The sequence below is a fragment of the Cervus canadensis genome, chromosome 2 (assembly GCF_019320065.1).
Source record: "Cervus canadensis isolate Bull #8, Minnesota chromosome 2, ASM1932006v1, whole genome shotgun sequence".
NCBI lineage: Eukaryota > Metazoa > Chordata > Mammalia > Artiodactyla > Cervidae > Cervus > Cervus canadensis.
Genome location: NC_057387.1, coordinates 73,035,237 through 73,107,325, shown reverse-complemented (window position 1 = coordinate 73,107,325; position 72,089 = coordinate 73,035,237). Strand labels below are relative to the sequence as shown.

At 41.5% G+C, this 72,089-nt stretch overlaps 2 protein-coding genes and 1 long non-coding RNA gene across 3 annotated transcripts in view; all 3 read right to left on the bottom strand.

The window, feature by feature from the left end:
* Positions 1-13,239: 13,239 nt before the first annotated feature.
* On the bottom strand, positions 13,240-15,602 carry DIRAS3 (DIRAS family GTPase 3). The gene is made up of 2 exons (XM_043461008.1): positions 15,434-15,602; positions 13,240-14,671 (listed from the first exon to the last, which is right to left on the bottom strand). Exon 2 carries the CDS (start codon positions 14,604-14,606, stop codon positions 13,905-13,907), a length of 702 nt encoding a protein of 233 aa, XP_043316943.1. The 5' UTR covers positions 14,607-14,671; positions 15,434-15,602; the 3' UTR covers positions 13,240-13,904.
* A 15,527-nt stretch (positions 15,603-31,129) lies between these two features.
* Positions 31,130-58,315, bottom strand: LOC122436844. Its single transcript, XR_006268142.1, has 8 exons — positions 57,440-58,315; positions 53,961-53,992; positions 50,549-50,632; positions 49,479-49,645; positions 46,869-47,053; positions 44,875-45,008; positions 34,691-34,881; positions 31,130-34,133 (listed from the first exon to the last, which is right to left on the bottom strand). It is a non-coding gene; the product is annotated as an uncharacterized LOC122436844 (long non-coding RNA).
* Positions 58,316-71,422: 13,107 nt separating this feature from the next.
* Positions 71,423-72,089, bottom strand: part of WLS (Wnt ligand secretion mediator) — a 115,188-nt gene continuing 114,521 nt past the window's right edge. The window contains exon 12 of the mRNA XM_043461007.1: positions 71,423-72,089. This exon is cut by the window's right edge and continues 278 nt beyond it. The gene's annotated coding sequence lies outside the window, so the exon portion shown is untranslated.

Below are 72,089 nucleotides of genomic sequence, written 5' to 3'. Positions count from 1 at the left end.
TTATCAAGCACTTGGGCCACTGCACAAACCTGGCTTCAAGAAAGAACTGTCCTGATCTGACACATGATCCAAGTCAAAATATTTGAAATCCAATTTGAAACTGTGGTCTGGCATAACCAACACAATTCAGGGCTAGGTATTTAAAAGCTGATGCAGAATGTACAATCCACTGGCAGAACATTTGACCAGGGCTGGTGGATATGCAAATTGTTGCAGTCTTTCCAAAAAGCAATTTAGAAATACAGATCAAGAACCTTAAGAATGCTCAGACCCCTTAACCCAGTAATTTCAGTCATAGGCATTAAACCTGAGGAAATACTCAGAGACAAGGGGTAATGTCAGTGTACAAGGTTGTTACCTAGAGCACTATTTGCAACTACAAAAGTAAAGTAGGAACCAAAGAAAATATCCAACAATAGCAAATTACTTAAATTATGCCATATTTCAATCAACCAAGTACATGGTTGTTTAAAGAAATGTTTAATAGAAGGGGAAAAACATTCCCAGTGTGACCATGGTGGGGAGGAGAGGGGAATGCAGGATTCCAAGCAACATAATTCCAATTTGTTCAATCAATTCTATCTATCCACCACATGTCATCTCTCAATCCACCTAGAAAATAATGCCTAGAAAAAAGCCTGGAAGTAAATATATTAATGGTAGTTACCTTGGAATACTAGTGTCATGGGTGTTTTCCATCTTTACACTTCTCTGCATGTTCTAAGTTTTCTATAGTGAGCGTGTGCATGCCTGCTGCGTGCTCCGTCGAGCATTGCTCTTTGCGACCCCAGGGACTGCAACCCGCCAGGCTTCTCTGTCCATGGAATTTTCCAGTCAAGAATACTGGAGTGGTTGCCACGTCCTACTCCAGGGATCTTCCTGAGCCAGGAATCAAACCCAAGTCTCTTGCATTTCCTGCACTGGTGGGCATAATCTTTACCACTGTGCCACCTGGGAAACCCATAGTGAGTACATGCGACTTTAAATGTGAAAGAGAGTTATAAAGAATATCAGTTGCAGAAACAAGCTAACCCTAACTCTTCTTTTAAGGAAAGATCAAAGAATCATTGGGGTCCTACCTTTACTTCCCTGCCTTCATTCTCCCTCTCCTTCAGCTCTTCTGCTGTGTCATTTTTTCTAAACAATTCTTTTTATTACATAACTCCTTATGCTTTAAAAGATTCGCTAGCTCTTCACTACATATATATATATATATATATATATATATACGCCATCTCTGTGCCAGGTTGGAGAAGGCAATGGCACCCCACTCCAGTACTCTCGCCTGGAAAATCCCATGGACGGAGGAACCTGGTGGGCTGCAGTCCATGGGGTCGCTGAGAGTCCGACACGACTGAGCGACTTCACTTTCACTTTCATGCACTGGAGAAGGAAATGGCAACCCGCTCCAGTGTTCTTGCCTGGAGAATCCCAGGGACGGGGGAGCCTGGTGGGCTGCCGTCTACAGGGGCGCACAGAGTCGGACACAACTGAAGCGACTTGGCAGCAGCAGCAGCTGTGCCAGGCCGGCCCCGTGCTCTCCCCCTCACCTCCCATTACACTCCACATATTGCCTGTGCCCCAGAGCAGTCTCGTACGCTCCTACCTGCAAGTTTCTTCTCCTTGGCCAGCTCCATTGCAGAAGGCCCCGTGCACGTCCAACATTCTCCTTACTTAATCAGGTCGCTTTCTGCCACATAGAGCAAACCAAAGGCTGAGATGCCGAACTTTGCACCAAAGGGCTCATCCACAAGGCACCCAAACAAAAAGATGGGAGTATAACTCTCAAACCAGCCTCCCCTGAAATGACGGGCTGGGGGTATTTACGGGATAAAGCTGAGGCGTGGGAAGCATGGGAAAAGGCGATTGGAAATTAGAAACTGTGATGTAATCGTTGTTCTGCGCAGGCGCAACTATGCTACCGGCTTCTTGATAGGCTGAAGAGTCAAGAAATGGAGACATTAGCACGTTCTGAGCGTGGAGTTTTGGGCCCTCTGATGTCAAAAGGTTATGGGCAAACACTTGTGCAAGCCCAATTGGAGGGCTGGTGGTCCTAAGAAGTCTTAACTGGCTTGAACTTAAACTGGACACAGCTGGCTCCAAGTTCTTGACAAACAACTTGGACAACTTGTTTAAGCTACTTGATGCTTGGAGTACATGCAAAGTTTTTGTAGCAACAGTTAACGCAAGCTTGCTTGGCGAAGACATGTACAGGTTTAGTTGATCTGACCAATGATTACCTTAATCTCACTCTCAGAGATTTTCACTTGTCTCCCTGTTGGGAGCACTGTTCTAGAGATTTAGGCAAATGCCTTAATTCCTCCTTGCTTTAGCTTTCCCATGTGAATAATGAGAACTGTATTGATAATAATAACATGCAACCTATACTATTGGTTGTCAAGATCAAAAGACCTAACACATGTCTAAGGCTTAGAAGAGTGTCTAGCATAATATAAGAGTTCAAGAAATGTTCCTTATTCATGTTAGAGGCTGTCAATTCCTTAAAGGCAGGATCCTAATTTCATTCCACTTTATAACTCCCACAGGACTTAGCATCTTGCTTTGTCTCTGGCTGGGTACTCAACGAATATTTGTTGGGTAAATGTGTGACTGAATGACAGTTATATGAGCCTTTCTGACCATACCCCTCACCCTTCCGGGCACCCTGTGACTAAATTGTCCCCCATCAATCATGTGGTCAGTATCAGTGCTCATTACGCACAGAGCCTGTGCAGTGGCTGTTTAACTCGGCACCAGATTTCTGCTCCTAAAGCGTTTGGGGGCAGAGGGGTTGATGCTTAATACCCTGCTCCCAGGTTTCTACTCTGTTCAGATTTTTCCATTGCAAGTTGCAGAATAGCTACCTAATATTTTCCAATCTTACTAATTTTCCTGGCCACAGCCTAAAGAAAATTGCATTAAGCCTCTCGCGTTAGCCCACACATTGTACTATCGCAAATGAACCTCAGGAACTGTGGAGTGGACTGCAGGGGGACCACCTACACAATTCATTTGCAAATTAGAGAAAAATAAATAAATGAAGGCAAAATATAACCAGTTTATTTACATAACCATTGTGTACTGGGCACTGCGATAACAGCTTCCTGCATTATCCTGCGGAAAAATGTTCTAGGCACTTAGAAGCTGTGTGATCATAGTCAAATCACACTCTAAGCCTTGGCTGCTTTCCCCAGGCCACTTCTGCCCTGCCCGGATACCTCTCCTATTCTCTGACCCACCTGTTAATTGCCTACTAGAAAACTGCTTACAAGTGCAAAGTGGAGTTAATTATTTCCTACCCTGGACCACTCACTACCCACTCAGCTGACCAAGGCAGAAATCTGGGTACACCCTCCCTCCCTTTTTTTCCCCTCACATATAATTCATTGCAAAATCATTTCAACTCTACCATGCTACACTTGCCATCCAGATTTACAGCCATGACTTCAGTTCAGGCCTCTTTCATGTCTTATCTGCTTTATGGTAACAACCTCCCAGCTGGGCCCCCACCCCAAACCCCTCTCAGTCTTTCTAGTCTAGTTTCCTCATTACAACCCATGATCTCTCCAAAATAAAAGAGTGACCTTGTCACTCTCCAGCTTTTAAGCCCTCACTGGCTCTCCATGAACTCCATCAGATGCCATCTGGCCCCTGCTTCTCTCTCATGCTTTATCTCCAATCCATCAGTTCCTCCCCTGCATACTTTGGACTTTTTATGCTACATGAGAGGTTCTCAAAACATGATTCAAGGACCCATGGGGTCCCTAAGGCCCTTTCAAGGGGCCTGAGGTCAAAGCTATTTTCATAATAATGCTAAGACATTATTTGCTTTATTCACTTTCCGTCTCTCATGAGAATTCAGTGATGTGTTCTCAAAGCTCCATAATGGGCCATATTCTAACAGATTGAATGAAAAAGCAGGTATAAAGAGCCAGCTATCTTCTATTAAGCTTGACAAGAGGTTTGCAAAAATGTAACTATGTCAGCTTCTCATTAAATATTTTTTGTTTTGGAAAATGCATTTATTAGTCATCAAAGATATACTAGCTATGTTTATTTAAACTAAAACTATTTTCAATTAATAAGCACATTAAAATTTTTTTCATTTTAACTCAGTATTTTGCAATAAATATCCAGAGATATGACCCACATAAACAAAGTCTTTCAAGGATCCTGAATAGTTTTTAACATCATAAAGGGTTTCCAGCACCTGAAAGTTTGAGAACCACAGCACTAGCCCAGTGGAACCACCCAGAGTATTCCAAAGTGTCAGCTCACGAGTGGCACCATTGATTTGAATCCATTCTCTCCCCATTCTGTCAGCTGTTCTTGAACTTGAGGGTGCCCAGTGGTGTACTGGTAAATCTTCAACAACTGGTTCTTCAGACAGACCAAGACCTAATCTATAGCATTTAGCAATTTCCAGGGTGTAAATACTCCCATGGGCTTCCCCAGTGGCTCAGAGGGCAAAGAACCGGCCTGCAATGCAGAGACCTGGGTTCAATCCCTGGGTTGGGAAGATCTGCTGGAGAAGGGAATGGTAACCCACTCCAACATTCTTGCCTGGAGAATTCCATGGACAGAGGAGTCTGGCAGGCTACAGTCCATGGAAAATACTTCTGTGGTGACCATTCTCGAGCTATCAACGTGACATCACTGAACAGTGTCGGGAAGGACAACACAGTAGCTCATGCTGTGGAGTATTTCAGCTGTACAGATACAGTCAGCGTAACCCAAGAGCACAGATAATAGTAATCTGTAGTAAAAAACTAGGAATTATAGTGATGAATTTGGGGTATTTCGAGTTTGAGTATATTTGTTTTAAATATAATTAAACATAATTGTGGCTTTATATAATCTAATTTTTCACAATGGCTGCATTTAGCAACCAGCTCACAAAATTCCTGAATATTTAACAGTTGGCTCTGGTGCCTTAGAATTAACTTCCAGCATTTGACAATTTCAGATGCTCAGGCTTTACTCCAAAATTACTCACTCCCCAGGGTGGGGCCCAGGCTTTTGCATTTTTACATTTGAGTCCCCCAGCTATCATCAAGCCAGGGAGAGTCATTTGTACATTCTTCCCTTCATTAAGGACCTGTGTTGTGTCAGACACTGTTACAAGGTGCCAGGAAGATAAAACTGAATAAAATAAAATCTCTGCTCTTGAAGAGGTGATGTTCAAGTGGAGGAGACAGGGCATAAACACAGGAGCAGAAATTATACACTGTACATGAAGATGGAAATAACTCTTTGAAGCAAATTGGGTAGGGAATGGAAAGCAACGCAGATGCGGTGGGTAGTGAAAAGTCTGAGGCAAGGGCAAGTGGGGTGGACTTGAGGAACAATGAGGGGAGCAGGCTGGGTGGAGCACGGGGGCAAGAGGTGAGTGAAAGGAGGTGAGGTCCAAGGAAGGCAGGGCTGAGCACAGAGGTGGGCAGGGGCGGTCAGCTGAGGGGCTCCAGCCTTCTCTAGAGCTCCTATCCCAGCATCGACCCTTACAGAAGAGCCAGGGTCTGCTCTGCTGTATTCTAAGTTGTCCACATTCCTACCAGACCACGCACTCTTTTAGAGCAGGGACAGTCTATTTCCCAGCATTTGGTGTAGTGTGTGATACATCATGCAAACTTCATAAATATTTGTGCTAGAGAAAAAAATTACAGCAACAAACCAGCATTTATCTGGCTCAGCTTTGACCAGCTCAGATCCCTGGGACTGAAAAACAGAAGTGCCAAGGGTGTAGACTGTGGCATTAGGTGGGCTTGAGTTTGAATCTAACTCTTGGAAACAAGTTAATTTACTATCATCCAGTGTCCTCTAGTATACACTGCAGAGGAAAATTACATCCAATTATGTTTTTTGTCCTATGCTTAGCAAAATGTCCTGGCCATGTTATCTAAAAAATTCCCCGACAGTCTTGGTCCCCTCATCCTGGTTTTTTTCCTTCACATCCCTTATCACCGAGGTTATATTACATAATATTTATGTATTTGCTCATTGTCTCCTCTCTCTACTCTCCATCCCACTAGAATGTATGTTTCATGAGGGCAAGGGTTCAGTCTGCTGCATTCATCTCTGTATCCTCTGCACCAAGAGAGTCCTCGGTACCTAACAGGCCCCCAGTAAATATTTGATTGGTGGGTATTGATGGATGGATGAATAGGTGGATGTATAGGGATAGATGGATATATGGATAGATAGATAAAATTTGATGCTTGGATAAATGAAGGGATGGTTAGACAGGCATGTGGAGAGCTCAATAAATGTTGGTTAGTATTAACTTCATATTTTTTCAATTACTTCCTTTTGAATCAGGAGCCCCATTGGGTGGCTCACTTGCACCTGCTTGTATCGAGAGCCTGTTTCCATTTTTCATCCGTGGCACCTGCCATGGCCTCCTCAAGCTCCTGGCCTAACATCATGCATCAGTTCCAAGGCCTTTTGGTGATACCATCCTCCCCGCTGTGTTCTGTGGAGGCAAGAAGTCTACTTGAGAATTTTATTTCTTATTCTGCCAGGAAATTTTTCAGTTTGTTACTAGAACCTGACATCCCAGAAGTTTCTCTGCCTCATACCTGATGAAGCCAACCTCAAACTGACAAGTTTCCCAGCAACAATGGGGTAATTGCACTTCAAAGCATATATTTAGCTCTTGTTTTCAATCTGTACAGAAAAGATGGTTGATGACTTTGACTTAAGAACAAAACCCTACCTTCAGATTTGTTTGACTGGTGCTCTCCCTTGAGAGAGTGAACTTAGGAATAGAACATGGAGCTATGCTCTTGGTTATAGTGATTGGGAGATTTTGGAATTCGGCAAATCTAGGCTTGAATCCTGGTTCTGCCCCTTACTAGCTCTGTGCCCTGGGAAGATAACTTAACCTTTATGAGCCTCAGTTTCCTTTGTAAAATATTGCTTCGTCTCTTAATATGCATTTATTTAGCACCTATTAAGTTCCAAGCATTGTGCTAGACTTTAGAAGTACCACCAGTGAGCAAAAGTCACACATGGCCTCATGCTCACAAATTTATACTTTCTCTGGTTGCAAAACCACTTAACAAATAACAATGCAAAGGGGAAGGACACAGTGTGATGGGAAGCTGCAATGGGGAGGGATATAACCTAGCCAGGACAGTCAGAGAAGGTTAACTGGGGCAGTAAGGGTTAAACTGAGTCAGGCAAAGAAAAGATGTGGTGAGTGGGTTGCAAGGAAAGAGGAAAAAGTTTGAGGTTTTATTGAGCTATGATTTAGAACCAGAGATGAAGATTCTGCTTTCATAAGAGATTTGGTGAGATTCTTGGAATGTCATGCCACTTTGGAGACAAAGTACGCAGCATCTGAGACAAGGCAATTACCCCAACTTCTGCATGAAATCTTGATGTTTTCTAGCATTGGGAACAGCATCATGTGAACTTGGTTTTGGACCTTTATATATTTTGGAGATTAATCCCATATTGGACTTATCATTTGTAAGTACTTTCCTCCATTCAGTAGGTTATCTTTTTCTTATTGATGGTTTCCTTTGCTGTGCAAAACCTTTAAGTTTAATTAGGTCCCATTTGTTTATTTTTGCTTTTGTTTTCTTTGCCTGAGGAGACAGAGCCAAAAAAAATATTGCTGAGATTTATGTCAGACAGTGTTCTGCTTATCTTTTCTTCTAGGAGTTTTATGGTTTCTGGTCTTACATTTAGGTCTTGAATCAACTTTGAGTTTATTTTTGTTTATGGTATGAGAAAAATGTTCTAATTTCATTCTCCTACACGTAGATGTCCAGTTTTCCCAGTACTACTTATTAAAGAGACTGTGTTTTCTCCCTTGTATATTTTTGCCTCTTTTGTCATAGATTAATTGACCGTATGTGCGTGAGTTTATTTCTGGGCTCTCTATACCATTTCATTGATCTATGTGTATGTTTTGTGCCAACAATTTTTAATTAACTGTCAATATTAAAAATTGTGAGATTCCCCACAAATATCAGAAAACAAATTTATAACACTGGGGTCCATATCTCCCAGTAGAACTGGACAGAGGCACTTCCCTATGGAAGGGCATAATCTTCCCACATATTACCATCTAGACTGCCTTCTTGCCCTCCGTGGACCTTGAGTTTGAGGTCCTCTCATTTCAAAGATGAACTGCAGTCCACAGAAGTTTCCAGAGGTGGCTAGTTGGTTAAGAACAGCAGAGCTAATATCATAGTTAGTATCTTAAGGAGTGATTCTACCAGCAGGATAGGAGGCATTTTTCACTCAGGTGGGCATTTTCAAGCAATAATTCCAAACATGTGATGAACTGCCTTGTCCTCAAACAGCCTGGCCTCATAGCACTGCTTAATTCACATTTAAATTACACTGGGAACAAATACATTGCACAATGTTCAGCTCCAGGTTGCAGAGAAAAACATACTAATAGAGCTCTGCAATTACCAGTAATTTTTCTCTGAATCCTTCTCTTTCTCTCCCACTCTGGATTAATGATTGCCTTCACAAAGAGTCCACATGAGCTTTCAGAGCTGAAGGAGTAAACAGGAGGACATGCATTAACGTGGCGAGCTGGTTACCTCCCACGCCTGAATATAGAGCTTTTAGAAATGGAATTTTTTAGATGTGCTTCTCCTACAAATATCAGGTGAACATAATCTCCAAGGCCGTGGGTGTTGGGTGGAATGACATTCACATCAGTCATGGAGTAAATATCCAGGAGCATTAAAGAGGGAAGAAAACATCAGTCCAATTTCTTTGAGTGGCAGAGGACTTACTATGTGCCTAGGGTTTGTGCTCGATGCTTTCACAGGTTTTAGTTTATTTCCTTTGCACAACTCACAAGGTTGTGAACAGAAAAAAAAAAAAAGCAAGGAAGGAAAGACACAGTATTAAACCTACATTTTTTGATTTTGGGTTCATTTTGGTGATATCAGGTAGATCTGCAGAAGAATCCCAGCCTCAGTGATCCCAGTGTGTGAGCTCAGGTTAATTATTTAATGGTTCTGAGTCTCATCTATTCCTTGTCTGTTAAATGCCCTATGCTAGGTACACAGTAATATATATTTTTTCCTTTCAGTTAGACTATGTGGTTTCCTCACTGGGGTTACTAATATTGAATACAATATAAAAAGCACTGGGGCTGGTATTTGAAAATTTGGATTCTAATTCCTACTCTGTCCTTTCCTGCTAAGACTCATAAGGAAATTATCTGGCTTTTTTCAATAATTAGAAAAACAACATTGCACATGGCAATATAATTCAAAATGTATTAAAGGTTATAAAATGAAAAGTGGGTCTTCTTCCCCATTAAGCAGTCATTGCCTTTCTTGGAGGCAATGCCTATTAACATTTACTTGAATATCCTTCTAGAAGAGTTTTCTACTATGCATATACAATTATACACACACACTCTAACCCTCAAATGGAAGCAGGCTTAAAATAAGCCTTGGAGATATTGTGTGTTGGCCCGTATCACCTCATTATTATTTTAATGTAGCTAAGCCCATATTGATAGTCATTTAGGTAATTTCCAGTCTTCTGTTAATAATAGTAATAGCTAATATTTATGGATTGTTTGGAATGTGCCAGGCACTATTCTAAGTACTTTGTATGTATTAACTCATTTAATATAACCATCCTGAATAGAAGCTATTATCATCATCCCCATTTCACATCTGAGGACAATGATGCCCAGAGGACTTGCCCCTCAGACACACAATAAATAGCAGAGGTAGAATGAACAATGCTGTAACACATCTTTGTCTGCGTAGTTTTGTGCGCATTTGTCAGAATAGCTAGCAAATGATGGCTCTTAACAGCAGTAGTGTAATCAAACTGCATTTTTGAAAGATCAATATGATAGCAGGGAGGAGAATGGACTCATCTTCTGGCACCTGTCACATTCTGCTGTGCATTTCCCTGCCCACCCCCCATCTCCCTTGTTAGATTATGAGCTTCTTAAAGGTAGGGATGCTGTACCCCAGGGATTGGCACTGGGGTAGGATATTGCTGACCCTTAATAACATGTGTGAATAATTATTTAAAAAATAAGGAAGCCTTCAAAGGTAATGATAGTTGGTATTTGGGAAGGGTTTTAAATGGTGAACAAAATTTTGATGGACAGAAAATGGAAGAAAATTATTCTTCTTTATATGAAGAAACTACAAAGGAATGACCACATAGGATGTTCGAGGAAACAGAAAACTGCCCAGGCTGTCTGGGGAAAAGGGTCCATGGTGTGATATGCTCTCAGAAGACTGGAAAGGAAACTTGGAGGCAGACATGGGGGATTACCTGAGGGACATTACCCTGAGGGAAAGAACAGAGCATCTATGAAGGCACCCATGTAGACCCATGATACTGGTGTCAGTTAAATTTTTTGAATCCCAGTTTATAAAATTGCATTTATCTCCTTACTAGGTTTCTTCACTTTCCAGCATCATAATAGATGACAGATTTGTCAGTATCAGTAGCCTGAAAAAACATCATATCAGTGCAGTGGGCATATTTTCAGTTTTCATTTATTTTAATTCTCACCAACTCCCTGAATTCACTGGCTAACATATTTATTTTTCTGAGTTCTGGGCCTGTGGGTCCAGGTTTATAGATGTAGCTTATAGATGTTCAATTCACATTCATTTATATGCAAACATACCTCTCAGTGGATTTTGTTACATTTCTGTTAATATTGAATTTCATGAAGTTATGTAGATATCTGACAACACATATTACTTTAAATACATGCTAATGTTTTTTGACACTTGATTGTTGATCCTAGCTAATATATGCAGTACGATTCAAATTGGAAATTAGTTCTGCTAGCCACTCTTACTATGTATCAGCACTGCCCAAGAGGAATATAACGTGAGCCAAAAATGAGCCACAAATATGATTTAAAATTTTCCACTAGTCACACTTTAAAAAGCAAAAAGAAATAAAAAATTAGTATGTTTCATTTCATCCACCGTATCTAAAATATTATCTCAACATGTAATAAACATTAAAATTATGAGATATTCTATTTCCATTCTTTTCATAATAATGTATGGTATATTTACAATACACCTCACTTTGGATTAGCCATATTTCAAGTGCAAAAGTTACATAATGCTAGAGGCTACTATACTGGATAGTGCAAAAACTAGAAGCTATAGGTTCCAGCTTCTTTGAATAACACCATTAGCTGGAAGAACTGTTAGACTGGTTTACATGGTCCCTGCTCCAAGGTAACAATGTAAAGCTTCTTTCAAGCTTATAATTATTTTGGAGAGAGATCTACTAAGTCTCTAGGCATAAAAGATTCCAACCATGTAATTTCTTCGGGGAAAAGTTATCCAACACCTCATGTTCTCTTTATTTCTAAACCATCATGTGTGTTTTGTAACAGTCATTTTGCTTCTTTGCTTCCCTTCAGGATTCTAGGGAGGCTCTGAGAAAGCTTCCTTTTCCAAACCTGTATAGCAGAAATAGAGAACAGAAGAGTCAACTCACTTGTCCTTGGGCTAGTCATCTTAGAATGGAAATGCATTGTGGTGGTTAAAAGCACCAAACATGCAGCAGAACACCGGGCTTCAAATGTTGGCTCTGTTGCTTACTGGTTTTGTAACATTTATCAGCCTGCAAAATGGGCATAACAGTATCTGCTTCACTGGATTGTCATGAGGATTAAATAGTATAATGTAGAACAACGACATGTACAAAAATTATATAAGTATTTGCTCTAATGTGATGTAGAAACAATGGCATATAGATTGTATAAATATTTACTATATTTAAAAATATTTTTACTTACCACTGCTAACATTAAATCTCCTCCTTTCCCTTTCTAAAGTGTAGTATTTGTCACTTAGTAATGCCTTTGCTCCTCTACAAAGAAAAACAATGAGTGCAACACAGTTTTTCAAGGAGAATTCACCTGAAAAATAGCCAAGATAGAGTGTTTTCTTTTATAAATGGAATTACTCCATTAGGGATGTTACCTAAGAAATATTATTTTTAAAATAGAATACATAAAAAGCAATATGGCAGAACCACTTAGGTATTTTCTAGTGGTTGAGAATTGATTTGAAAGTGAATAGGAAAAATTTTAAATAACTGTCTATTTAAAAGGAGCCACTGAATGAATTTTCTAAGCTCAAAATTTTGACTCTACTATGTGAGAGATGTTTATGATTCCTTCTCAATGATGTGCTTCTCCCCTCAAAATCAAGTTATAAGAAGGCATTTTGTAAACATTTTAAGTTGTTCAATAAATATTTATCCAGTAAGAGATATTTTATGGGGAAAAATCACCAGATTTAGAGCCTCCCCACTTCTCTTTAACTGAAAAAAGAAAAACACTTGAAAGCAAGGGTATGTATAGATACATATTCCCTCACTCAAAAAAAATTATGTTCAAATATAAAATGAATCTTTAAAAAAGATCTTCCTTAGAAATTTCTGATTTCAAATCCCACCTGTTTCTCCCCTTACCTTCCATCCCACTCCCCACTCCTATTTCCAGTACTTTTTTTCTTAAATTGGGGTATAACTGCTTTACAATGGTGTGCTAGTTCTGCTATACAAAAAAGTGAATCAGCTATGTGTATACATATGTCCCTTCCCTCTTAGACCTCCCTCCTCCCCAATTCCACCACTCTAGGTCACCGTAGATCACCGAGATAAGCTTCTTGCACTATATACCAGGTTCCCACTAGCTATCTGTTTTACACATGGTAGTGTATGTATGTCAAACCCAATCTTCAATTCATCCCACCCTCCCCTTCCCTAACCCCCGTGTCCACCTGACTCGTCTGTCTGTCTGCATCTCTATTCCTGTCCTGCAAATAGGTTCATCAGTACCGTTTTTATAGATTTCACATATATGCCTTAATATACAGTATTTGTTTTTCTCTTTCTGACTTACTTCACTCTGTATAACAGGCTCTAGGTTCATCCACTATCCAGTAGTTCTTGAGGAAAGACTTTTGAGGCAGAGTTTGCTTTTCACCACCCACCTCCAAGACAGCAGCAAAATGGGCAAGTAACCTCTTCAAAGATGCCTAGAGTTCTTCCTGAATCAGCCCAGGAAAGGTGATGGATTTAAACTAGCTCTGCATTGCAGGGACCCATGAACCACCCCCACCCACAACTGGCTAATTTCAAGAGGGCATGGGCTTCCATGTGTAAAATTTTTATTAGAAATCTTCACCAGTTGTGACTGGCAATGGGTAATTTTTGTTGTTGTTCAGTGAAAAAGAAATTATTACAGCTGACTGCATGCAGGAAAAGCTTTATTAAGTCATAGAACTGTTATAATTATTTTAAACAGGGATATAGAATACTCAAACATTTTTAAATGACTTATGAAACAACTGGCACATATATAGTAAGCAAGATCCACTTTAACAATTCTCTCTTCTCCCACCCTCAATGCTCAACCATAGGACATTCATTTATTTATCATGTTTAGTATTTCTGTCTCACAGCCATCTGTCAGAGCTTTTGCAGCAAAAGCGTGTTTCTTAACAATCAAATACACAATGGGGAGATATGATTAGACACTTACAGGACTTGAAATGTTTAAGAATAAGACACAATAATAGGATTACAAGAAGGGCAGTGGTATCTTTCAATTCATCTTGCTATTTCCAGCCTCTTTTTCAAACATTAATCTCTAAAGTCCATCCAAGTTCCATCCTTGAAATGCATCCTTTTTCCCTCTCCTCCAACAATGTCCATTACTTTAACAATTCGAGTTCTCTCGCCTGGGGAAAAGGAAAGTTATTAACTCACAAGGAACATTTATTGACATCTAATTGTTACAACCCAAACCACAGCACAAAAGCCAGTCAGGTACAGGTGACAGAGCACAAGGGGGTCAGTCCATGTTTTCGGGACGCTGAAGAAGAAGAGGGGGCGCGATCTTTAAGGCTCAGGGTTTACATGACGATGCACTTGCCCAGCAGCTTCTCGGCGGTCTTCGGGATCTGGGACTTCTTCTGCGGCGGCTGGGTGCCGGCAGGGGCTGCGGCGGCGGCCGGCTTCTTCTCGAAATTAATCAGCAACTGGAACAGCTCCTGGACGTTGATATTCATCTTGGCCGAGGTCTCCAAGAAGGCGCAATTCCACTCGCACGCATAGGCAGCACCTTCCTTCTCACTCACCTCCCGACGGCTCTCATCGCACTTGTTGCCCACCAGGATGACGGGGCACTTTTGCGGGTTGTTACCTTTGAGTTGACGGATCAGCTCATAGAGCGGCTTCAGCTCCTCCAGGGTTTGCTTCCTGGTGATAGAATAAACCAGGATGAAGGCGTGACCCCTGGCAATGGCAAGGCGCTGCAGGCCCCGGTAGCGGCGGCCACCGGTGGTGTCGGTGATGTGCAGCGCGCCCGCCTTGTGGCTGCAGCCTAGCGCCTGGCGGTAGGTATCTTCGATGGTCGGCAGGTACGCCTCACGGAAGTTGCCGCGCACCCACCTTTGCACCAGCGCGCTCTTGCCCACGCCGGCCGAGCCGAGCACCACCACGCGGAAATCTCTGCTCCTTCTCTGGGGCAGGCAGGTGCGGATGACGATCACGGTCGGCAGAGGCCGCAGCCGCTTCATCAGCCGTTCCTTGAGGCCGAAGCAGGAGTTGCCCATCGTCAGGTATTAGCTGAGAGGTGCGTGCACTGCTTCTCTGGCACTTGGCCCGCAGTGAGGGACACCTACGGAGGAGGAGAGAAGAGACGATGTGTGAGCGGTGAGAGTCTAGCTCAGAATGGTGTCTTGTCGCAGCGCCCGCCTAGACCAGTTCTCCCTGGGGACGTGGGGTGGGGAGGCAGGGGGTGGGGTCTGCCTCGTCTCGCTCGCTAACCCCGCCCTCCTCACTCCTCCCACTTCCCTCCTCCCTCCTCCAGGCTCTGCGGAGAGCTGTCTCCCTGCCCACCCCAGGAGCCCACCAAAGGCAATGCGGGTGGGGAGGAGGGCAGGAGCGCCCCGAGCCTCTTCTTCCAATAATACCTGTTTGTTGCTTTCGCGGTGGCTACACACCTATTTTTATTTTATTTTATCATGCCACACTACAGAATACCGCAATAATGGACAGCTTGCCAACCCTTAAAACATGCACATCCGAGCGATGTTAGCAAACATTTTCACCCTAAATAAGCCCTTGCTGTTTTCTTTCCTGCTGTATTAAAAATTATGCGCATCTCTGACAAGGATCGATCACTGCGGGCAAGGGTAGGTTGCCGCAGACACCGCGATCAAGGGTGTGGTCACGGGGGACAGTGGTGGGGGCGCCCAGGAAGCCCACAGGGACCAGGATTCGTAATGCTAACAGAGACCCCTAACCTGCAGCAACTGTCCCCAGGTACCCGCTTCCCTGATAACGTGCCCATTGCTTGCCACCCCGCGATAATCCAGGCTGGTTCGCTCGCTACACCTTGCGTTTGAGTGCCCGAAAAAAGGCGAAAGATAGCTTTTACCTCTTTCCGAGGCGGGAACCTCGCGGCAAATTCGCTCCTTGCCCAGGTGGCTTTGGCCGCGGCCGCAGTGGCGGCAAGTAATTGCGCAACCAAGCTCCCAGCCGCAGCCGGCAACCAGTACGCTCGGAGGCTCCGGGCGAAATGCTACAACCAACAGTGGGACTGAGATTGGTTAGCTAGAGCCAGGGGGCGCAGACTGGGAGACTCCACTTGCACCGCTCACGGAGGGGGGATTGGGTTGTGAGGGGCTGACCGAGTCAGACGCGCCCCCGGCAGTCTCCCCGGCGTCCCCCACACAGGTACCCACAGCCCAGGCAGGGGCGGGGGTGGGAGGTGGCCCTGTGTTCACAAGTGCCCGCCCATTGAGGGGGGTCCGCTTACCCAACTGGCGATGCAGGCATTTCTCACCTACTGCAATCCAAACCACTTCTTCACTTTTTGCCCCCTGCGGGGTTAGCCTTTCCCAACCCTCGCCACCTTTTCTTCACTGCAGGAAGGCCAGTTAGCACCCTTCTCATTACTGGTGATAGACACCTCACCGCATCTCATCCACTTCACTCAATAAACATTTGTCCAGCACAAAAACCCAGTTTCTGTCTTTGTTGGCGAAGACCAACTGACACTTCTGTTATAAGACTTTGGAACCCGCCTCTTGGTAGGATTTCCTGTGGTGTAGACATGTTCTGTGTTTAGAGGTTGAGGGGTAGCCTCTACACCCTGCAACATTAAGCAATGATAATATCCATCACCACTATATGTACAATACTTCTCATTTAGTCGTCGTCACAAAAACCTCCTAGGAAAATCCAGACTGGAAATGTGGGCAGCCTCCTAGGAGTAGAGAGCGACCCCTGGCTGACAGCCAGTAAGAAAGCATGAGCCGCAGAGCTAGCAACTGGATTTTTCCAACAACCTGAATGATCTTGAAAGCAGATTCTTCTCTAGAAACTGCACGTAAGATCAGACCATCAACATCTTGATTTTAGCCTTAATTAAGCAGAGAATCCAGTTGAGCTCATCCAGACTTCCAACTTGAGAGAGTTCTGGATTTTGCAGTTGGATGTCCTATTAAGCCACAAAATTTATGGTAGTTTGTTACACAGCAAAAGAAAACTAATTCAGCAGGTAAAATTACTTGTTCAAGTTTAAAGGGCTCATAAATGATGGACCTAGTCCCAAATCTAGTACGCCTCACTCCAAGTCTTGTTTTTTCTGCTTATTATCCTTCTGTGTCATTAAGCTGATACAGTATATTTTACTCATTAGTGAAAACATTTTTATAATTTTTCTTTCTTGTACAAAGACTCATGCATGTTAGGCAGAGATCAAGAACACGAGTTTAGAGGCAGAAAACTAGCTTTAGAATGTTTATGGGTTTTTTCCCTTGTCTTTCTTTTGAATGCATGTTAGCATTGGAAGAAAAGTTATGACCAACCTATACAGCATATTAAAAAGCAAAGACATTACTTTGCCAACAAAGGTCTGTCTAGTCAAAGCTGTGGTTTTTCCAGTAGTCATTTATGGATGTGAGAGTTGGACTATAAAGAAAGCTGAGCACCGAAGAATTGATACTTTTGAACTGTAGTGTTGGAGAAGACTCTTGAGAGTCCCTTGGACAGATGGGAGATGCAACCAATCCATCCGAAAGGATATCAGTCCTGAATATTCATTGGAAGGACTGATGTTGAAGCTGAAACTCCAGTACGTTGGCCACCTGATGCAAAGAACTGACTCATTTCAAAGGACCCTGATGGTGGGAAAGATTGAAGGCGGAAGAAGGGGATGACAGAGGATGAGAAGGTTGGATGGCATCACCGACTCAATGGACATGAGTTTGAGTAAACTCTGGAAGTTGGTGATGAACAGAGAGGCCTGGCGGCTGCAGTCCATAGGGTCACAAAGAGTTAGACATGACTGAGCAACTGAAATGATAATATGCCTTTGAGCTGTATGACGCTGGAGAAATTACTTTTCTGTAGAGGGGAACTGATATGAGAAAGAATTGTGGGGAGAATTCAAGGAGCTACTCCCTGATGCACTAATTAGAAGGCATTTAGAATACAATAGGTAATTCATAAATGACAGCTATGGGCCTTCACATAATAATATGGAAATCTGTATACACATAATCGTGTAGTCTTTGAGCATTTTTGGAAGTGCCAAAGACCTTTTTATTTAAACCAAATAAGAGTAGATTTCCACTGGGAAAACATAGCAGGTTTGGGGAAAATAAATTGAGGATAGAAGAACTTGGGGTAGGGAAGAAGAGCAGTGAGAATTCTGAGCAAGAATGAAATCTTTGCACATTCCTCCTAAACCACAAGAACCACTCTGCCTATTGAAATATGGCACCTAAAAGGTCACTTCATGGCAAAAAGAAGGAGAAAAAGTGGAAGCAGTATCAGATTTTATTTTCTTGAGCTGCAGATGGTAATGCAGCCACGAAATTAAGATGCTTGCTCCTTGGAAGAAAAGCTATGACAAACCTAGATAGCGTATTAAAAAGCAGATACATCACTTTGCTGAAAAGGTCCACATAGTCAAACTATGGTTTTTCCAGTAGTCATGTGTGGATATGAGAGTTGGACCATAAAAAAGGCTGAGCACCTAAGAATCAATGCTTTCGAATTGTGGTGCTGAAGAAGACTCTTGAGAGTCCCTTGGACTGCAAGGAGATCAAAACGGTCAATCTGAAAGGAAATCAACCCTGAATATTCATTGAAAGAACTGATGCTGAAGCTGAAGCTCCAATGTTTTGGCCACCTGATAAAAAGAGCCAATTTGTTGGAAAAGACCCTGATGAAGGGAAAGATTGAGGGCAGGAGGAGAAGGGAGTGACAGAGGATGAGATGGTTGGATGGCATCACCGACTCAATGGACACGAGTTGGAGCAAACTCAGGGAGATAGCGGAGGACAGGGAAGCCTGGTGTGCTGCAGTCTGTGCGGTTGCAAAGTTGGACATGACCTAGTGACTGAACAACAACAAGTCTTTAGGAATGAGAAAGACTAGAAAAGAGTGTCCTGAAACTGAAACTGATGGGCATCAGTTTATCCCAGAGCAGACACCTTGGCACTTGACAGGTTGTCCTCTCTCTATTTGGGGGTTCTGATTATTAGTGAAGTTTTCATAGTTTACCTGTCACTCCACCCACCGATTCCAATTTCATCTTCTGGAGTCTGGAACTGCATTGATCAATCTGCTCCTTTGGATGCCCTTACAGCCTTTCAGCTATTTGAAGACAATTATGTCCAATCACTAAGTCATTTATAATGCTGGAAGTGGCCTGAGGACCATCAAGTCAAACCCTTCATTTTGGTGATGAGGAAACTGAACCTCAGGGGCCATGTCATGCTCTGACCTGAGACCAAGCTTACTCTTCTCTCCTGTAGCCTCGCCTTCTGTTTGAAAACAACTGTTCTTTGGGGTGTATGGATGTCTTTTGTTCCACTGCTTTTTACTTTTTTCCCATCTTTATAATGCACATTTGTTTCTTTACAAACTAAACTAAAAATACAGGTTTCAAATACACACAAAAAAAGAGGCTCCTGAAAACACTGATATGGAAGATGAAGGAAGATGCCTTTTGAGGAAACACATTTAAAACAAAGAAAACAAAAAAGGAGGGGAAGAAAAAAATAGGAGGAGGAAGAAGACAAAGGAGGAGGAGGAAGAAGAAGAGGAGGAAGAAGAAAAAGGAGGAGGAAAGCAAGAGGGTATGGAAATATATATCCCAAAGTAAAGCCTTTAAATGCCAGAGAGATCAAATTATAAGGTTATACATAGAAATCACAAGGAATGATAAAAATACAAAACCATAGCTTCTCCATCCAAACCAGGTCTTGTACTTCAAAAATCAATAGAAAATACCTCACTTTAGAGCCCTAGCCCAGGGATCCAGCATTGCAGTAGGCCAGAGAGTCAAAGGAATGGGCCATTGAGTAGAGATCCCTGAGAAATGAAACTACTATACAGTGGTTATAAATGAACTACTATACAGTGGTTTTCATTAGTTATCTACTTTATATATAGTAGTGTATATATGTCAACTCCAATCCCCCAATTCATCTCATCACTCCTTTCCTCCTTGGTATATGTATAACTGATTCACTTTGCTATACAACAGAAACTAATAAACATTGTAAAGCAACTATACTCCAATGAGATTTATTTTTTAAAAAAGGAACACACCAGACCAAAGTTCTGGAGGAAATATTGGCTAGTTAGGACCCACAGTTTAGAGATATATCAGGGAGAAAAGATAATTAATTGAAACCAACATTGAGATGAAACAGATGTTGGAATTACCTAACAAGGATTTTAAAGCAGCCTTCATAACAATGCTTCAATAGGCACTTACAAATTTTCTTGAAACAAAAAATAAAAAATTTTAGCAAAGACCTAAATAGACATTTCTCTAAAAGAGACATACAGATGGCCAAGGCACATGAAAAGATGCTCAACATTGCTAATTAATAGAGAAATGCAAATCAAAACTATAATGAGATAACACCTCACACTAGTCAGGTTGGCCATCATCAAAAAGTCTACAAACAACAAATGCTGGAGAGGGTATGGAGAAAAGGGAACTCTTTCTCACTGTCAGTGGGAATGTAAATTGATACAGCAGCTATAGAAAACAGTATGGAGGCTCCTTAAGAAGCTAAAACTAGAGCTACCATATAATACAGCAATCCAACTCTTGGGATTATAGAATATAGAAAGTCAATCAGTTGTGTCCGACTCTTTGAGACCCCATGGACTAGATAGTCCTTGGAACTCTCCAGGCCAGAATACTGGAGTGGGTAACCTTTCCCTTTTCCAGGGCATCTTTCCAACCCAGGAATCAAACCCAGGTCTCCCACATTGTAGGCGGATTCTTTACCAGCTGAGCCACAAGGGAAACCCAAGAATACTGGAGTGGGTAGCCTATCCCTTCTCCAGCGAATCTTCCTGACCCAGGAATTGAACTGGGGTCTCCTGCATTGCAGGTGGATTCTTTACCAACTGAGCTATCAGGGAAGCAATCTTGGGATTATATCTAGAAAAAAACATCATTCGAAAGGATACATGTACCCCAGTGTTCACTGCAATGCTATTTATAATAGCCAAGACGTGGAAGCAACCTAAATGTCCACTGACAGATGAACAGGTAAAGAAGATGTGGTACATGTATACAATGGACTACCAAACCATAAAAAAGAATGAAATAATGCTGTTTGTAGCAACGTGTATTATCATACTAGGTGAAGTAAGTCAGGCAGAGGAAGACAGATATTAACATAATATTGCTTATATGCAGGATCTTTTTTAAAAATGATACAAATGAACTTATTTACAAAACAGAAACAGACTCAAAGACTTAGAGAATGAACTTATGGTTAGCAGGGGAGAAAGCGGGAAGGACAGGTTGGGAGTTTGGAATTGACAGTGGACACACTGATTTATTTAAAACAGACAACCAACAAGGACCTGCTGTATTGCATAGGGAACTCTGTTCAATACTCTGTAATAACCTAAACAGGAAAAGAATTTGAAAAAGAATAGATACATGTTTATGTATAACTGAATCACTTTGCTACACACCTAAAACTAACACATTGGTTGTTAATCAACCATACTCTTATATAAAATAAAATTTTTTAAAAGTTCAGCAAATAAAACATATAAAAAGGATGTAAATGGAAATTATGGAACTGAAAAATACAATAATAGAAATTTTTAAAACTTTCTGAATGGGCTTAATATTATAATGGAGATGACATTGGATAGAATCAATGAACTTGAGGATAAAGAAATAAAATTTACTCAATATAAACAATAGAGATAAAATAGACCAGGAAAAAAATGAGGAGAGTCTCTAGGATTTGTGGTGCAATAACCAAAATCCCAACATTTGTATCAGAGCCCCAGAAGGAGAGAAGAAACAGTTTAAATGAATATGGCAAGAAATTATGCCTGAGACTCTCCCAAATTTGGTGAAAGACACAAACTTACAGTTCCAAGAAGCTGAACAAACCCCACCAGGATAATTCCAAGGGAATCAATGCCAAGACACATAACTGAATTCTGAAAACAAAGACAAATTCTTGAAAGCAGATAGAAAGAAAGAATATATTACCTGTCAGAGGAACATTAATTCAGATGATGGCAGATATCTCATTTGAAACCACAGATACCAGAGGAAATGGCATGGCATTTTTCAAGTGCTGAAAGAAAAGAACTGTCAACTGCAAATTCTATATCCAACAAAATAGTCCTTCAAGAACAAAGCCATATTCAGATGAAGAAAAGCAAATAGGATTTTTTGCTAACAAACCTACTCTCAAAGAGTGACTAAAGGAAGTTTCTTGATGAAGGTAAAGAAGAGAGTGAAAAAGCTGGCTTAAAACTCAACATTCAAAAGACTAAAATCATGGCATCTGGTCCCATCACCTCATGGCATATGGATGGAGAAACAATGGAAATAGTGAAAGGCTTTATTTTCTTGGGCTCCAAAATCACTGTGTATGGTGACTACAGCCATGAAATTAAAAGACACTTGCTCCTTGGAAGAAAAGCTATGACAAACCTAGCCAGAGTATTAAAAAGCAGAGACATTACTTTTCCAACAAAGGTCCATCTAGTCAAAACTATGGTTTTACCAGTAGTCAGGTACAGATGTGAGAGTTGGTCTGTAAAGAAGGCTGAGCACTGAAGAATTGATGCTTTTGAACTGTGGTGTTGGAGAGACTCTTGAGAGTCCCTTGGACTGCAAGTAGATCCAACCAGTCCATCCTAAAGGAGATCAGTCTTGAATATTGATTGAAGGACTGATGGCGAAGCTGAAACTCCAATACTTTGGCCACCTGATGCGAAGAGCTGACTCACTGGAAAAGACCCTGGTGCTGGGAGGGATTGGGGGCAGGAGGAGAAGGGAGCGGCAGAGGATGAGATGGCTGGATGGCATCACCAACATGGACGTGAGTTTGAGCAAGCTCTGGGAGATGGTAAAGGACAGAAAAGCCTGGCATGCTGCAGTCCATGGGATTGCAAAGAGTCATACATGACTGAGCAACTGAACAACAAACAACAAAGGAAGTTTCATAAACAGAAAGGAAAAGATAATTAGGAACTTCATAAAGGAAAGCATGATATCAAGATGGATTTTAAAAATAGGGGTAAATATGATAGACTATCCTTCTCATGGGTTTCCCTGGTGGCTTAGATGGTAAGGAATCTGCCTGCAATGCAGGAGACCCATATTTGATCCCTGGGTTGGGAAGATTCCCCTGGAGAAGGGGACAGCTATCCATTCCAGTCTTCTTGCCTAGAGAACTCCATGGACAGAGGAGCCCGGCAGGCTGCAGTCCGTGGGGTTGCAAAGAGTCAGCCACAACTGAACGACTAACACTTACTTACACTTACCTACTTATTGTTCTCATAAACTTTTACAATCATGATGATTGAAAGAAAAATTCTAATACCTGATACTCAAGGCAAGGGTGCTAAAAATTGGGAAAGGCAAAGGGACCTGAATAGAAGTAAGGTTTCCATACTTCACTCATGTAAGAATAGATTATAATGTCATATATGCATATTGCAATATCCAGAGCAATAAATTTTTATACAAAGTGATATACCCAAACACACTAAAAATAAATCAAGAGAGAATCCTATAAAAAAAAATTCCAGTAACCCACAGAAAGGTGATAAAAGAGAAGCAGAGGAAAACCAGGAAACAATAAAATTGTGTACTTAAGTTCATATATATCAAGAATCACCTTAAATGTAAATGGTATAAATATACCAATTAAAAAGGCAGATTGACAGGGTGGATAAAACAAACAAACCAAAAAAGAAACACAAGCCAACTATATGATGTTTGAAGTAAGAAGAATTCACTTCATATTCAATGACACAGGCAGGTTGAAAATAAAAGGTTTTTTTAATAATAAAAAAGAATATATGGAAACCAAAATTAAAAACAATATTACTTACAGTCACTGTAGAAAAGAAAGTACATTGTACATATACAAAGCACATAAACAGTCTGAATGCTGAAAATTACAAAATGCTAATAAAAGAAATCAAAGGAGACTTAAGTTGATGGAAAGACATAATGTCTTCATGAATTAGGAGATTCAACTTCGTAAAGATCTCTCCAAGTTGATCTATAGGTTTAATATAATTCTTGTCAAAATCTCAGCAAAGATTTTATAAGAATAAAAAAGTTTATCCTAAAATTTATATGGGAAGGCACAGTATCTAGTATAGCTAAAACACTCTTGAAAAGGAGTACAGTGAAAAGAATCATTCTTCTTGTTATTAAGGCTTACTATATAGCTAAAGTAATCATGGAGTCGTCACACTGGTGGAGAGAAAGACATGAGGATCAATGGAGCAGAACAGAGAACCCAGGAGTAAGCCTACACAAATAAGCCCAACCAATTATCAAGAAAGATGCAAACGCAATTCGCTGCACGAAGATTGTTGTTGTCCTTTCAACAAATGGTGCTGGAGCAACTGGACACCCAAAGACAAAAACAAACAAGGAAACAGAAAGTTGACCTAATTCTCACACCTTATATAAAAATTAACTTAAAATGGATAATGGACTCCAACATAATATGTAAAAATACAAAACTTTTTTTTAAAAAGAACACCTTCAGGATTTCTAAGGAAAGAGTTCTCAGACTTGATGCCATTAGATAATCCATAAAAGGAAAATTTGATAAATTAGAGCTCATGAATATTAAAAACTTTTGTTCTGTGAAAGATCTGATGAAGGTAATGGAAAGAAAAGGTATACATTGGGAAAATATTTTCAAGCCACATATCTGGCATTGGACTATGTAAATGAATATGTAAAGAATTCTCAAAACTCAATAATAAAAAAGTCCAGTTAGAAAATGGGCAAACAATATGAATAGACATTTTGCTGAAGACCTACAAAGCAAATAACCATATGAAAAGATTTTAGCATCATTTTAGCCACTAAAGAAATGCAACTTAAAAACACAATGAGACAATGAAATATTATTCAGCCATTAAAAGGAATTGTATAATGCCAGTTGCAGTAACATGGATAGACCTACCTAGAGATTATCATATTAAGTGAACTAAGTCAGACGGAAAAAGATCAACATCATATTATAGCAAATATATGCAAAATCTAAAAAAACATGATACAAATGTACTTATTTACAGAACAGAAATAGACTCACAGATATAGAAAACAAACTGATGGCTACTAAAGAGGGAAGGGGAGGGAGAGATAAATTTAGAATCTGAAATTAACAACAGACATATACTACTATACATAAAATAGATAAACAAGAACCTGTTATATAGCACAGGGAACTGTATTTACTATTTTGTAATAACCTAAAATAGAAAAGAACCTGAAAAAGAAAATATATATGTTATATATATACTTGCTTGCTATAAAACTAATTATGCAACTAAATATACAATGCAGCATACATACCTACTGCTAGTAAACATACATACCCAGAGCTCTTGGGTATTTATCCCAGAGAAATGAACACATGTTCACACAAAATACACACGAATTTATGTGTGAATTTTGTACACAAATATCTTCAGCAACTTATTCATAGTAGTCAAATGCTGAAAATAACCGAGTCACCCTTTAGCAGGTGAATGGTTAAACTATGGTACATTCCTATCATGGAATACTACTCAGAACAAGAGAGAGAGAGAGAATTATTGATACAGGTTATAATTTGGATGAAGCTCAAGAGAATTATGGTGAGTGAAAAAAAAAGCCAATTACCGAAGACTGTATACTATATGATTCCATTTATGAAACATTCTTGAAATAAAATACAGAAACCATGCTAGTAATAAGGGTTAGAAATGAAGGAAGAGGCATGGAAGGAAGATGGATATGCTTGTTAAAGGACAACAGGAGAGATTCTCATGGTGATGGAACTGTCCTGTATCTTTACTGTGGCTGTAGATTCGCAAAACTACCCATATGGTAAAATTCTATAGCTTTAAATACATACACAGATGAGTGCAAGTAAAACAGAAGAAATCTGAATAAGAGCAGTTGATTACATCAATGTAAATATCCTAGTTGTCATATTGACTACTATTTTACAAGTTACCATCTAGGAAGATTAAGTTACTCTGGATCTCTCTATGTTATTTCTTAAAATCGCATGTGAATCTTCAATTATCTCAAAGTAAAAACCATTAATATTAGGAAGCATTTGCCTAAAATAATAGCCAAAAACAATAGGTCTTTTATGCCTCCCTGTTGCCTACAGAATTAAAGTTCAAACTATTTAGCTTCAGATTTCCAGATACTTGCAAACAGATTCCAGATCTTACCTTCCAGAAGTCTGCACACACTGGCTTAATACTTGGATATTCTTGGGAGTTGCTGTGTCTGCTTCCCCACTCAGTTCATCCTCCAGTCCCAACTCCTCCTTCATTTGCTCCAATCCTACCCTCCATCAAGGTTCACCTCCAAATGGCAAAAGGGAGACAGTCCCTCCCTCTGGGTTCTCATGTACCTTTTTAGCTTGTATGGTGTGTGCATGGTAAGTCACTTCAATCACGTCCAACTCTTTGTGACCCTATGGACAGTAGCCCGCCATGATCCTCTGTCTATGGGGTGCTCCAGGCAAGAATATAGGAGTGGGTTGCCATGCCCTCCACCAGGGGATCTTCCCGAAACAGGGATCAAACCCACATCTCTTAAGTCTCCTGCACTGGCAAGCAGATTCTTGACCACTAGTGCCACCTGGGAAGCTCCACCTTGTATGGTAGTTTTGTACATATCAATACTTGTTTCATACTCTTCACAAAGTGATGAGCTTTCCTCAGACAGAACTGAGATTCATTTATCTCTAACTTCCTCACAGATGCTAGTAACCACCAGCACACAGCTCTCAGAGGTAACCAGGATGGTGTAGGGTACCACAGATTCCATCAAGCGGGGCAGAAGTCACTGTAGGAGTTCCCAGCTCTGGAGCCAACTGGCTTCTCTCCAGTCCTGGTTCTACTACCTTTATAGTTTGGCCCTTAACCCTATCCTCAATATTACCAAACTAGGGGAATGCGTGGCAAGTGCTGACATGTTAAAAAGCATCTTCCTCAATACCTGGCAACAAGTAGACACTCAAAATGCAGCTGGAGCTTTCTCCAGTTCCTGTTCATTCACATACTGCTTGTACAGACTTAGACAAATCATGTTTTCCTGGTGCATTCAGTTTCTTCATTGGTAAAAGGGGTTGAAAGGTCCTCTGTTTGAAGTAAGATTAATTGATTTATTTGTACAAAATTCAAGCAGAATACTGCTTATGGAATGTGAATAAGCAACATCCATTTGAGTCTTTGCTATGAGCCTAATATATTACATGTGTTTATTCATTTGAACTTCTACTATGAGTTCATGAAGTGGAACTAATACTGTCAACATTTTATAAATGAGGAGACTAGGCATCGAGAGAACTACGTGGTAGAGGTTAGGAAGTCTGGACTTCCCAGCTCTTGGACTTGTGTAGCCTGCCTCTCTAGCAGAGACAGGTGGTAATATTCAGGACCCTCCTGATCATGACTTGGTGAATCTGTTTTCTTTCAGTTTCTTTCTGAGCTCTTTCCCCCTTTTAAGCTCTGAAAGCAACTATTGGCAGTTTTCTTCCCCATTCTTCACCATAAAATATCTTCTTTGTGGTTTTGATCAGAGTTGCTTCAGACTCTCTTCTCTTATCTCCACAAGGATCTTCTTCCATTCCTATGCCTTCTATTTCTGACTGCTTTCTCCTAGCACTTTTTTTTTTCATTTATTTTTATTAGTTGGAGGCTAATTACTTTACAATATTGTAGTGGTTTTGCCATACATTGACATGAATCAGCCATGGATTTACACGTGTTCCCCATCCTGATCCCCCTTCCACCTCCCTCCCCTCTCCTAGCACTCTTCTGATGCCATAAACGGCTCTCTGTTCAGAGAGATATCAGCTACTACCTCATAAAGGATGATTCCAGATAAAACACCAGCAGTCCCTAGTCCACACATATCCTGCAGCATTTTCTGTTTTCTCCACCCAAGACTGATGCCTTCATCTGAGCCCTGGAGTATTTTTCAACCTGTGGTTCTGGGATCACCTGTATTGACACCACCTGCAACGCTTGCTAAAAGTATTCAACCCAACTTACAAGACCTACATGTCAAAATTTTTCAATTAAAAAAATACACAAGCCAAATCTACAGAATGAGAATCTATAGCTGATACCTGGCAGGGGTTGGGAGGGAAGGCTGCATTTTAACAAGGCTCTCAGGTGATTCTAATACAGAAGAAAGATTGAAACTATTTTAGAATCTTGCTTGATCAATCATCTTATCTCTAAACTAACAGAATGAATAAAGTGGGGGTTAAAAGATAAAAGGGAAGAAGAGATAATAAGAAAAAAGAAACACAAGAGGAAAAGCAAAACTGGAGAAGAAAATTGTGAATATGATTTTGAGCACAGTGAGTTGGAGATGCCTGTGGGACACGCAGGAGACCATTTCTGGTACTCAGTTGGATTATAGGAATAAAACTTCAGGGAAAGGTTGGGGCTGACTAGATAGATTTGATGACTATATGTCCTAAAACAAGAACTGGGAACCATGGTTTGCACAGATTTTTATGCTTCTCCCAGAGAAAAGAGAGAAATTTTTAATACTGAAGTGTTGATAATGTTTCAAAGTTTTAGGCAATTTGCTTCTTCTCTATTCTCAGTTTCCTTCTCTGTAACACTGGGATAATAGTGGTACCTACTCTAAAAAGTTCCTGTGACTACATAACAAGTATTTCACAAGTAAACAAATAACAAATGCTTGGGGCAGTGCTTGGACATAGTAATCACTCAGAAAATGTCAGCTATTCCTACTTACGTAAACAATAGGGCCAAATACTTTTTTAAAGATAAAAGGTATACAGATTAGAAAGGAAGAAATAAAACTGTCTTTGTTTGAAGGTTGCATGGTTGCCTATGCACAAAATCCCAGAGGACTGACAAAATAAAAAACCCACCTGAAATGAGTAAATGACTACAGCAAGATCATGAGATACAAGGTAAATGTACAAAATCAATCACTTTCCTTCACACCAACAATGGACATTGGAATTTGAAATTATTAACACAGAACCATTTATAGTAGCACCAAAAAACTTGAAATACTTAAGTTATAAACTTTCCAAATATATACAAGGTCTATGCATAAAAATAGAAAAGTTTAATGAAAAAAGTCAAGAAACATCTAAAAAGAAACAGTCTGTGTTCATGGATTAGAAAACTCAGTATTGTTGTCAATTCTTCCCAACTTGATTTGTAGATGCAATATGATCTGAATCAAAATCTAAGCAGTCATTTTGTGGATATCAGCAGGTTTATATGGAAGGCCAAAAAAATAGCCAACACAATACAAAGAAGAACAAAGTTGAAGGACTTCAATTACCCAACTTCAAGACTTACTGTAAAGCTACAGTGAGCAACATAGCATGGTCCCTGTGTATTCTGCCATTGTTGGATGAAGTATTTTATAAATGTCAATTAGGTCTAGTTGATTAACGGTGCTGTGTCAGTTCACCTGTGTTATTACTCATTTTCTGCCTGCTGGATCTATTAATTACTGAAGGGGTATTCAAGTCTCCAAATCCATATGAATAGATTTGTCTATTTCTCCTTTGCAGTTCCATTAGCTTTGCCTCATGTGTTTTGATGTTCTGTCATTAAGTACATACACATTAAGGACTGCTGTCTTCTTGGAGAATTGACTCTGTTACCATTACATAATGACCCTCTTTATCCCTGATAATTTCCCTTGTTCTTCAGTCTAATTTGTCCGAAATTAATATAGCTACTTCAGCTTTCTTTGATTAGTGTTACTATAGAATATCTTTCTCTATCCTTTTAATCTATTTGTGTCTTTAAAATAGATTCATTGTGGAAAAAATATATGTATATAATCAGAACTACTTCTTTATCTACTTTAACAGCCTGTCTTTTAACCGATATATTTAGACAATTCATATTTAGTGTGATTATCAGTGTATTTGGTTTACTATCTACCATGTTTGTAGGTGTTTTACATTCACATACAAGAACACTGTACTTGTTCTTTATTTTTTCTCCCTTTTTCTGTCTTCTCTGGTTTTAACCAAGCATTTCATATAATTCCATTTTCTCTCCTCTCCTAGTCTATCAATTTACAAAATACATTTATAACAAATTTAAGTCCACTTTCAAATAACACTTCAGATGCAACACATGTGCCTTATAACATAGTATTCCCAATTAATCCCTCTCATTCCTTACGAATTTATGTCATTCATTTCACTCATCCATATGCTATAATCACCTAATGCATGGTTGCTATTAATATTATCACTTTGAACAGTTATCTATTAGATCAATTAATAAGAAAAATAAAAGATTTTATTTTACCTTTATTTATTCCATCGCTAGTGCTCTTTTATTCTTTACTTAAATCTGAAATCTGAGGAAAAGCTTTAAAGAACATGCCATCTGGAGAGAACCTTGAAGGGAAAAGAGGTTACTGGGGAAAAGACAGACAGAATGATGCCAAAAGGGCACAGAGCCAAGAAAGCACCTCTGGATGAAACAATAGTTGAATTGGAATCCCTCCTAGAAATTATCCATGGTTTAATTACCTCCTTTCCTAGGTGAATAATTTGCCCGAGGTTACACAGCTCAGAAGTTGCATAATTGGGATTCAAACCCAGGAAGAGTGACTTCAGCACCTATTCAAACTACAGAAGGATGTTAGGACCTGCTCAAAGTGGCTCAGCCAATCAGACACAGCCAGGACAAGCTCCCCGTCTCCAGACCCTCACCTTTTATTCTCCCACAGGAGCATATCCTGGAACACAAATCCCTATGGGGGTTTTAGAGACGGAGTTAACATAGTCTTCTGGGTCAAGGGTAAAAAAGGAATCAGAAATTATATTTTCTCAGGAGGGAGAGAGTATCTGTACAGTTTCACTAATTACAACTTTGAATAAGCTGCCAGCATAGTCTTAATGAAATGAGCCATAATCCTTCTTTGGAAACTTTCCTAGACAATCAGGTCTGTATAAGTGAATACTTATACCCTAGACCAAAGGGAAGGCACCAACCAAATGAAGGCTCCTTGAGGATGGGGTTGGCGGGAGAAGAGGGTCTGCCAGGGACCAGCAAATGAGGTCTTTCCTTCTTTCTTATAATATTATGTAGCAATTATAGGTTAAAGATTATGTATTCACTAACAACAAAGATAGGGGTTAAAAACATAGTGCTTACTATAAAAAAGTAATAAAATAGGTTAAGATAATGTGGCACCTCACTATTTACATAAATTAAAGATATATGCTCACCAAACAATAATATACATTTTTGCAGGAACACATACATACATATAAGATACATATTAAACACATTAGAACAGCTGCCTATGGGAGGCAAGGAAAGACAGTGAGCTATACAGGATATATATATACACACACAATTTATATTTCTTATACAGATGTAATTTATATAAGGATATATGGTTTTATATCCTTATATATATCGTGTATATGTTACAATCCTGAACAATGATGAGGTGCTGAGAGCAGCATCTGTAAATGATTCATTTTCTTTTTTTTTTTTTTCATTTATTTTTATTAGTTGGAGGCTAATTACTTTACAATATTGTAGTGGTTTTTGTCATACATTGACATGAATCAGCCATGGATTTACATGTATTCCCCATCCTGATCCCCCCTCCCACCTCCCTCTCCACCCGATTCCTCTGGGTCTTCCCAGCCCTCACACCCTGGTGTATAGAAGGCAAACAAGACATAGTTCTGAATGAATGGCTTCATTTCAACTTCCCCAGTGTTCTGAGTGTTACCTGTCAGACAGAGCAAAGACCTTTCTGTCCAAAATCTCCCTTGCCCCTGTTCCCAGTTCTCTCTGTGCCACTGTGTTCTATTAAAGTGGCAGCAAGAGCTGCCTAGAAAGAGGAATGATTATTAAAGACTGAAAATAATTATCCCCATTAAAAACAAGAAACACATTTTAGGCCCCTTTTAAGTAAAGGAGTTTAGTTTTACAATGCATTCCCTTTTGATTTTCTCCCACGTACAGTGTTTAACTGTAAAACACTCATTGGCTGAACAAAAGCATTTCTTTGTACAAGTTAATAAAGAGAAATAAGTTTTTACCCCATTGTGTCAATTTAGCAGGACTCAGAATGCTATTGTGGAACACAATGATATATGTTCCTTGTTTCACTGTTTTAAACACAAAATCATACTTCTGCCAGTTAAGTTGAATTCTGCAAGTCTGATTTTTTTTTAAGGATTTTAAAATATTATAACAGTTTTAGGCTCACAGAATTATCACAAAGATAGTAAAGAGAGTTCCCATACAGCCCACAGCCAGTTTCCCCTGTTATTAACATATTTGTATGGTACATTTGTCACAATTAATGAACCAATGTTAATACATGACTATGAACTCAAGACCATACTTCATCCCAGTTTCAACTAAGAGGACTTCCGTCTTTTAACAACTTCAACTGATTGGAAAGACCTTCCCACGTGATGAAGAGTAATATGCTTTACTCAAAGTCTACTGATTTAATGTTAATTACACCTAAAAAAAATCTTTATAGAAGCATTTAGAGTTGTGTTTGACCAAATAACTGGGTACCATGGTCTAGCCAGGTTGACACATAAAATTAATCATCATAGACAGTGTGAACACTTCCCATATGTCCCACAGCCAGTTTCCTCTATTATCACCATCTTACATTATCATGGTACATCGGTCACAATAAAGAACTGATATTGATATGTGATTATTAACTCAAGTTCATTTTTTAATTAAGATGGCCTCATTTTCCTTCCTAATGCCCTTCCTGTATCTCAGGATCCTATTCCATTTAACACATTATATTTAGTTATCATGTCTCCTTGGTTTACTCTTGGTTGTGACAAAGTTTCTCAGATTTTCCCTATTTCTGATGACCTTGACAGTTTTGAAGATTACTGGTGAGATATTTTGTACAATATCTCTCAAGTGGGGCTTGTCTGATGTTTTTCTCCTAATCAGACTGGGTAATGTTTTGGGAGGAGGACCGCAGAGGCACAGTATCATTCTCATCATACCACACCAAGGGCACACCATCAGCATGACTCATCACTGCGGATATTATCCTTGATCACCTGGTGGAGAGGTTTGTCTGCTTTCTTCACTATCAAGTTATTCTTCTCTTTCTCCCTTTCCATCCTATACTTACAAGCCTGCTTTTAAATTTTAAGATTAATTAATGAAATTACAGAGACTGGCCTTAAAACATGTCATTGCTGTTCAGTCACTAAGTTGTGTATTAAACCATGAAATCTTTACAATTAATCAAAGTATTCTTAGAAAAGAGTGAGAAGAGGTTTCCCTTCTCTTGCACCAACAGTGGGAGTGATGCTTCCTTCTGACTCATAAAGACCACAAGAAGAAACTGACTTGATAAAGTTTTAAATTGACAAGACTCAAAGAATGCTACTTTTGTTTTCCTGTATAACATGGACACATGTGAATATTTGTAAATTTCCAATTGGTTCTGCTCTTTGCTGATACACATATGTCCTTGACCACAAAATGTGAGAATACTGTTAACATAACATAGTGACAACATTAAGAATCAAATGCAGAGGTTAACAAAGGGCTATGAGAACACTGGGCTTTCCAGATGGCTCAGTGGGTAAAGAATCCACCTGCAATGCAGGAGACACAGGAGATGCAAGTTCGGATCCCTGGGTTGGGAAGACCCCCAGAGGAAGGCATAGCAACCAACTCCAGTATTCTTGCATGGAGAATCCCATGGACAGAACATAAGGTCGCAAAAGAATTGGATATAACTGAAGCGACTGAGCAGGCAGCATGCATGAGAACACTGGAAGAAAGAATTTCAACCAGGCAACTTGAGGACAGTTTCATGGAGGGTAGGACATGTGAGTATGGTTTTAAGAGACAGAGAAGGCTGAAGGACCATCACATGCACTACATGGAAAAGGAAAGAACAGGGCATAGGAAACAGAATTCATTTGTGTGTGAATTGTATGTGTGCACTTGGTGAGCAGAACTTTTGTACCAGGCTAAAGAGTTTGTGCTTTATTCTATGAGCATAGGTGTAGAGGATATGGATACTTTGGGGTAAGGAGAGTAATATGATTATGTCTAAGTTATATTAGACATGGCAACTATTTAAAGGAAATTGGGAAGATAAAAACAGAAAAAAGAAGTTGAAAGGCTTATGAAAGGATAGAAATTTTAAATCTTCTCTATACTGTAAATAGAGAAGAGAGAAAAATTTTTAGAGGTAGAATAGATAGGATTTGTACCAACACCACAGGTAACAAGTAGCAGGGACTAGAGGACCTCTTCTTCCTGTCCACATAGCTGGACTCCACTCCCTGGCCTCTATTATATTAGCTGGCACTGTATGACTGAGTTCCAGGCAGAACGTCATGCATGAAAGTCATCACTGGAAGATGACACTTCCAGGTCTATTTCACTCTCTCTCTCTTCTGGACTGGAAGGGAGAGAACCCCCAAGTTCACTCTGAGTACCATGCACTGAAGGTTGTAGAACCACAGGATAGATGGAGCCGTGTTTCCTGAATCACTGCTTCCAGAGGATCTTCCAGCCCGCTAGACCTGGAGACAAGGGAGAAGTACAGTTTTCCTGTTGAGTCATTACGTGCTTGGGCCTGTTTGCAATCCCAGCATAGCTCAGGCTACCCTAACCACACTGGAAATTGGTACTTTGAAGTTGGTGCTCCCATAACAGAAAACTAAAGCATGTGACATTGGCTGTGTGAAGAAAGATATTGGAGACAAGCAGACTGGCGAGTCCTGTTTGGCTGGGGCAAGATATTTGATAGAACTGTCACCTGAAGCACTGGGAATGGGATTGGGGTAAACCTGCATGGGAAGCCTGCATACATCAGTGTCTTCTGAACCCCGGATTTAAGGGGTTAAAGTGTAGTAACTAGGCTGGAGTGAGGCCTAACCTACATCCATACCATCCTTTATATCAGATGTTGAAAATGCCAGTTGTCTTCATCCAAGAATGGGATGGGGAAGGAGGCAGAGTTATGAGGGCCTAGAGTGCACCTGAGAAAGATTCCCTGTGGCCCACACGCCTGTGGATGTAGTCTTCTTAGCTTCCCACCCACTCCCCCTTCACAGAGCTAACCTCAAAAATGCCTCACCTGGACCGTACCTTCAAGGACAACTTGACCATGAGCTGGGAGGTCACAGTTCTAGATCTGGGGCCCAGGGCCTGAGAGAGGAAAACAGTCCCGCTTCTAACACTCCATACACTCTTCCTCCTACCACTCTGGGTCTGGGGGCTCCAGAAATGCTTTTCATCTCAGAGGTGTGCACTCTTCTGTTTGGGGTCCTAAAAGAGTGAAGCAGAAAGGATGGGTGGAGACACTGAGGCCTGGAGACAAAAAGTTCAAGGTCATATAAGTGCTTCTCCATTTAAATGGTTTGTCCGCTGATGTAGCAAGTTAGCAGCAGGGTCTTGACTTTCCTAGAACTCATAAAATCTAAGAGGAGAGCTGAGATGGATGCTATAGTGTCTACCCTATGGGTGAACTGGTCCCACTCTCATTTACAGATGGGACATTGAGGCCCAAACAGAGAAGGAGAGGAAGAGCCCACTCTCCCACGGACCTACTGTGTCCTTGGTGCCCTGCAGAACTCTTCCCATGTGTTATTTCACAACAGCACATGAGGTAAATCCTATCATCTCCATTTTGCAGATTAAAAAAACAGGCACAGAGTGGACAAATGACTTCAGAGAGGGTGAGTAACTTACCTAAAGCAGTATGTCTGATAAGTGAGGTAGCCAGGATTCAAATCCATGCAGTCTGGCTCTAGAGTCTATGCCTGCAGTCACTGTGCTAACTCTGAAGGTGGTGTAGGACCTACTGATCTGTATTTCCAGAAGGTTCATTGAGGTCTTCTTTCTCATACACAGTGTATTTCCGCTGCCTGCTGGACAGCGTTCCAGATGAGCATGCGCTGATTTGACATGGGTGAAACCCCGTGGTCAGGCCCAGCCTCATTTCTCACTTCTCTCTGTACCATCTGCCTTAGCTCACCTACACCTCTTGTCCGTGAGCAGCTCTGTGACAGAGAAGGGAGCGTGACGTGAAGAGTCATGAGTTGGTTGTGAGTTCTGGCTCTGCAGTTTGTTGTCTCCAGAATAACCTTGATCAGGTATTTAATAACATCTACCTATCAGAATTATCATGAGGAGTCAGTGAAATAATGTAGATGAAGTACTTAATATAGTGCCTGGCACATGCTATGTATTTTAACAGCAGGAAAAAATTATTGATGTGAAATTCTATTATTCCCAGCTTCAAACAGCTCACAGATAGCTGTTCATACTCATAGATGGTAGATAAATCCCCTGAAGACTATGCATTTTGATTTAGGGTGTGGAAAATGGTCAGTAAATAGTCACCGGAGTTAGCAGGAAAGAGCCCTCACGGGGGCTGCAAATGGTCAGTAAACCCTTCTGGTAGAAGCTGCATTGAATTCAGCCTTGAAGGTGGAATTGGTTCATCCAAGTAGAAATGAATGGGTGAAGCATGGACAAATTCTTAAAAGCACGAAGCACACGGTATTTTGCAGTGGTTACTTTTGTTCGATTAATACAGGCACCACCCAGGGGATCAGTGGGAGATATGTTTAAAAGGTAGCTGGGGGAATGATTAAAAGGGTCTTGAAATCCAGGCAAGGGAATATGAGATTTCTCCCTCCCTCCTTCTCTTTCTCTTATGACAATAATAGCAGTGGCAACAGCAAAGGCAAAAACCTCACAGAGGAAAACAGCCCAGGTACTAATCTGCGCCCTCAGATTAAAATTTAAAACCCAGGTCTCCTCATCCCACGTGTAGATGACGGAGGCTGTGGCCACACAGAAGGGTTCTGGCCCGTGTCTTTCTCTTACCACAAAGCTCTCCAAGGGCTGCCTGCTCTCAGGATGAATCACAGCAATTTGCAGCTCTGTGTTGTTGGAGACATTTCAGTTCTATGAGCCAGTCAGTGCTCAGAGAATTCTGCCTTCATTTGGTCCAAGACTAAGAGAAAAGACTTGTGGGGACCAGAGGAGGTGTAGGTTGGGTGCGAACCAGCCGGAGACTCAGAGGCCAGCACAGAGTGTGCCTGAACACCAGCCGGGCCCAAAGTCTTTAGTCAGACGGGCAGCCTTTTTCTAAAGTGTTGGATCTTTATTGAGCCTCCTTCCACAAAGTCTTAAGGTTACATTCTACGTGTAGCTTTTCTTCCACGAGTTCATCTTTATTATTTTATTAACGATTAGTAGTCATAGATAATTTCTCACTTTTGTTTCATCAGTGTTTTGTTTCATCAGCATAAATTGTCACAGTAACTATTATTTTATTATAACTGACAGTATAAACAAACAATTCCATAAGATTGGTCTGATTAGGGCACAGGTGAGTTTTTTTTTTTTTAAGTTGAAATATGAAAGTGAAGTCGCTCAGTCGCGTCTGACTCTTTGTGACCCCGTGGACTGTAGCCCACCAGGCTCCTCTGTCCATGGGATTCTCCCGGCAAGAATACTGGAGTGGGTTGCCATTTCCTTCTCCAGGGGATCTTCCTGACCCAGGGATCGAACCTGGGTCTCCCACATTGTGGGCAGATGCTTTAACCTCTGAGAAACCAGGGAAGTGAAATATACCTCACTAAAAAAAATGTACAAATCATAAGCATACAACTTGATATAATCTATCACCATAATCAATAGGACATTTTTAGCACCTCCCAAAGCCAAGCACGGGCCTGTTTTCCAAAACTGCTTTCTCCCTATTTAACTACTACACAGACTTCCAAAGCTATAGTTGTGTTTTTGACCTTATATAAATGAAATCATGCAGTATATATATTCTTTTGCATTGGACTTCTGTGCTCAAAATAATGTTTGTGAGATTTGTTCGTGTTGTATGTTGCCATGGTTTTTTCCATCATAATTGCTGAAGACGATTTCACTGAATGAGTATACTATAATTTCTATTATGAATGGGCTTTTGGGTCGCTTCCAACGTGGGGCTGTTTCAAATAATGCTGCAATAAACATTCTCAAAAATGTCTTTGTACACTTGTGCTTGCACTTCTGTTGTGTACACGCCTAGGAGGAGAGCTGCTGGTCACTGGGTAGGTGTCTGTTCCAGTGCGTATTTCTTTGATTACTGATGAGGTCACGCACCTTTGATAGGTGTATCAGCTATTTGGATATCTTCTTTCCTAGAGAAGATATCCTGAATTATATATATTACTTACTGATTTGGAAAAAGTTTTTCACATATTCTGAACACAAGTCCTTTGTAAAATATGTCACATGTACCTTCTCCTACTCTGTGGCTTACTTTTTCACTCTTACAGTGATATCATTTGATAAAAGTTCTTAATTTAATGTAGTCCAATTTATCAATATTTCCTTTGTTGCTGATGAGTGTATTTCATTTAATAAGTACTTTTCTCTACCTTCACATCATGAAGATTTTTTTTTATCTTATAGAAATTTCACATTTAGAGCTACCATCAATTGAAAATTGATTTTTATGTATGTTGCAACATAATAATAAAGTTTCTTTTCTTTTTCCCATACAGTTATCCAAAAGACAACAACACTGATTGACCCATCCTCTTCCCACTGCTTTTTTAGTGTGGACTTGTAAGATCACATGTCCAAGTATGTGTGGATCTGTTTGAGGACTCTTGGTCTATTTGTCTACCTTTATACCTATATCACACTGTCTTAATTATTACAGCATTATAATAAGTATTGACATCTAGAATGCAACTTCTTTGGCCTTATTCTTTCATAGTAGCCCTTTTTATTTCCATGTATATTTCAGGAGCAGCTCATAAGTTTTTTATTAAAAAATACTACTGTGATTTTGATCAGGATTGTAAGTCATGGAGTTAATGTATTACAGGGTTTTTCAATGAATAAACATTGGCTATTTCTCTACTCATATAGGTCCTCATTAATTTCTCTCAATATTGTATTATCATCTGAGCAGAGTTCTTACATGTATTTTGTAAGATTTATTCACAGGTATTTGATGCTTTTGTTGCTACTGTAATGATATGTGTTTAAAATTTTTATTTTCTAATTTTTACTGCTGTAATTGATTTTGTACCTTGACTTTGTAGTCACAAACTATGCTAAACTCACTTATTATTTCTGGTAATTTAATTGCAAATTAATTTTTACTTCATACAACAATAGTTGTAAATAACAATAGTTTTACTTCTTATGTTACATTCATTTTATCTTTTCTGTTCTTGTTGCACTTGCTAGGATTTCTGTAAAATGCTTCACAGAATTGGTGATACCGGGCACTCTAGTCTTATCTGTAGTCTCAAAGAGAAAGCTTTCAACACTTCACTATATGGTATGTATTTTTTTTTAACTAACCCTTATGGAAATAAGGAAATTCTTTTCTGTTTCTAGTTTATAAGTTTTTTTCTCATGAATAGATGTTGAATTTAATTAAATATTTCACCTATTGAAATGTCCAAAAGATTTATAGCTTTCTTACTTTTAATACAGTGAATTACACTGCCTGTTTTTTCCGATGTTAAACTACTCTTGCATTCCTACAAAATATGCAACTTGATTTTGATGAATTGCACTTTTTATATATTGCTGGATTGAGTTCGCTAATATTTTCTTTAGAATACACACATGTATGTTCATGAGTAATATTTGCCTATGATTTTTGACATCAAGTTTATGCTATGAAGGTTATATGATCTCATAAAACAAATTGGGAAGTTTTTCCTCTTTACTCTCTGTAATAGTTTTCATGGAATTAGAATTATTCTTTCTTACATGTTTGGTGTAATTCACTAGTGAAGCCAAACTGTTCTTTCTGGGAAAGACACTTGGAATTAGATTTTTTAAAATATTTATAGGACTAATTCATATATTCTATATCTTTTTGGGTCAATTTCAGTAGGGCTTCCCTGGTGGCTCAGACGGTAAAGCATCTGCCTACAATGTAGGAGACCCAGGTTCAATCCCTGAGTCAGGAAGATCCCCTGGAAAAGGGAATGGCAACCCACTCCAGTACTCTTGCCTGGAAAATCCCATGGACAGAGAAGCCTGGTAGGCTACAGAGCATGGGGTCACAAAGAGTTGGACACAACTGAGCGACTTCACTCAGTTTCAGTAAGTAATGATTTTAAGGAATACATGTCGTAAAATTTCAAATTGGCGAAAATTGTTTATATTTTCCTCTTGTTAATTCTGTAGCATTAGTTGAGTTTAAGCCAACTGTCTTTGTAGCACCTAGCACAGTGTCTATAAGCTGGTAGCATTCAACAAGTTACTTGAGGAATGAAGGGGAAACACATGACACATTGACCAAATGCTACTTCAGTCAGTTCAGTCGCTCAGTCGTGTCAGACGCTTTGCAACCCCATGGACTGCAGTACGCCAGGCTTCCCTATCCATCACCAACTCCTGCAGCTTACTCAGGCTCATGTCCATTGAGTCAGCGATGCCATCCAACCATCTCATCCTCTGTCGTTCCCTCTTCCTCCTGCCTTCAATCTTTCCCAGCATCAGGGTCTTTCCCAAGGAATCAGTCCTTCACATCAGGTGGCCAAAGTATTGGAGCTTCAGCTTCAGCATCAGTCCTGCCAACAAATATTCAGGACTGATTACCTTTAGGATTGACTGGTTGGATCTCCTTGCAGTCCAAGGGACTCTCAAGAGTATTCTCCAACACCACAGTTCAAAAGTATCAATTCTTCGGCACTCAGCTTTCTTTATAGTCCAGCTCTCACATCCATACATGACTACTGGAAAAACCAAAGCTTTAAGTAGATGGACCTCTGTTGGCAAAGTAATGTCTCTGCTTTTTAATATGCTGTCTAGGTTGGTCACAGCTTTCTTCCAAGGAGCAAGTGTCTTTTAATTTCATGGCTGCAGTCACCATCTGCAGTGATTTTGGAGCCCAAGAAAATAAAGTCTGTCACTGTTTTCATTGTTTCCCCATCTATTTGCCATGAAGTGATGGGACCGGATGCCATAATCTTAGTTTTCTGAATGTTGAGTTTTAAGCCAACTTTTTCACTCTTCTCTTTCACTTTCATCAGGAGACTCTTTAGTTCTTCTTCACTTTCTGCCATAAGGGTGGTGTCATCTGCATATCTGAGGTTATTGATATTTCTCTTGGCCATCTTGATTCCAGCTTGTGCTTCATCCAGTCCAGCATTTCGCATGATGTGCTCTGCATATAAGTTAAATAAGCAGGGTGACAATATTCAGCCTTGACGTACTCCTTTCCCTATTTGGAACCAGTCTATTGTTCCATGTCCCGTTATAAATGTTGCTTCTTGACCTGCATACAGATTTCTCAGGAGGCAGATCAGGTGGTCTGGTATTCCCATCTCTTGAAGAATCTTCCACAGTTTGCTGTGATTCACACAGTCAAAGGCTTTGGCACAGTCAAGAAAGCAGAAGTAGCTGTTTTTCTGGAACTCTCTCACTTTTTCTATGATCCAAAAGATGTTTGCAATTTGATCTCTGGTTCCTCTGCCTTTTCTAAATCCAGCTTGAACATCTGACGTTCACAGTTCACATACTGTTGAAGCCTGGCTTGGAGAATTTTGAGCATTACTTTGCTAGCGTGTGAGATAAGTGCAATTGTGTGGTAGTTTGAGCATTCTTTGTTATTGCCCTTCTTTGAAATAGGAACGAAAACTGACCTTTTCCAGTCCTGTGGCCACTGCTGAGTTTTCCAAATTTGCTGACATATTGAGTGCAGCACTTTCACAGCACCATCTTTTAGGATTTGAAATAGCTCAACTGGAATTCCATCACCTCCACTAGCTTTGTTCGTAGTGATGCTTCCCAAGGCCCACTTGACTTCACACTTCAGGATGTCTTGTTATAGATGAGGGATCACACCATCATAGTTATCTGGGTCATGAAAATCTTCTTAGTATAGTTCTTCTGTGTATTCTTGCCACCTCTTCTTAATATCTTCTGCTTCTGTTAGGTCGATACCATTTCTGTCCTTTATTGTGCCCATCTTTGCATGAAATGCTCCCTTGATATCTCTTAATTTTCTTGAAGAGTAGTCTTTCCCATTCTATTGTGTTCCTCTGTTTCTTTGCATTGATCACTGAGGAAGGTTTTCTTACCACTCCTTGCTACTCTTTGGAACTCTGCATTCAAATGGGTATATCTTTCCTTTTCTCCTTTGCATTTAAATTCTCTTCTTTTCACAGCTATTTGTAAGGCCTCCTCAGACAACGATTTTGCCTTTTTGCATTTCTTTTTGTTGGGGATGGTCTTGATCACTGCCTCCTGTACAATGTCACAAACCTCCGTCCATAGTTCTTCAGGAACTCTGTCTATCAGATCTAATCCCTTGAATCTATTTCTCACTTCCACTGTATAATTATAAGGGATTTGATTTAGGTCATACTTGAATGGTCTAGTAGTTTTCCATACTTTATTCAATTTAAGTCTGAATTTTGCAATAAGGAGTTCATGATCTGAGCCACAGTCAGCTCCTGGTCTTGTTTTGGCTGACTGTAAAGAGTTTCTTCATCTTTGGCTACAAAGAATATAATCAATCTGATTTCGGTGTTAACCATCTGGTGATGTCCATGTGTAGAGTCTTCTCTTGTGTTGTTGGAAGAGAGTGTTTGCTATGACTGGTGTGTTCTCTTGGCAAAACTCTATTAGCCTTTGCCCTGCTTCATTCTGTATTCCAAGGCCAAATTTGCCTGTTACTCAAGGTATTTCTTGACTTCCTACTTTTGCATTCCAATCCCCTATAATGAAAAGGACATATTTTTTGTGTGTTAGTTCTAGAAGGTCTTGTAGGTCTTCATAGAACCATTCACCTTCAACTTCTTCAGCATTACTGGTCGGGGCATAGACTTGGATTACTGTGATATTGAATGGTTTGCCTTGGAAACAAACAGAGATCATTCTGTCATTTTTGAGATTGCTACTTACTGTCATGTTAAGCTGGGAAGTACACAGTTGAAGGAGACCCTTGACATGCAGGGAGCCTGTCTTTGAGGCCATGGCCTCAAAAGAGATAGCATATGTCAAACCTATCAGACATAACACCATCACCTTAAATATACATTTGTTAGCTCCCCCTTCACTATCTTGAAAGAAATTCACAAATAGTCTAAATTTTTAGAAAATAATACAATATCCTCTTGAATCAAAAATCAACAAATGAAAAAAAAAATCAACAAATGAAAAGTAATTTATAATAAAAGCATATGTATTTTTACCTAGAGATGTTCAGGCCTGACTACACTAGAAACACAATAAAGTTGGCAGATGCTAGGTCCCAGTTATAATAAGCAAACCTGTACGTGTGAGATGACAACACTTAAATAATGATTACTATTATGTATATTTAACACTTTGAGGTTAAGACTAAATGAGCATACTTGTGTGTGTGTGTGTTTGTGTGCGTGTGTGTGTATGTATAAGTAGAATCAGTATGAATACAACAGCTGCAAATGCAAACTGATACAAGTGTATTGCATTGCTAACTCAGATACCAGAAGTACTGTTGTTGATAACGGAATAGTCTAAAAAGTGAAAGTGTTAGTTGCTCAGTCATGTCCAACTCTTTACGACCCTATAGACTGTAGCCTGCCAGGCCTCTCTGTCCATAGGATACTCCATGCAAGAATACTGGAGTGGGTAGCCATTTCCTTCTCTAGGGGATCTTCCCCACCTGGGGATCAAACCCAGGTCTCCTGCATTGAAGGCAGATTCTTTACTGTCTGAACCACCAGAGAAGCCTGGAATATTCCAAAGTGGGGGGCAATTCTTAGTAAAGTTCTGAAACAAATGATGTGCACTCTTCTCTTAATTTATACGGGAGCTGCATTCCTGGAAAATTCAGTCTATGTCAAAACCCTGTAAAACTTTCTTTTAAATGTATGTAAAATAGAGTTAGGTGCTAGGCTCTTGTAACCATAGAGATTTTTATATCCATATATTTCTAATGGGACATTTTTAATTTGTATGGGACTGTCTCCCCTTGCCCAGTTTATCCCAATAGCACCCCCCAATTTTTGCAATAATCAATCCCCCCACATCCAACAAAATTTCCAATAGCCCCCGCCTCCAGCCAGGAAGCATGCATCCTTTCAGAGAACCTATACTCTGTTCCTCTGAGGTAGAGCTGCCTCTTACCCAACTGTTTCTCCCAAACTCTGCGGAAGCACCACATAGACCCTGTAGGATACAGTTAGCCTCTTAGGATTCCAAACTTGCACCACCTTTATATTTATTTTATTATTATATATATATATAATATTCAAGTATATTATTTTATACTTGAATCACCTGTATATTTCTTTTTATTATTATTCTTAAAATTACTTACCATCTTCCCAAAAGGATGTTTTGGTGAGTGGTGTGACCACCTGATGTGAAGAGCCAACTTACTAGAAAAGACCCTGATGCTGGGAAAGACTAAGGGCAAAAGAAGAAGGGGGTAACAGAGGATGATATGGTTGGATGGCACCACTGATTCAATGGACATGAGTTTGAGCAAACTCACGGAGATAATGAAGGACAGGGAAGCCTATATGCTGCAGTTCACAGGGTCGCAGAGAGTCAGACGTGACTTTGTGACTAAACAACAACAAAAAGAGGTATTCTCATAAACGGGGAAAAAAATCTGGCGTGGTGAAGAGTGAGATGAAAACAAGCAGGCAGAATGAAGCTCAGGGTGAAGCTAATACCTAAAGCACACATTTCCAAGGTCTGCACACTTTCTACATGTGAGAGGTAACATGGAAGCTGGGATGTTAATTTAGAGAGAGACACTTGATCAGTTACACAGTCAATCCCACTCTCCATGAGAGAGTGAAGAACAAAGTAAGAACATGGGCTCTGGAGCTGGACTTCTCAGATTCAACTTGACTCCGGTCTTACTAGCTTTGGGACCTTGAGTAAATCACCGTGTGCTTCAGCCCTCTTGCCTATAAACGGGATAATAACAATAATATTCTAGAATACCTACCACATGGTATTGGGAGGATTAGAAAAGCTGATGTTTATAAAGTGCCTAAAACAGTATACAGTAGCTAGCTGTATATGTTATATGAGCATTTGCCAAACAGACAAGCTGAAACAGTTGCTCAGAGAAAACACTGCATTTCCTAGCAGTGTCTCTCAGTGGTGTGGGATTGAGTTACCTAGGTTGGATGCTCAGAGGAAATTCAGCATTCATTAACCCCATCCTGCTTGTACTACAGTGCAGAAGACTATAACCAGAGAGTGGAAATCCAGTGGCCAAATTTGCACAGCTAAGCCAAGTCACTGGCTCCTATCTGCTGCTCTTACCAACACTCCTCCTACAGCTGGTCTAGGGAGGAGATGCAAAGGATGGGCCTCCAGTCTCTGCACCCAGCATGTCTCCAGGTTCCAAGACCCTGCCTTCCCCCAACGGTCTTCTTACTTTCCGAACACCTGTTTCTCTGTTAAGTACAGAAAGCAAAGAATGAAGGAAATCAAGGGAAAGTGATTCATAAACTCAAACACTCAAGGAACATGCAAATTCAAAATGGATTTCCTTTAAATACATCTCTAACTTTGGGTAGGAGGAGGAATGGATAGGTAGAGGATAAAGGCTTTGGGAAGGATTTAAAATGAAATTGTCTGAGCTGGCAAAGTTCCACCACTTTCCGGTGAGACTGCACAGAAAGCTAAAGAGCCTCCAAGCCTCTTTTTCCTCATCTGTACCACGAGGATGATAACCATTGCTCATGGGATTGCTGTGAAGACTAAATGAAGCAACATAAAGTGTCCAGCACCATGCCTGGCACAGAGCCAGGAGCCAATAAATATTATCAGGTATCAACAACCTACAAAAAGAGAGAGATTTTTCCTTTACTCTCGAAAAATAGGAAGTCATGTGTTATTCTACCCCAGAAAGATTTTATTTTGGTGTCTTTCTCCTCCATGAACACAATTATCTAGTGGAGGGGAATGGGGTGGGGGGCGGGGGAAATGGGCACAGATCTTGGAAAGAAAGGATTTGAAAGCCCAGTTACTGTCACTCTAGGCCCATGAGAAGCAGTGCAAGGCAGCATGGATGTGGCATTGAACCCAATTCAGTCACTCACTGTAGTGAGTTCCTGAGCGTGTTCTCTTCCCTCTCTGACCCTTAGACAAATATCTGTTCATTGTCCAGAATGTAATACCCATCAGGGTTTGCTACTGCTAGAGTCGTTTACTTGCTAAGTCGTGTCCGACTCTTTCGACCCCATGGACTGTAGCCTGCTAGGCTCCTCCATCCATGGGATTTTCCAGGCAAGAGTACTGGAGTGGGTTGCCATTTCCTTCTCTAGGGGATCTTCCCGACCCAGGAATCGAACCCGGGTCTCCTGCATTGCAGGTAGATTCTTTACCCACTGAGCTATGAGGGAAGCCCATTGCTAGAGTGCTGATTACTAAATAAGAAACTCTGAAAAACTGAACAAGAAATCTAGAAAGACAGGATGAATCTCCCACTGGTGATAGTTCAGAAAGACTGGCAGCAAAGGATTTTGCAAGATGCATGCTTATAAACACATTCTCCTTTTACAAGGAACATTATAAAAGTCTATACAGTTCAGTCATAATAAGAAATATTGGAAAACTAAAAAAAAACAATTATACCCTTAAAAATTCAATAACTCAATAGCTCCACTCTACTCAAACCTGTCATGGGACAGAAAAGGCTTGTCTAATTTCAGATTTTAATTTTCAAAGGTACTGTGACCCATATACGTGTAGGCGGCAGCCGCTGAGAGTTGCAGGCTCTCCGCACACACACAGGGTTGTGGGTGGCCAGACATCTATTGTCTGAGAAGCAAGAAGAGACGAGGGGCATCCACCATGAGCCAGCTATGTGCCTGTAATATTTCATTCAACACCCCCTGCCCTGTATTAAGGGAACCCTTTTCTCCCCTCCTGCATTCTTGCCACGCCACAAAACAGGAATCTCTGCCCTCTTTGGGGTATTGGAAGTGTCAACTACAAATTGGCACTTGCCAAGTGCATTTGCTAGTAACTGAACGACAAGGGCATTTCCCATCGGCCGCTGCAGAGACTGAACTCTGTGCTGCTGCAGCTGCTGACCTTCAGCACCCCCTGAGGGAGGTCAGGGTGGAGTGAGGCACTCTGTGCTCCAGGGAATCTGGTGGGACAGGTCTTCAGATAGTTAGATATTTTCAGGAACTGATTTCATAATCCCAATCCTTGCATCTCTTCATTTCTAGGAAAGCACTAAATCCTTTCATCTGAGGTGCTGTCTCCCAGGCTGCAGTCCTCATTTTGACCCCATCAAAATTTACCTTGCAGCCTTCACGTTGTGCATCTTTTTTAGTCCACAGGAGTTAGCTTGTGCCCATCTTTCTCCCCCTCCTTCACTTCTTCCCGGGGTGGGGGGCTGGGGGAGGACTTCTCTTTTTGGTGAGGCTGGACTCTCTGTTAGGCTGGCTGTGTGTTAGATGCAGACTTTTTTTTTACTTCTGCTTTCCTGTAAGAAGGAAGAATAGTTGGATCCCAGTCCACAGTCTAGGGGGATGTGTCCTTCTCCAGAATTCATTGGTTCAAGGTAAGTTGCCCATTCTTGTGTGTCTGAGCTATATTTCCATTTCTACCCACATGCAGGTCCAGACTTGGTCAGGGTCATGCTGTTTTGAAGGTCACTTGATTGTGGGTCCAGCTGAAGTGCTCCCACGTGACTACCAATAGTTTCTCTTTTCACCTCTGTGCTGTGCTCAATCCCTCTTTGAGACCCCATGAATGGTAGCCCATCAGGCTCCTCTGTCCACGGGGATTCTCCAAGCAAGAATACTAGAGAGGGTACCCGTTTCCTTCTCCAGGAGATCTTCCCAACCCAGGGATCGAACCCAACTCTCCCACATTGCAGGTGGGTTCTTTACTGTCTGAGCCACCAGAGAAGCCCAAGAATTCTGGATTGGGTAGCCTATCCCTTCTCTAGGGGAACTTCCCCACTCAGGAACTGAGCTGGGATCTCCTGCATTGCAGGCGGATTCTTTACCAGCTAACTGACTATAAATATGATTAGTTTTAAATTGTTCCATAACCATATAAGTCCTCCTACCCAAAAGAGCTGGAAGGGGCCTCAAAAGTGATATGACTCAAGCCTCTATGGTCCAGGTAAAAACTCTAGAACTGAAAGTCCTCCTGTCAGCTTGCCCTCCCAGACCCCACTGAGGCTGGCAGCATAAAGACGTGTGCTCAGTCCCTGGCTTGGCCTCACCACCTGAAGCACTGCCTTAGCCCTGCAGAGCTGGGTGAGCATACCCTGCATAGGACCTCACTGCGTCTCAGCATCCTTCACAGAGATCCCTTGCCTCAAATTGTTCTGTGCTTATTTTCATTCACTCAGAAGCACCTGAGTCTTCCTTCTCTTGGCCCTGCTCAGACCCCTTTGTGTTGCTGTGAAACTGTCACCAGGGTCTCAGGGTGTGTTCTGCTCTGGATCTGACCCCTGTGAATTGGAACCTGCATGAAGGTCTCCTGCCCGGCTACCCAGGGCACTTTCTGCCCACATCAGGTGAGCACTTGCTGTGAATTATAGTTGGACTTCTCTTAATAGCGGAATCTAATTAAATTGAACAATAGTTTTATCTCATCGTGTGATTCAGAGATGGTTGCTAGGGAAACCACTGGGAATATGTTTAATTTGTAAATCCTATAATTGCCCTAAATTAGAGTAATTCGTGCTCTTGCTTCAGTTGCATTTGGACTGAGCCAGCTAGCAAGCAGGTAAGGAAGAGAGAATGCTCACAGGTGAGCTCCCACAGCAATCTGTTCGCACTCCTCATATTGTGGTTTTTCCTTCCCTTTGCTGAAAAAGGTACAGGGATTAGAGAGAAGGCCAGAAGGTGTCCTTCCAGTGGACTCAGAAAACTAGAAAACCCCAGAAAGGGTCTCTCCCTCCCTATGAATTCAGTTGGTCATTGCAGAGAGACTGGGGGCAACACCAGTAGCAATGGAGAGAGATAAAAGAACATCTGCAAAGACTTACTTTAAAATGGATTCGGAGGCCTAACACTGTCATTCAAAGGGGGCTGCTAACTCCAAGTGAAGAGAATCAAACTACTCGGAAAGTTTTATCTTCAGCAAAAACAGGGTGGTCTAAATGAAAGACCCTGGTGTTAAGATTTGGAAGAGGTCCTGACATTCTCCCTGCCCAGCATCTTCTTGATCCACATCTGTATTCAGAGAGTCACCCATACTTTGCTCTTGAACATTTCCAGTTGATGAGGCACCCACTCCTCGCCAAGGCAGCCAGTTCTGTTTTTAAACAGCCCTGATTGTTAAGAAATCTGCCTTATATTGAGTCAAAAAAAGGGGTGCGGGATGGGTGGCACACTCCCTGATTGATGCAGTCGACTGGCTAAGCTCCCAGAGGCTTGTTTATAAGCTCAGAAGCATCCTTCCTCTGTCACAGATGCTCATCACCAACAAGCCGCGCTGGCACTGGGGCCCAGGAGAATCCATACAGCTGGGGACTCCTACCTTCAGATGGAGGGGAGCAGCAGCAGGGACAAAAACAGAATGTTCCCTGACACAGCACTTGATTAAGAACAAAGAGAACAGCCGCTGTCTCTAGGGCCCGGCAATGTTTATCTCATCGTGATAAAAAACCAAAATCAAAGCACAGACCCTGTTGCCTGGAGTAAATGTCATGAAACTCTTCTCTATACAATAGCAGGATCAATAGAGGACGACTCAGAGCTTCAGATGTCACTAAGTCTGGGTGGATCATCAAGCTCCCTTCTGGAAACGCTATAGTTCTGTGAACGTGGCTGACTGTGACATTAGCTTGTGGCTGCCGTATCCCAGTGGTGACTCACGCTGGAGTCTGCAGTCACTGAGAACCCCCCGGCTGCATCTCCTTTGTAGGTGCAACATTACGTGGCCCTTACCCCAGCTCTCTTGGGACCGTGGATGTCCAGGGCTTCTAGATCCTTGTCTGCACCTGCTGTCGTTTATGAGTTCACCTTCAGCATTTTAAAATTCAGGACCACAGGGATTGCAGTCTCCTGGCTCTTTGGCACCTCTCCTGGTTTTTAAGTTCCCAGGAGGTCACTGCCTGTGGATAATTGATCTCATCAGCATGTTCCTATTCGCCTCAGCTCTAATTTATCCAGACCAGTGTGTTTAATGAAAATAAATGTCTAATCTGCCCTTTATCAGTGTCTAGTCTCTTTTTCTAATTCCTTGACTGAAAAGTTGGAGGGGCTGAGGGGTCCTGCTCTTTCTCTGATCTACTGAAGCATCATAGTTTATCTGATAATATTTATCTTACCCATGTGAGAGATAATAGTTTAGGATTTTGGAGAAAGACTTCCAACATGAGTGTTTTGTATTTTGCATAGCCCTTTCACATTGTTTGGTACCCCTTGTTTATGTGCTAATTGTTTTAACAACTTCCGGGTCTATAAAAAAGGACACGTGTTAAATTCTTATTCACTCTTATTGAAAATCTAGTTTTCTGTGCCACAAATTCATAACCAAGGTTTGCCTCACTGGAGAGAAAGAACCCAGGTAGAAGTAACTGGTCATGAATGGCAACTTTGCAAGTTTCAAACTATGGAATGATGGCAGACATCATCAAAGGAGCCCTGGGCTCTCTAGGAAGTCCAAATCCCAGACAAAAAAGAATCCTAGTTTTCTCTCAGAATTCTGTTCAAGAATTACTAAGAAACTAGCTACAGTGTAAAACTGTAAATTATACTCATTAGAATGTGGGGGGTGTAGGTAACCTCCGATTTAAGAGCAAGGAGTTGGAATACGTCTGATTTAGGAAGCAGGGGTGGGAAAAAAGGTCTGGGTTCCGAGGCTACATCTATGGGAAACCCATCAGTAGTACACATCGGAAGTCAGAGGAATGCACAAAGACATTCAGTAGGAAAGAGGGAAAGGATCCTTCCATAAACTGTGAGTACGTGTGTGTGGCTTTTCTACCTCAGTTGTGCATCTTTGGTTAACTCACCTTACTGCTCAGATTCTCAGTTTCTTCATCTTTTAAAAGGAGTCTTAAACGGAGATAATAACGCCTTTAGGCTCTAGGATTGTCCTGAAAACCAAACGAGGTCATGAAGAATATTAGAAATGCCCACGACTGTCTGCCTCCTCCCTCTCACACAGGGTACTCACCTCTCCCTGCTTCAGGAGAGCCCCTGCTCTGGATTCTGTAGGGGACACAATCCCCTCCCCCAACTCCCTTCTCTACTGTGGTTGATTAGAAAGAGCTGAACAGTTACACCAAAGAGAAGGGAGCTGGTCTCAAAGAAAGCCAGCAATATGCTGAACTGAGTTACTTGGAACACCTTCCTTCTTTTGGGATTTTTCACTGAGAACTGAATTTTTCACTGAGAACTGATTAATTTAAATTTAAATAGCCACATGGAGCTAGTGGCAATCATACTGAATGGCATAGGCTTATAGATTCATTCTCTGAAAAGGGTAAAAAACAGAAATCAAAGAGCTGAAAAAAATTGAAGAGATTTTCTTATCACAGGAAAAATTCTCACACCAAGATGCTGTGGATTCAGAGAAATGCCAAATACAAAGAAAAGAAATGGAATCACCTAAAGGTATTCAAACACCCCTTGGGAGGTAGAGATGACTGTGAACACCAGATAATTTCTGTCCTCAACAGCTATACCAAAATTCCCTGAGAGTAGAATCCAATAGTGAAGTGCTACAAAGCACGTCTGGCACTATGGAGACTAGATACTATGGAGTCTCCCCTAGTATGAAATGAATACAACCTGATAAAACACACCTTTGATTTTATTCCTAGGTTTGTGAGAAGCAATGTATGACTCATCCACACGCACACTCACCCTTTCCCAAAGATCTGAACCCACTGTGATAACTGATAAGTACGGGAGAAAGATAGGGCTGGCAAATGCTGACACTAAAATAAAAAATCAAAGCTAAGTGAATCAAGATGAAGAGATTAAGCCTGGATTCTAGTAGGGGGACTAAAGTCTTTATATATGGGTAACACCCTCTGATGGAGAAGGCAACGGCACCCCACTCCAGTACTCTTGCCTGGAAAATCCCAGGGATGGAGGAGCCTGGTGGGCTGCAGTCCACGGGGTCACACAGAGTCGGACGCGACTGAAGCGACTTAGCAGCAGCAGCAGCAACAACACCCTGTGACTCTTGGCAAATGCAATTCTGCTCTAGAGAAAAGCTTCCTCAACTAAGCAATTAGGGTTTCTAGGATTTCCACAGATGAAGATCAAAATAGAAGCTCTTAATAAAATTTAAGAAACAAAAACATAAGAAAGCAAATAACTTTGGGCCAGAGACAGAAGAAACAACGTACATCAGATTTAGATCTTCAAAGATTTTAAATATTAAAATAACTATATATGTGAAATAACTATGTATGAAATCCTTAAAGACAGAGATGACAAAGTCACAGAAATAGAATGCAATGGGCAGACCATCAAAAATAATATGGTAGAGTTGAAAAATTAAATATAATTTTATAAACAAAATATATTATTATTATCAAATAAAACCCAGGGGATAGGTTAAAAAGAAGAATAGAGAATTAGCGAAGTAGAAGACAGAGTTGGAGAAACTAAACAGAATATATCCCAGTGAGACTCAGAAGAGGATAAATGAGAAAGAAAGATTAATAAATGGTTATAGGTTCCAAGTGAAGACAGAAAATTAAGCACACACATCTACATATAAACAATTTTATTCCCTTCCCAAAATCTATTATTAAAAAAAAAAGATATATGCTCACAAATATGGGTAAAATATAAGAAAAAACAACTACAGCAACAAATTTTTGGAAAAGGGAAATGAGGTGAACACATGATACCAGACTTACTAGAACTGAGCAAGCTAAATCATAAATTGGTGGTGAGGAATTCATTGAAATCCAGCCAATCTGAAAGATAAAACAAACACTAGGAAAGCAGAAGGGAGGATATAACACAGAAAAGAGCATACATTAGTGTAACATGAAACAAGAACATGATACAGGAGAATTACCAAATCAAAAGTTCTTTGAAAAAACTATTCAAACTGGATTAATCAATCTCTGGTAAGATTGAGAAGAAGAGAGAAGGAATGAATATACATGAACAAAGGGACATGTCTACAAAATGTTTTTAAAAAGTGGTACTAGAATAAACTACTTTATGCCCATACACTGAAAGAAATGAAAACATTCCTAAAAATATACTGCTTATGAAAGTAATTGAAGAAGAAATGGAAATCTAAGTAACTATAATTATTAAATAGACTGAAAGAGTAGTCCAAACTGTTTTTGCAAAGAAAAGGGTTAAATGGCTTTATTAGCATATGATTCTCTCTCTATGCAGAAGAGCAAATAGTAAAGCAGAGCCAAGACATTTTGAAGACAAACAGGATGAAGGAACTTTCTTTTCTGGATTACAAGGCTTACTAAAAAGCTAATGTTATTAAAACAGTGTGGTTTTGAGGTCAGGATAGTCAAACTTATCAATGAAACAAACGAGGGAAATAGGTCTACATTTATCATATGGTAAGTTGCTACATGAAGAGAGTGACCTTGAAAATCATGGGCAGAGCATTCCATAAAACGTGCTGAGGTGACTGGTTATCCATATAAGAAAACTTGAAAGGTAATCCTAATTCTCATATACAAAAGTTAATTCCCAATGGATAAAAATTTTAAATATGCAAAAGGTTTTTAGAAGAAATTTCAAATACCTTTGTAACCTTGCAATTTATTAAAATGATTTCTTCAAAAAGACACAAAAACTACCAACAAAAAATGAAAATATTGACAGGACTTCCCTGGTGGTCTAGTGGTTAGACTGTGCTCCCAGTGAAGGGGGCCTGGGTTCAATTTCTGGTCAGGGAACTAGATCCCATATACTACAACTAAGACTGGCATAACCAAAGAAATAAAACAAATAAATTAAAAAAAAAACATTGATAATACATCTACATTAATACTATCAAAAGACACCATAAAGTGAAAACACCAAGATAATTCTAAGAGATATAACTAACAAGGAATTAATATTCAGATTGCATTTTTTTTTAATTCTACAAATTAGGACAACTTAATGAAAGTGGGAACAGAACAGGAACAAACAAGCATTTCACAGAAGAGGAAGCACAAATGACAAATAAACATGAAATTATGTTTAATCTCATTAGCAATCAGGGTAATGAAAACTAAGACCAAGAAGACTATATTACACACACTAGATTGAGAAAATTGAGATAATAGCTGGTGTTTATGAGAATGTGGTTTAACAGGGACTTTCACACACTGCCAGCAGCAGTGAAATTCATACAATCACTTTGCAAAACAATTTGGTGCCGCACAGAAGTTGAAAGTCTGACTCTTTGACCGATCCACTTCATTCCTAAATACATACCTGAAGACATTTGCCCACGTGCACTGGGAGACCTGTGTGAGAAAGTGAAAATGAATGAACTACAGCTATTTGCATCAACTCAAATAAATCTCACAAACATAGCTTTGAATTTTTTAAAAATGTAACTCACCTAAGGTATGATCTTTTCCTAACACTTCCAAAACGAGCAAGATGAAACAATACATTGTTTAAATATTCATAAGAATGTGATAAAATATGAAAATAAGGCAAAGGAGCAGTAAACAACCCAAGTCACTCATGATCTTCTCAGGCTAAGGGGTGGACCTGATGCTGGGTTCACCTCCCTGACAATAATGGGGGTGAGGGGACCCTGGGCGCTCCTTGCTGGGGGGCTGTGCCACAGTCAGTAGAGTACCCTCACTTTTCAGAGGAGCCTAACCAAGACCCTGGCGGGAGACAGTGGCGCTGCGCTCAGCAGCCTTTGAATGAGGCTGGGACCCTTGCCTCTAGCGCCGGGACGCTGGCTCAGTTGTCATTTGGGAATGATTCAACCCTCCTGAGGGGGCCTTTGAAACACGCAGGGGAAAGTTTCTGGTTGTCACAGAGACAGGAGAACCCAAAGGCTAGCGGTGGCCGTGATGAGACACACCTGCTGCCCCATCCTTGGAGCCCTCGCGTCTCTCTCCATCCTTTGATTCTGTGTCTCCGCTCCTGCCCGGCCCCGCAACTGCGGGACAAGTCTCCTCCCAAACCCCTTAGGACAGCGGGCTGCCGGTCCTAACTAGGAGCTTGAGGGCTGCAGACGCTCTGGTCTCACTTCTTTCGTGCTGGGAATTGAGTCCTCCTCGCAGTTAAGATATCGTTGAATTCGGTTGCGAGGACAGGTACAGACCACTCGCTCGCTGGTCCTGGAGCCCAGGAGCTGAAAACCGGCTTGCTCCAGTTCTGGCTGCATTCTTAGAACAGCTCTGCGTTCGGGGCTCCGTCGGCCTGTGCTAAGCTGAGCAGCGCCCTCCCCGGGACACCCTGGGAACATACACCCGGGCTGCTCAGAAAATGTAAACACCCATGGCTGTGAGTTGAAAGGATCTGACCACCGCCAGCTCACCAGCTTGCGAGTGTCTTTGCGAACACGGGATTCAGGAGGCCCTCTAGCAGAAGGCAGCCTCATGCCAGGGAGCACAGCTGGATGAGAAGTGAGAACCTGCTCCCTTGGTCAGGCACTCTGGTGCAGTGCACAGGCTGTACAACCGTACCTAGCGGCCGAATCCAGTGTCTCCCTATCAATCTGGTGACCCACCCTTGGCCTCACTCAAGAGGAGCCTTTCTGGGACTGCCTAGTGGTTGCTGGAACCAGACTCCAGTTCTAAAGAGATGGGTCCAGGTGTCCAGCCCCCATGGCCTGACATTTAAGGCTGTTTACACTTTGCTTCCAGTCTGCTTTTCTATCCATTGCATATCAGAGCATCTTCTAGGCAGGCTACTCTAGTCACAGCTTTCCAAATAATGCTTGTGGAAGTTCATCTTCACATTCACACACTCGTCCTTTATCCTGCCCTGTTACCCACTTGAAGACTCAGTTCATTTTCACTTCTCTGAGAGGTCCTCTCGGATCGGCTCAGCTCAGGAATCACTGAAAAGCACCCAGTGTACTTCCCATTGGTCACTGGCTACACAGCCCATGTACTGAGGGCTGGGGCTCCCTAAGAAGGTTGTAAGTTTCTCAAAGGTGGGAAGATGTTGAAGGGACTAGGCCCCCATGCTGCCCTATTTAAGAACCTTGCTGGAAGGTATTATTCTTTGTGAAATAAGCAGACAAAGAAAGACAAAGACTGCATATTTTCACTTGTGTGTGGAATCTAAAAATAATAATAATAAAACGAATGAGCAAATACAACAAAACAGAAATAGACTCACAGATAGATAGTGATCACCAGTAGGAAACCGGATGAAGGAAGGGAGTGAGATGGGAGTAGGGGATTAAGAAGCACAAACTACTGTGTATAAAATAAGCTCCAAGGTTATATTGTACAGCACAGGAAATATAACCAATATTTTATGATAACTTGAAGTGGAGTATGGGGCTTCCCTGGTGGCTCAGAGGTTAAAAGCTCCAAGGTTATATTGTACAGCACAGGAAATATAACCAATATTTTATGATAACTTGAAGTGGAGTATGGGGCTTCCCTGGTGGCTCAGAGGTTAAAGCGTCTGCTTGCAACGTGGGAGACCCAGGTTCGATCCCTGGGTCAGGAAGATCCCCTGGAGAAGCAAACGGCAACTCAGTCCAGTATTCTTGCCTGGAGAGTCCCATGGAGGGAGGAGCCTGGCAGGCTACAGAGTCCATGGGGTCGCAAAGAGACACGACTGAGCGACTTCACTTTCACTTTAAAGTGGAGTATAATCCATAAAAAATACTAAATCACTATTGTATACTTAAAACTAATAGAATATCATGAGTCAACTATACTTCCATACAAAAAGATAAATAAGAATCTCACTGAGTACTTACCATGGTAACAAATAGCTTCTTCTATTCTCCCAGATCAAAACAAAACAAACATACATACACACACTTGAAGAGCAAGGAATTTGGCTCCCTGCCTGGATTGGTAATGAGAACATCAGGACAAGATTGAGGCCAAATCCTTGATCTTGGTTTAATAATTTGCCCATGAACTTTGCCTGGGCTACTTTGGTCCTATCTCAAAGAAAGTGCTTCATTCTGAAGATAATGGGCCGCCTGTAGCCCATACCCCCAAATGCCAGAGCGGGATGCCCTCTCTCTCCATGAATGCTCAAAGACCACGTGAGCTGAAACTCCCATAACAAGAAAAGCAGCCATGCCTCATAGGTGGGGGCCTCACCTAGATGCTGACTGAGTCAGATTTATAAGTTTAAGAAAGAGATGCTTTGGATGCTTTTCAAAATCTTTGGTGAGTCTGTAGCAATCTCAGCCCACTGAAAAACTCAAATCCATCACAGCTCAGCACAGCTCATGTTTCAGAAGATGCCTGGAAAAGAGCATCTTGGCTGAGTTTCCCTAGTAAGGCCATCATTCCACAGGTGCGACTAAGCCCCTATGTGATCCGGGCTCAGCTCCCGGTTCCAGAGACATCGCTGGGAGCAAAACAGACGGAACCCTTTGCTCTCCTGAGCTTCCTCTCCAGCCCGGTGCTCGGCTCACTTTTCACACACTCCAAGCGCTTCAGCAAGTGTTAAGGCTGTGAAAGGAAGGTCACAGGAGCCCTCTGGGGTAGTGAACGCAGCACACACACCATTCAGAAGAATCTCCTCAAACCCCAACTGTTCCAAGTCCGTGGAACCAGTAGCCTCCACAGGACCCGGGAGCCTGATAGAAATGCAGACTCTCAGGCTCCTCCCGAGATCTTGAGTCAGAAACAGCACATAAGCTCCCAGGTGAACCATGTGCAGAGGAAGGTCTGGAAAGTACTGTAGTAGAGCATGTCCCACACAGACAAGAGTAGGTGGTCAAAGAAGTGTGAGGAAGAACCTACCTGTTCCTCCCTTGCAAACTCAAAGTTGGCTTGTGAAAGATGCAGATGTCCTCAGAAAAGGAACTTGCTTAAAATGCCAAGGTTCCTCAAACTTCCTTGAGAGCCCAGCAAAGACTCAGCAGCTGTAAACATTCACTGGAACTAGCATCCTCTGAAACACATCTTGGGCAAAATCATAATGGCTCTCTGACAGTTATGGTGCCAACTTACTTGGTTTAAACAGTTCCAGATGAAATGACCCCATAGCATGAGAACTGACAGCTTTGCTGGGCCACAGATTTGAGTCATGTCCACTGCTGGGGCTCTGGGCAAAGTTCTCAGCTCTGTGGGGCTTTTGCAGGGGGTGGAGGGGACCCAGGGACTGCTCATTCATGTGGTTGGGTTGGTCTCTGCTTACAACTGAGTCAGTGACAAACTCATGGGGTAATAAAAATACTGCATCTCAGTGAATTCTGGCCACCACATACTCACCCCCATGGTGAAAGCTAAGCCGAATAGTTGGTTGACTTGCAGTGTGATGATGTACACAGGAAATACTGCATTCAACATGGAACATGTCATTTGGAGAAACTCAGGAGCCAGCATATGCATTCTTTGTTGGTCATTTAGGAAACTGGAAAAGGATCTGGGGTACATTATAACCACAGATGTCAAGAATCCGTGATGTTGATGATCACAGCTAACATTTATGGAGCATTTCTGACATGCCAAGCCTGTCCTAACTCACCTTTCCCTACAACAACGCAATGAGATAAACAGTATGAATCATTTTACACATGAGGAAACAGTGGCACGGAGCTGGGTTCCTCACTTCAATCCCGTTTCTGCTGAATGCACTGTCTGAGATCTAGGTGACAGGACCAAACCAGTCAGAGGATGAAGGGGACCCTTGGGCCCCCTCCATCCTCCCAGTCAGCCCCCAAGAGCAGAGCTCCTTCCCCAGACTGCCAGCCAGGCAGTGGCCATGACTCATATTCGTGCCTCAGTAAAACTTCCAGTTACCATGCTGTGGTCTTCCTACTTAAATAGTAGCAACCAAGAAAGTTGCATCTCCTTTGGGAAAATGTCTCTCCTGTCTGCAATTTGGGGGTGCCCCTCCAGGTGTGAGGTAACCCTCAGAGGGCAGGTGCAGGCTGCAGCAGCCTCACTGGGGGGCCGGGGCTGGGAGAGGATGCTGGTTTGCCTGATTCTGCATTTCTGTCATGCCCCAGGTGGTGTCGATGCTGCTGCGGTGACCTGGAGGGCGAGGCCACTGATATGGACCACAGGTAGGACTGAACTTACTTCTGTAAGGCTCTAGTGTCCAGCCAGCGGAGAAGGCAATGGCAACCCACTCTAGTATTCTTGCCTGGAGAATCCCAGGGACGGCGGAGCCCTGGTGGGCTTCTGTCTATGGGATCGCACAGAGTCGGACACGACTGAAGCGACTTAGCAGCAGCAGCATCCAGCCACTACCTGGCCTCTGGCAGGCTTCTTCCCCTGGGCCTCAGCCCCTTCTCTTTAGAGTTCAGAATAGTGATACCCCTTCCCTCCCACCCTCACATAAAGCTACTGAGAATTTCTCACCAAGTATGTGTGACAGTTCCTGGAAGCTCCTGTTTCAACTCACTGACTGCTTCTCAAGAAGTCCTTTCTGGGGCTCCCTTGAGCTTTTGGCTGCTCCAGGCTGGTGGATCTGGATCATGTGAGAGCTGGTCCCATCACCCCTCTCTCAGGGATATGCAGATCTGCTGCTTTCAGATCGCATGACAGAAGCCCAGAGATGAGGATGAAATCTCTGTTCTGTGTTCAGATAAAACCCAGTGATAAACTGTCTTTGCTTTTTGGAATGACACTTAGAAGTCCCTGGGACCTAGAGGTCAGTTAGTCAGTTTATGATGTTCTCCTCATGTTGGGACACAGAATAGGGTGGTGGTAAAGGAGCCATCCAGGCACAGTCGTGAGAGTTGGCTGTGTGACCCAGGACAAACGACTTAACCTCTCTGAGCTTCAGCATGTTGCTCTCTAAGTGATGTAAATGAAGAACATGTGTCATGGGGCTGCCATGAGATGCTGGCACATGAGTGCTTCCTACAGAGTATAATGCTGTATAATGCTGTATAATGCTGTTAATTAGATGGTTACAAGAGGGGATTCTAGGGTATACAATGTTAGAATACTTTCAAAATTTGCTTTTAAAAACATCAAGTTTCTGAAGATATTTTAAAAAAAATGAAATTTAGCAATATGTCCTTTCTCTATAAAACTGACATTTTATGAAGTTGGGCACACATGATAAAAGGAAAATTAGCAAGTAGAAATCTAGGGCTTATAAAATGTGAGGACTCCCTCACTTGTCCTGGGCCCCACGGCTCTCCACCCTCCCTCCAGCATCTGGCTGCTGCTTTCCCTGGAGCCTGGCAGGCTCTCCACCTTCCAGTCAAGAGACGCCAGCTCTCCCCTGGAGCTGACCCAAAGCCCTCTTGCTGTAAGCTGACCCTGTGCCCCAGCGATCCAGGCTGAGCAGGGAAGAACTTTCAGTTTCATCATTAACCTCCAGGTTGCCTCCTGCCCTTCGTGCTGACCTGGAGACACAGGACTCACAAGGACCTTGAGACAGAAGCCTGGAGCAACAGGTCAGAGATTCTGCCCCTCCAGTGGCTTCCTAGACCCTCTCATCTGAAGATCATCTTAGGAGAAGGAGGACAAGGACAACATTTGTCAGGGCCTGCTGTGAGCAGGCACTCACCATGTATTAATCTGCCTGTAACTACGTGGGATAAGAGACTGGCTCAGGGCCACACAGAGACTAAGATGGATGAGTGGCTGAACCACACAAGTAGGTCAGAGTTTGCCTTTCCATTTCATGTCAGTGTCTGCACAGTCTTTGGGACAGGGAGAGAAATGTATCTGCTAGAAATGACAGTAAAGGCAGTGAAGGGACTTGGTTAAGGACAGACTCTAGAGAAAAAAATGAATTAAACCTGGCTCAGTTATTTCCCAGCTGTCTGTGCTTAATGGCTCAGTCATGTCCGACTCTTTGTGACCCCATGGACTGCAGCCTGCCAGGCTCCTCTGTCCAAGGGGATTCTCTAGGCAAGAATACCGGAGTTGATTGCCACACCCTTCTCCAGGGTCCCAGCTGTTTTAACTTCAGCGAAATCGTTAACCTCTCTTGTGTATCAATTTATTCAGCTTTAGAATGATGGAAATACATACTTATTTCTTAGGATTGATTTTAGGATTAAAAAGAGTTGATAAATATCAAAGAATTAAAATATTACCTTGCACATACATAGCAGGAACTCTATAAATGTTAGATATTATCATTGTTGTTATTGAATTAAATCCCATGAAGGTAGGAATATCTGTACGTTTTGGTCACTGGTCTGCTTTAGAACAGGCTTCCCAGATGGCTCAGTGGTAAAGAATTCATCTGCAATAAAGCAAATGCAGGTTCGATCCCTGGGTTGGGAAGATGTCCTGGAGAAGGAAAAGGCAACCCACTCTAGTATGCTTGCCTGGGAAATCCCACCAATAGAGGAGCCTGGCAGGCTATAGTCCATGGGGTCACAAGAGTTAGATACAACTTAGCGACTGAACAATAACTGTGGCTGGTACTTAGGTGCTCCATCAATATTTGGGGTGGGGAGTAAATATATATCATTATTACAATCAGTTAAATGGCCATCATCAAGAAATCTAAAAACAATAAATGCTGGAGAGGGTGTGAAGAAAAGGGAAACTTCTTCCACTGTTGATGGGAATGTAAATTGAGACAGCCACTATGGAGAACAGTATGGAGGTTCCTTAAAAGACTAAAAATAGAGCTACCATATGACCCAGCAATTTCACTCCTAGGTACAAATCCAGAGAAAACCATAATTCAAAACCATACATGCACCCAAATGTTCACTGAAGCATCAGCATTATTTACAATAGCCAGGACATGGAAGCAACTTAAATGTCCAGTGACAGAGTAATGGAGAAAGAAGATGTAATACACATATATGATGGAATACTATTCAGTCATAAAAATGAACAAAATAGTGCCATTTACAGAGTCGTGGATGGACCTAGAGACTCAGAGAGAGTGAAAAACTCAGAAAAACAAATATTTATAATATTGTTTATATGTGGCATCAGAAAAATGATATAGATGAACTTATTTGCAAAGCAGATATAGACACACAGATGCAGAGAAGAAGTGTATGGATACCAAGGGGGCAGTACAGGGTGGATGAAGTGGGAGATTGGGATTGACATATATACACCCCTATGTACAAAATAGATCACTAATAAAAACCTACTGTATAGCACATGGAACTCAACTCATACTTTGTGGTAACCTAAATGGGAAGAAAATCCAAAAAAGAAGGGATGTATGTATACATATAGCTGATTCACTTTGCTGGACAGTAGCACTAACACAGCATTGTAAGGCAACCATGGAGTGAAAGCGTTAATCGCTTAGTTGTGTCCAGCTTTTTGCGACCCCATCGACTATAGCCCACCAGGCTCCTCTGTCCATGGAATTCTCCAGGCAAGAATACTGGAGTGGGTAGCCCTTCCCTTCTCCAGGGGATCTTCCTGATCCAGGCATTGAACCTGGGTTTACTTCATTGCAGGCGGATTCTTTACCATCTGAGCCATTGGCAAAGCAACTATACTCTTAAACTTAAAACAAAAAAACCCCCCAAAAACCCACCTTATTTTGTAATGCAGACATTATTTCTTTTAACCAGCAGAGGGCAGCAAGTAGCTGTGAGTGACAATTCTGGACAAGGGTGGTTTTAAATGTTAATTTTGAAGGCTAACAGGACTATCCCCTCCTGAGGCAGTTTGTGGTTTGAAAGTTTGGTATTGCACCTATATGAGTGATCCCTATCCCTCCCACTTACCTTTATGCAGGTTAGGATGATTGGTAGAAATTCCAACCCACAATAAACCTTGGCTTGATTCTTCTCACAGGGCCAACTCATTTCCAATTTCCTTCTTACTTTCATTCTCCCTTCCCTCTCTCCCTCCCGTCCCTCCTCCCTTCTCTTTCTCTAATTCTCTCTCTCTCTCACTCACATACACACACACTCATACACATACTCTCTCACTCATTCCAAAGCATCAAGCTAGTATACTGTACACATTCCCCAAATTTATCTGTACAACTGTACCAAGCACTCCAAACCAAGAAGTCCACAGTGGATATTCTTCCCAACCAATTAATGTTGCTAGATATAGTATAGTAGAACATCTGATCTGATAAAACTCGAACCAGAGAGGTATTGTAACTTGGTCAAGGACACACAGCAATTAGTTGCAAAGTTAGAGCGCCAGTGAGGACATTCTGCTCTGTTTATCCCACCAGGCCGTCACTCACCTCCCCTTCTACCCACAGAGGAGGCTCAAGTGGTCACCATTTATTGGTCCAATCAATGTGGCTAATAGCTTCTGATCCCAGATGCTATTTCCCTGAGCTCCACATCAGAGGAGCTGATGTCTTTCTAGTGCATCCCCTGGGAGGCCTAGTACCAGGGACAGTCAGCAACCACTACCTACTTGTTCCTCAGTAAACTCGACCCCTGCCCACAGCTCTGTTTCTTCCATGACCCTGTGAGAGTCTACCTTCCCTATATGGCAGGGCCCACACCAGCAAAGTCAAGGTGAAGACATGGGGAGCCCCTAGGCAGCAGAGCAGAGAGGGCTCTACTTCTCCAAGGCAGCTTCTGGCATCACTGGAGGCTGGAAGGGCTCCCACACTTCAGCCTCAGGGCTGCCCCAGAGTCTCAGCTCAGGGGTGGCCCCAAACCACAGCCCCACCCCCAGCCCTCCCCTCAGCTTGCTTAAGAGGGTCTTTCCCAACCATTTTCCAAAAAAACTTCAGAAAAAAGTATCTGAGATTCCTACTGAAAAACAAATTCCATATGAATTTAATTAAAGAAAACTTCAAAAGAAAATTTAGAAAAATAGAAAAAAATATGGATGACCTAAAGCATTAGATTAAGAAGATTTCCTTCAGCATTATAGAAAACATAGATTATATAAAGGAAAAGATTTACAGATTTGATTACACAAAATTTAAAAGCTCCATGCCCCCAAGAAACATCAAAAACAAAATTAAAAGCAAGTAGTAAATTGGGAAAAGTTTGGTTACGGGTATGAGAGACAAAGGATGAATATCCTAAAGCAGAATATCAGAGGAAGACAGATGAAGAATCTGAACTGATAACTTAAAAATATAAACTCACAGTAATGTGTTCAATGTCACTGGTCATGTAATAAATATAAAATGCAACTTTTTTGCATCTTGAAGTGGCAAATGTCAAAACTACATAGTGTCAGTGAGGACGTGAAGCCACAGGCCCCATTCTACTGGTGGCATGTTTCTGGGGGCCATGGTAAGCTTTCAGGTGTCCATGATAAATGATTTTCTTGATAGTTTTTATAAGCACCACTGTATTTATTTATTATCTATTGCCACCCTAAAGGAGATCAGTCCTGGGTGTTCCTTGGAAGGACTGATGCTGAAGCTGAAACTCCAATACTTTGGTCACCTCATGTGAAGAGTTGACTCATTGGAAAAGACCCTGATGCTGGGAGGGATTGGGGGCAGGAGGAGAAGGGGACGACAGAGGATGAGATGGCTGGATGGCATCACCGACTCGATGGGCATGAGTTTGAGTAAACTCCGGGAGTTTGTGATGGACAGGGAGGCCTGGTGTGTTGTGATTCATGGGGTCGCAAAGAGTCGCACACAACTGAATGACTGAACTGAACTGATTGCCCCCTCACCACCTCCCCCTCCCAGTCAATACACATCTTAGTGACAGAGACATGGCTTACTGGTCTGTCCCAAGGACTTGGGACAGCATAGGCACATAATAAAGTGTTTGACATACACTTAACAAATGAATAATTGAACTTCTGCCTAGTAATTCTACCGTTAGGAACTGATCTTGAGGCAGCCAAGAGATCTACATCAAGATCTACATCTACCATCAGAGATCTACAACAAGATTTATATCCAAGGATGTTCATTTTAGCATATAATAGTCAGACTTTGCAAATCATTTAGATGTCCAAAGTAGGGGCTTTAATAAACAAATGATGACATATCCTTATCAGAGACTACAATAATAAAGTCATTAAAATCATGTTGTAGGTGATGGAAAAAGGGAAAGAGTTTTACAATATAGTAAACTGTAAAAACGGTAGGTTACATAATACTGCTTTCTAGAGAATTTCTGGAGAAATTCTCCAGAAATCTTCCATATATAATACCATCGTAATACATGCAAAATACATGATAAAAATTACATACACATGTATATTTGATATATACACATATACATGATATATACATGCATATCACAAGTTGTATAAGAACACTGACAGTTTAGTATTTATCTCTAAAACTTCGTATGATCAATGAAAAGTTTACCTTTTGTTCCTGACTCTTACGCATCTCTCCAAGGTTTTTAAAACAAGCCTGTTTTGCTTTCAGGATCTGCTAAGCACACAGTGTAGCACCCATATTCTTCAAGCTGACCCTGGCTCCAGGTAGCTAACAGCTCAGGGGTGACCCTGCACCAACAGAGGGCAGGAGCTGCCTAGACTCTGCCTCCTTGCCCAGTAGGGCTGCCCCTCACCCTCGGGGCCTTCCCAGTCTCCCACCTTCTCTTTGTCTCCTCTGGTGGCCTTCCAAACCTACATATGAATTCTTGACTCAGAAGCTGCCTTTAGGGTAACCCAGCCAAAATACAGATACGTGATTTAAAGCTCTTGCCCATTCCTAGGAGCAACTGCCTTTGTGAAGCATTTCACAGACAAAGGAAGAGTCTTTAAATTGGATTCCCAGTTCTCCTATGTCTTGACTGGCTTCTGGCCTTTTGTGCCGCCCATGAAGTTTCCACTGAGTCAGCATGTGAGGAACGTCCGCAAGACCCCGTGTATTGGCCACTCCTGTTTATGGCTCACTTTCAGTCTCTTGGTGTCCCTGAACTGAGAAGAGTTCATCATGGGAGTGAAGACCATCCTGACCTTGACTTACCTCGAAGAAAAAGGTTGCTGGATATAGCAGCCACTTGAGGGAGCTCAGAGCCTTAAAGGGGCTCAGGAGAATAATGAGCAGGATTGAAGGGGCTTCCTAATGAATAAATGCAGGGGGTCTATTTGCACTAGCACCTGCCCACGCTCAGGCTGCCACGCTGCCATGCCTTCGCATCCATCCACAGCGGACCTGGCCCTGCATTCGGACCTGGCCCTGCGTTGCTGTAAGACGTCATTAACACAAGCCTCCTTTACAATTCTTGCAATCAGGGCTGGTGAGGACTTCAGAGATCACCAAGTTCAAGGGGGATAGGGTACAGGCAGTCGTCTGGAAGGTCCCAGAGCAAAGTCATATGCAAAGCTATGAGAAGAACTCACTAAAAAAGCAATAATCATCACTGAGCCGCTACAAACTCCCCCATATGAAGGTCTGACTTTTGTCCTAAGAATTTGCTCAGTGATAACCGTCATCCTCCCTTTGGCCAGAAGAGGGCAGACACTTGCCATCGATGAAAATGGAGAGTAGGCAGATATTTTCTTCCTCTGGAATAACAATTCCCAATAAGGTCATTCTGTTCTAATGAGAGCTGCAGCTCAAAACAAAATTCTTGACTCTTCTGCTGCAAGTAAGCTACTTAAGGGGCAGGTTCAGAGACTGAAGATCTCTTCTTGGTTCCAATTTTGTCATTTCACCTCTCTGAACCTCACTTCTTTATTATGTAAAGCAGTCACTATGTGACTGTGAAGTGGGTGCATGTGTGGTAAGTTGCTTCAGTCATGTTTGACCCTATGGACCGCAAACCACCAGGCTCTTCTGTCCATGTAATTCTCCAGCAAGAATACTGGAGTGGGTTGCCATGCCCTCCTCCAGGGGATCTTCCCGACCCAGGGATTGAACCCAGGTCACTTATGTCTCCTGCATTGGCAGGCAGATTCTTTACTACTAGCACCATCTGAGAAGCCCCTTGACTATGAAGAGGAGATATTAAAGGAAACATATGTAAATTATAAAGTTCCATATTACAAAACACCAACACATGAAAAAAGGAGTTTAACAGTAATAGGATGTATGTGTGTGTGTGTGTTTGTATTTGTGTGTGTAGACAGAGAGAGTGGGACAAAGAAGAGGACCAAGCCAAGGGAGGCAATTCTCCAGCAGCTGAAACCAACACATTCTGCACCTAAAAAGGACTTAACTACTTTCATTGATATATCAAATTGTGCGTATTTTAAAAGTTAAAGATGTGCTTTACCCATTGAATCTGTGTGTGGGAAAAGTGAAATTCTTATGTGTAAAGTCCTAAAATTTAGCTGAATACAATATTTTTGGTGATATAGGCATACCTTGGAGATACTGCAGCCTTGGTTCCAGACCACTGGGATAAAGTGATCCCACAATAAAAGGAGTCACATGGATGTTTCGGTTTCCCAATGCATATAAAAGTTATGTCTACACAAACTGTAGTCTGTTCAGTGTGCAACAGCATCATGTCTAAATAACAATGCACATACCTCAGTAAAAAATATTTTATTGCTAAAATAAAAAATGCTAACCATCATATGACAGAGGGTTGGCATAAAGCTTTATTTTGTAAAAAAAAAAAAAAGGCAGTATCTGCAAAGTGCAATAAAATGAGGTATACCTGTATTAATTTTTAAAACTGTGTCTTAGTGGTTAAATGTTCATGAGAAGCAAAGAAGTAAGAAGTGGATAATTGTTCAAATCTAGGGCCATTTTCTTAGGATTTGAACCCTAGGAGAAGTATTATTTTTCCACTAATCTGTGCCAGCTAGAGCAATGCTGCCGTCTGATAATCATATCCGAGAACAGTGAGGAACTAGAATGCAGTTAACAGGGCACTGAGGCAAGGGTCTGGAAAGCACATCTGGAGGAGGGACTGAGGAACTGAGACATGAGCCTGAAGGAGAAAAGTCCTGGCTAGGACAGGATTTGTGGGAGGAAGTACAGTCAGAACAAAAAGGCAAAGTCACAAAGAGGGTCTGGTCTCCATACACATGGGTCTTCTCAACCTCTGAAGCTAAATGCCTGGTCATTGAGACAGGAGTAGGTCCCAGACAGTAGGTGGCTTAAGGAGTGCCCAGAAGATCCATCTGATGTGAGGAGAGAAGAAAGGCATTGCTGACACAGTCTCAGAAACCAAGTCACCCCCGTACAACTTAATCAGTCACAAAGCAAAGTGTGATGGGGTAAGAGCAAGCAGCCAAAGTCAGAAGGATTCCCATAGCATGAAAGGATGATGGGACCTTCTATGAGTGAGGCATAGACTCACAGGAGTCAGGCTGCATCCACACTTAAGCCTAATTTACTGCATTAACATATCCTGATGCTGAATGGCCGTGAAAGGAGCAGGGCCTGATTGAACCAAAGGAAGGAGGAGTCCACAGCAGTCAGAGAGACTGGGATGAGCTGAGGTGCATTCACTGGTTCACCCACCAACCCTCCCCAGCTGAATTCCCACATTGTGTTAGGCACTTTCCAGTGAGCTGCGTGTATTTCCTTTAGAGGAACAGGGATGATCCCTCAGGCTTTATCGTGGTTGAGATTTTACTTCTTTCAAGTGCACTCATTCCTCTGTACTTTTATCGTTTGTCCACCAAAAAAACACTTTGTATTTCCTCTCTTAGCCTCCATGGTTACTCAACAATAGCAAGGTAGAATGTGTCTGGAATGATGGAGACATAAGACATAGCAAACTTGTCACTATAAAAGATTGTATAGAAATTGTCATTCATTGAGATGCCCCAGTGTGGCCAGGCAGCCTCTCAGAATTTGATCTGTCTGAAAGAGTTGACAATATAGAGTTTCTGGAACTGCTAAGATGAGGATGAGACCCATAACCTGCCTTCTAACATTTTTGTAGACTTTCGCAAAGTACCTGCAGGGATCCCAGGGTGCGACTTCCAAAAGCTTCATGAGCTCTCAGGCATCAGAATTGAGGCATCATCTTGGTTCTGAGAAATGATTAGAATTACCTAGAGGTTGTGAAAGAAACTACTTATTTCATTAGTATAGACATTTTCTTCCCCTAAGGGGAAAATGTAGGATTAACACCTGGTGAACCCAGTAAGTTAATATAAAACTGACTGTTTTCTATGGGAAATACCGATTGTACTTTACCTGTTTGTTGCATATAATGGCAAGTTTTCTTATTTTTAAAAAGCAGACAGTTGGCGAATTTTAAACTCATTACACTTACTATAATATTCTTCAAAACTACATAAACATTTTAAGACAATTCTTAAAACATATACATGACCAATAATTAATTTTTGCTCTGGGTTGATAGTCCTTACTAAAGGCTTTTTCTCACCTTTTGAAGAGTTTCTTGAACGTTCTGCTGACTGAAAACAATTGTGTTCTACCTACATTGATGAAACCAAGAAATTCTTCAGGACAACTCCAAGCTCATTTCACGTTCAAGGAAAAAACAGAACACACAGAGGGACAGGCTGCCAACTTCCCTTCTTTTGACCTCAAGTTTCTCCTCCAGCATCCATTGGTTACTCCTCTCCTGTCTCTGGATAAAAGTGACCTTTCACTCTGTCAAAACTAACTCATCAGCTTCTGTCCTTTATCCCAAGTCTCTGACCTTCCTTGGGGCTTAAGCTACTTCATCATCATCTTGACTTCATGGCTGATTCTCACCCTCAACGTCTACAAATCCAGTCCCATTTTCTCCCCAGACTCTGGTTTCTCTTGGAGTCACCATCCTACCTCTTATCTTCCCATCACGAGCACTCACTGACCTTATTCTACGTCTAATTTCTGCGCTTGCCAGGAGGTCCCACACATCAGTGCCGCATCCAACATGCCTCATTCAATCTTTAAACACTGTTGAGTTTCTCAGGGTATCTAACTCCCCCCACCCCCCTACCCCCCACCTTGAATCTGGTTCTTTCTTTGGCTTCTTTGATACTTTGCGTGGCTGTGAGTCACCTACCTCAGTTTCCTCTTGTCACCTCTTGAATATGGCCGTGCCTGATTCACCATAGTTATGTGATGTTTTGATGCTCTGCCAAGCCCAACTTCATTCTCAGTGATGGCGGCAAAGCCCCCTGCCCTGATGGTCTGCTTCTCCTCTTGCTTCTGTTAGCTTGTCATTTCTTCCAGAAGACGGCTTTTAAAACCCAGCCCAAGCAAATCCACACTTCTCATCTGGCCCACTGTAGTACATCTTTTCTGACTGTGTGTCAGCTCAAAATGGATTCTCCATTTCTTCAGAAACCGACCCCAATCCACAGGGCAATCTGCTAGCGGCCATTTGACTTGGTTTCCTGATCACAGTTGATCAGCAAGGGGCAGCCACTTGCCTAAGACTGGGCCACTCATGCACCTCCCCTAGTTCAAAAGCTAGAGCGACAGACAGCTAGTAAATGGTACTGTTTCAGTGGAAAGGTCCATGAATTACTGGTATTGGTGCTCTTGGAAAGTTCTGCTAAAGTCTCTCTTTTAGGTAGGCTTGCTAGATTTGACTTCTAGTATTGATACAGACCCTTAGGTGATACACTCACTGATGCTGCTCCTCCAGGAATCCTTAAAGGGCCATTCTCTCGTCCAGAAGGGCTTGACATCTGACTCTGCTGTTGCTTTTCATGTCCACATTCAGAATGCCCAAACCTTGCCACTTCTATCTCCAAAGCGAATCTGCTCTTCTCCATGTCCTCTACTATCGCCCTGGTTTCAGCCTTTGTGATCTTCTTCCTGGGCTTGTCCAGCCTCTCTGTCGCTCCAGCAGTAATTCTGATCATATCACTTCTCCACATAAAACCCTACGCTGAGTCTGATAACTCTTCCCACAGCATTAAGGACCCTTCTCATTCTGGCTCACAGATGCATGGGGCTTACCTTCTGCTATTTCTACTCCTTCTATATGCCAGCCAGGCCTGATGACCGGCCTTATCTAAACATTCTCCATTCTTCGCTTCCTCTCTGATTTTTGTACTGCTGTTCCTTTTGTCCTTCAGCCCTGGTAAAATCTTACTTCTTCTTCAAGACCTATCTCAGGCCCTTTTCTGACCTCCTTGGAGAAATTCTGCCTCCATCCTCTGAGGCATGAGATTACTTGTCGTATTTTAAGTTTGTCTTCCCTTTCAGACTATGAGACACGGGCTACATTTAAAGCCTGGCACCACAGTGATCAATCGGAAGTGGATGCTGAGTGCACTGGATCAGACATGATCAAATGTTTACCAGGACAGGAAAAGGCCTGAGAGAACAGCCAAAACCAAAATATTTCCTCCCATCATTATTTACCATGGCTTTTGCCAAAATCAGGGAAAAGAAATGATAGAGAAGGAGTGCTGAGTGGGTAAATTAAGTGGATTGTGTCCCAAACCTCCAGGCATCAATGTCTGAAAAACAGGACACTCATGAAATTGTCTTTAGACTCCAGAAGAACATATTTACACAGTTTTAGAGTTTAAAATGCATTTCCATACACATTAACTGATCTAATTTGCACTGCCAACCCGTGAGCAGTTAAAAATTCATGAATGGCAGTTTGTACGTGAGGGAACAGCCAGGTCAGGTGGCTTTAACAAGGTCACGCTATGTAATAAATGTCAGACTTCTGCTAGAAAACGCTGCCTTCTAACCTCCCACCCACTATTCCTTCTCTGCTGTACTACACTGCCTTTCCAATGGCAGAGTTAAAGTACAATGAAACAGTCTATTTGGGGAATTGGGCGTAGTAGAGGAGTCATAGTCTACTTCTAAATCATTTAACTTCCCCCACACACACACTTTTTGCCACACATGCCATCCAGTACAGAATATGTTACCCTATTTCCAGAAATATATACTGCCCCCAAAACTTTGATGGCAAAATATTTTAATTTTTCATAAAGCTATTTCCCCCCACCCCATAGACACAACTCAAAAAAAGAATCTGCATGCATGTGTTCCGGCTGAGCAGGAGGACGAGGTGTGCATATACATACATGCATATACATAAAGGTTTATTTAAATGATCAGATCTACACTTTTGGAGGCTGTTTGAAGCATCTTATCAAAAGAAAACACATTTTAAGCAAGAGGTTAAAAAAGTTTTTTAGACCCAAAGGCCATTTAATACAATAAATCCTACTTGGATAGTTTAGCAAACATTTTTTTAAAAACCCACATCCAACAGACTGGTTAGTATTGGATACACAGATTTGGTTTCAAAGCTGAAATGCCCCTGATGTAATAGATCTTCTCATGAAATTCAGTTATTTTAGATTATGCCTTAAAAAATAGGGACACATATCGATTGACAAATTAAATATTAACTCGATAGGCTACCTGGTGATATAAATAGGGAAACAAGTGGTCATGGATTAGGAGTGAGAAGACTATGACACCAGCCCATCTTGGACTGCAAAGAATGTTAAATTCTATCCTAGAACCTAAAACAAGAAAAAAAAAGTCAAATATTCCACTCCATATAGACCCCATCTGGCCCAAACCATCCCCCAAGGAGTGCACCCCCAACACATGAGGTTTACTAACCACCTGCTACAGATGTTACTATGTCACTAATCAACAATGATCACAGAAAATGTGTCATACCAGAGGTTTTGTTATCATACACAACACATTAGTGGCTGCAGGAGTCTTCCTCCG

Excerpts from the sequence above, each read along its gene's own strand:
- DIRAS3 (XM_043461008.1), bottom strand. The coding sequence starts at position 14,606 with ATGGGCAACTCCTGCTTCGGCCTCAAGGAACGGCTGATGAAGCGGCTG.